The 68797-nt window shown below is 46.9% G+C and overlaps 2 protein-coding genes across 2 annotated transcripts; one reads left to right on the top strand and one right to left on the bottom strand.

Moving 5' to 3' along the window:
- Window positions 1–38499: 38499 nt before the first annotated feature.
- LOC126517836 (NADH-cytochrome b5 reductase 3-like) lies at window positions 38500–50989 on the bottom strand. The gene is made up of 4 exons (XM_050167639.3): window positions 50251–50989; window positions 47313–47528; window positions 40850–41112; window positions 38500–38883 (listed from the first exon to the last, which is right to left on the bottom strand). The coding sequence occupies exons 1-4, from the start codon at window positions 50479–50481 to the stop codon at window positions 38670–38672; spliced, it is 924 nt and encodes a 307-aa protein (XP_050023596.1). The 5' UTR covers window positions 50482–50989; the 3' UTR covers window positions 38500–38669.
- A 7728-nt stretch (window positions 50990–58717) lies between these two features.
- Window positions 58718–59754, top strand: LOC129381621 (Na(+)/H(+) exchange regulatory cofactor NHE-RF1-like). Its single transcript, XM_055064633.2, has one exon. The coding sequence runs from the start codon at window positions 59068–59070 to the stop codon at window positions 59752–59754; it is 687 nt and encodes a 228-aa protein (XP_054920608.1). The 5' UTR covers window positions 58718–59067.
- The last annotated feature ends 9043 nt before the right edge of the window (window positions 59755–68797 follow it).

The raw sequence follows: 68797 nt of genomic DNA, 5'->3' as shown, positions 1-68797 counted from the left end.
TACACCGAGTTTGTTGAATTTAATAGGAAGGGTTAAAATATCTTAGCTGTACGGATCTAGCTTACATATCTCTTGGTTGTTTTATAATGTTGCTGAAAATTGCCAAATTAAAAAATGGAAACTAGCACGTTTATGACTGCGTAACCAAGCAATGAAAACAATGTCACAATTTTATGCATGTATATATATATATATATATATATATATATATATATATATATATATATATATGCGAAGGTTGTGGGTTCGGTTCCCACCTGCGGCAAGTTGTTTTTTCATCCACTTTAATTTCCATTAATTTATCGTTTCTTTATTTCATTTATTAAGCACAAGTAATTTCCCCTATGTTGTCCTTGGTGTCAGTGTTTGTTGGCTTCTTATGATATGACAAACAAAACTAATAAAAATCGGGACCCTCGGTTAACCCCCTCTCTTCTCGTTTATATATATATATATATATATATATATATATATATATATATATATATATATATTTACTGGTCGCCTTGGTTGTGATTTCATAACGGATGCAGTTGCAGTTTACAGAATTTCGATGTTTGTTTTTTGTGCAGAGTTACGGATTTGTTAACTCCGCTCTACGTTCTTTTTTTTTTAATAACCAGTTTTAGGCAATTTTCGTCGAACATTGCGAACAGTAAATCGAAATTCCGCTTCCTAGTGTCCTTGCAATTTAGCTTTATTTGTTTCACATGCAAAACTTTCATTCAAAATCGGTGCATAAAGTGGCCCAGAAGTCGGTCCAGAAGTCGGTCCATAAATTGTGTCACAAAAGCGTTTCTGCCTTTTCGTGGATTAGAACAGCCGCCATCGGAGTTGGCCCCGAGCTAAAACTACCTGACAAGCTTGCCACGAGCAACCCGCACCCCTGCCATAGGAAAGCCAGTATTGTTAAAACACAGTAACGAAAGCACTCGTCCTTAGAACACCATTACATTCCGCTAGCAGCGCCACCAGTCATACAAGTCGCACAAACCCGTTACGCATGAGTTATGCTTACATTATTTGAAAAATTTTACTAGTTACATTTTCTTCCACGACGGAAGTGTGCCGCAAACGGGGCGGCTTTCTTCAGAGATTGACGAATCACGAGTTTGTGAACGCATTACTAAGTTTTGTTACACATTCGTGGATGAATCCGCGGTATACTTTCCATTATGAATTACTTTCTAGGTCAACTACTTACTCTACATAAGGACTAGTTACCTTGGCTATTGTACACAGACTTGCACGTAATGAATTACATCTAATTAAGTACTCGTAATCAACTTCATTTTTTTGTAATTTCATAATTTAACGATTACAATTTGTTCACTGGGCAACGCTGACTGTAATTCAATCACTTTTTTTCAGTAAGCAATTACGTTTAACCAGTTATTTTGTTTACGAGACAGGCTGTATGAGAACCTGTAAACCTGAATTTGGTGAAACCTACAGCAGAACGCCCGATGCTGTGCGATGCAGTAGCCTCGCGAATGCGCATGTTCATACAGGCTAACCTGAGTGCTAAGTACTTGTTCGCTCATCTTAACGCTCCGCCAGGTGTTGACCGACGAATTGAGCGGGCGCAGAGACGTCTCGATGCCGAAGGCCACTTTAGGACGTTATTGTGAGGAAATCGTATCGGGATGATTATGTTCTGATTTTCATTGGCCCAACCTGGAGAAACCTTTTCCCTGTCCCAGCGGCAATGAAGTGCTGTGCTTCATAGAGGACCCAGATTCGGAGTAACCACAGTATCGCGATCGAGATCAGTAAACGGTTACAACTCTGCCCTACCCGCCATCGTACACATCCAGCCAACTGACTAATCTTCCTCTCTTTCCCTTCTTTTTCCTCTTCGAGCAAGGTGTGAGTGTCACTGCTGATGTTCTCGCAACAAAAATTGGGTACAATGGCTGACGAAAGTTTTAAACGAATTTTTAGGGTAGAGAGAGAGAGAGAGAGGAAAGGGGAAAGGCAGGGAGGTTAACCAGAGGGGAGGAGCGGGTTTGCTACCCTACGCTGGGGAGAGAGGGAAGGGGGAGGTAAAGTGATAACAAAGTAGAGATAAAGAAAGAAAGGAGCGTAGACATACAATCACAGTCGGTCACTGTCGCCGTATACTGCCACCCCACAGCACAGTAGCACTTGCAGCACAATAAACACCTGTTCAGGCTACAGCCGCTTGTTCAATTGTGTCGCCCTTAGAAACCGCAGCAGTGCCCTCGCCGCCCTCTGCTGCGATAGCCCGCCCCCCCCCCCCCTCCCCCCCCCCCTTGTGATGGCGGCATTTTAAAATAAGTTCCTCTGTGAGAGGTCTTCGGTCAAAGCGCTTTATCGCGATTGGGAGTAGATAAGCAATGTATGAAGGGCTGCTGAGGAAACACTGAATAAGGTCCAGGCCAGCGCGTAATGTTTGCTGCATCTATGCAATGTTAATAAATGTTCGGAGTCTAGTAAAATAGAAGCAATCGATTACTATTGAATAATTCATCAACTTCTTTTGTAGGGCAGTAATTGGTAACTGTAATCGAATACATTTTTTGACGAAGTCATTGTAATTGTAATCGGTTACTTTTTTCTGTAAGTACGTCCGGTTGTACGCGCGTTTGTGATACGTCTATTTCGTGCACTCATTAACAACCACTGAATTTGTGAACGCTCATCGAGAAATATGTTTCTTGTTAACGCAGTACGTTCCTTGCTTGGCGTTTTTATCCTTCAACGTACTCGTCTTTTCTCTATGTAGTCACATTGCATCGTTCCGTTACAATAGGTTTACGTCAGTTGGTTCCATCTTGATGTGCCACTTATTTCATTCTCGTATATTGCCCAGTACCTGCGCGGACCCACCCTCAGGTGTCTTGCAACGAGGCGGCAGCATATGCAAATCAACTGTAAGCATAAAAGTCAAGTCTACTGCTGGCACGCTAGTTCGCTTGAACTTTCAAGAGCCGTCGAATTTTCGTCTCTTAATCCCAAATTTGTGTGATTGCCTAATTCCTTTATTTCGCCAAGTAAACTTAAGCTGCCGCCTTTAGCTCAGTTGCCATGGTGTCGCGCTGCCGAGCCCCAGGTCGAAGGTTGGATTCCCGATTTCGGCGGTCGCTCCATATCCTGCCGAACACGAAATACCAAGAACGCGCACGTAGTACGCTCTGCGGGAAAGATCGAGGAACCACAAGTGACGAATCTATCGAGAGCGTCCTCCAAGTGCTGGTAAATGCGCGCGGGAACTCACCTCCCTGGTGCGTCATGCTGGCGAAGGCGAGGAGCGTCGCCGAGGCCAGTGACGTCACCGACACGACGGCGAGGAACAGCCCGTACTGGCGACGCCTCACGGCAGGCAGCCACCGCGATACCCACGGCTGCCCATGTGGCTCCCTGCACCCGGAAGGAACGACGGCGTTGCCGAGAAGACTTCGTAGATGCTACGCGGCATGTTAATACATCTAAGCCTTCTTCGACCTTTATCCCCCTCAACGTTGCGTGTGTTGACCGCTGCTGTCCTGGCGATCATCCAATTCGATCCACTGGATATTTGCCACTGCGTGTTCGTCTGCCCGTACAGAGAACTTGAGCCGCCGAGCATGAGCAACTGGTCCTGTCACTGGGCGTGTGAACGTTCTTTGGTCAGATATCGCAGAACGTGTGCGTTACACTAGGTAGGTGCTCGAATATACAAGTAACTTTAACAAGTATTTGTACACGCAATTAACATTACCAAAACTGCTTCTCTTGCAGAAAAAAAAATATATATTCGTGCCATATGTAACACACTTCCCATATTTCGTTCATATCCTTCGCTCCTTGAGCTCAGCACACTTGAAGTAAACGCCTTGCTTAACTATCGCTTGGCAATAATTTACAAAAATAAATAGGTTAAGAATAGGCTACGATGTCTTACCTCAACTGCCAATCTAAGAAAGAACGTGGCCTTTTCTTGGCACTCTGAATCCAGAGTATTGGTGTGTGCCAAATTACGTACAAGCCATGTTACGTAGATGATGCGTCAGAAATGGCCAAGCTTGCTGAATGATATCGTCATTAACCGAATTGATTTTGTGGCATGTTCCAGATCCAATTTGTAAATTTAATTTTGTCGGCTTGTGACAGTTTAAAATGTGACAAATGTGCTCGTTTTTAATGGCATTTAGCGTAGCGTCTATTGCATCCTTGTTGCTGTCGTATGCAGTTTCTTTCTTCTATATTGTGGCATATGCGTATCTACAGCATTGTCTAAGGTATACTTACTGTTATACTGTTTACTTACTGTTATACTTACTGGTATACTGTTTCTTTACTAAAGCTGTTTAAAATTTTTACAGATATGCTTGTAAAATGTTTTCCACACTGTTGCAGCCAATGTCTGCAAGTTCAGGGCTAGTCCAGTTGCCTTGAACAACATTTCTTTTTTCTTGTTTTTTTTTTTTTCACAATTCTGTACGCTTTGTCGATATAAGCGATTATTGTTATTACCATTATTATAAGAAGCAACAACTTACGAAATCGGCCACAAGAACAGCCGAGTGCGGCGAAATAAGTAAAATGAACGAAACGAAGCAAGAGTGTACGTTGCACGACCCGCCTTAAGCTACATAGCAGCAAATAAGTAGGCAACAACCAAAATTAAGTTGGCTACAGAGAATTGGACAAGTCAGCAACGAAAGCAGCCGAGGGTGGAGTTAAATAAACGATGTTGAACCTGAGCATGGCATTCAACGAGAGGCGTTAAGCTACATAGAAGCAAAAAAAAAAAAAGAAAACGAGAAGCGAAGTGAAAACATTTCAGCAAAACTTGAACGAAAGCTTTGCTTACCACCGATTCTTACACATGTGTGGGATTAGCCCACTTCTTAAGGATAGATTCATTTCGCGTTGATATTATGCTTCCTTTTTTGTAGCTTTTTACGTTGCTTCTGTTCGCAAGAGGAACAAGAGGACCCACATCGCACCTCACGTTCGTCATTCAACTTCAGCCGAAAAAGATGCCTCATCCATGATAGAAGCCTGGGCTGGCTTGTTCGGCACTAAGAACGCTATAACGCGTGTCTCACGACCTCCCTTTACCACGTCTTTTCGCGCCGCAGCGCCATTAGTAATACCATACTTAAACCGTTGCCTCCCAGATCACCCTGGTGCAGTGTTGCGATCGCAGAAGGCGCATTTGAATCGTGGCCTCCGAAATCCCAGATCAAGGGGCGCACTCTGTCTGCGCGCGCCGCCCGAATTCCGGAGGCCGTGCCTGAACCCTAGTGTTTCGCACGAGAAATCCCTAGAGCGAGCCCTGGCTTAAATGGGCTGCAAGAGTGTTGAGGTACTTGTACGGGAAAAAAATTGATTCACAGTGGAGGAAGAAAACTAGGAAACTTACCAGCAAGTATGTGGCTTGTAGGGTGGGCACCACAGCAACAAAGAACGTCAAGCGGAAAGTCAGAGAGGCTGAAATAATCTCATGGGTGGCGGCAATGAAAAATAAACCTGCCATGAGTAACTGCCATGAGTAAAAAACGAAATCTAGAAAGAAACAACTCATGATAACTCAAAGGGAAGCTCATTACTTTACGAAGCGAGATCGGGACGGCGGCAATGAAAAAGAAACCTGCCATGTATAACTACTTAAGAGTGAAAAACGAAATCAGGAAAGAAACAATTTATGATAACTCAAAGGGAAGCTCATTATTTTTCGAAGCGAAATCGGGATGCCTTAGAACACGCACCTATAAAGCAACATATAAGAACGAAGAAGAAGCATGTGCTTGCTGCGGTAAAGCTAGGGAAACGATGCAGCATGTTTTATTAGAACGTGACGACGTCTGCCCAGCGGTCTATTTAAGCACCACTGGCCTCTTTGAAGCCCTTGGGTTTAGCGAGAGCAGGGGAAAAGTAAACATGTCCGCAATTGAGATTAGTAAGAGGCGATTGGAAGAGTGGTGGAAGTAGGGGAAACGACAAAAAACGGAGACGTACAAAAGAAAAGTTTGCAATAGGGGGTCAGAAAATTTGGCTGTGGGAGTTCATAGTGCTTTTCTTCTTTTTCCTTTTTTAACATAGGTGGGACATTAGGCAGTATAATAACAAGAGATTGGTGGCACAACCCACCGCCCCGTTCCAAAGGGGACGCTCATAACAACCATCCATCCATCCACCATTAAGAACAAAAAAGAGCGTAAACGAGAACCGGACGGAAAAGGATGCTAGCGCTAAGAAATTTCAACTGGAGAAAAGCAGAAGAGAAAATTCCTAAGCGCAAAGCCACATGGTTCCCGCTAGGCTGATTATAGATCTAGAACCAAAAAGGAAGGAAGCTGTTCTGAAATCACCAGAAAAAAGCTTACAAGATAGGTGAATACCAGACAGCTGGAGACAAAGTGAAATGAATTGAACTTATATATGTAAGGGAGAAAAAGATAGAATTCACTTGTACGACCGATGACCATTACATCGGTAATATACAGGTCTCAATGCAGGTAATCGAAACTGCAAGCATGGGCAGAACATAATGGCGTAAGGTTACGCGCTTCATCCTTTACTGTCAATGTCTGTGTCGTTTAAACGCTGTAGACCCACTAACAGTGCCTCTAGGGCACCTCTAGGGGCGCAAAAATAAATATTCTTCCACTAAAACTGTATCTAAAAGCTATATCTACACTACATGTTACGCTCATTCTCCCCGCGGGTGGTACGGTTGACTACGCTACAGCTCCCCCTTTGCAACGAATGATTAATTCGTTCAACAATCCCTCACAAGTGATCTCCTCATACGGAAAGTGTTGCTGCGGTAACTTGTAGGGAAAGGTGGTTTCCCCGCTCCCCCCCCCAACAAAAAAGAAATTTGAGTTGCTGCGAGAAGAAAACCTCGGCGATACTTACTCTTTGGTCGATGCCATTTCTTCGCTTCTTGTCCACCTGCCAACTGTGCAAACAAATGGTCTTTTCTTGTTCAGAAATATTGTGACAGAAGTCATGTGACCGATGGAACGCGTCGTAATGTTCTCACAGCAATGAGTAAATCATTGATAAAGTGCACCACGCAATAACGCGTGAAGGCTGATGAAGCCTTTGTCAGATTCATATTCACTAGATTTATTATGGTGAACTTTGCCATGACTGCTCGGATTGAGGTTTTGGGGAATAGGTCAAACTGACCATTGAAGTGAATAGCAGTATTACTTGATCTAAGGAAGGGGGAATGTAGTGCGCATTTAGCTTTACACCCAGCACACCCAGCATGCAGACACCTTGAAACACCAAATACTGACAAGCAACTGTCTGTTTCTTCATCTCAAATGACTTTTTCAGCAAATTGGCTGTCGCCAATTTCACCTGCTTCGGAACTTGTTTGTGTAAACTTTCTCGAAGCAGGTATTCCTCTTGCATCCTTTCGCCATCAAAAACTTGGAACGCGCGATACATTCTCGCGAACAGGAGTGAGTTTTCGTAAAACTTGAGGCGAACCCTCTTTAAATCGTAAGACATGCCCAAATCCGCAACCTTTGCGAAAAAAAAAAAGAGATCTGGGAGAGTACGCAGGTATGCAATAGATGTCCGTTGAAGACGCGCGCCATCAAGCGCCAACCACACGGAGCGTATTACCGGCGTGTTCTCCTCGAATCTGACGTCATGGTCTGACGTCAGAGCGTTCAGCAGCGCGATAACCACGTTGTTGCACATGGATTCTCGCGCCCTGTGGTATGAAATTTTACCAGCGTGGGCAAGGAAACGCGTTTGCAACGGTCGCCATGAAACCATATACGAATACGCTAATATCAGACAAAGCCGAGGCTGGAAAACGTCACCGATACGATCTATGTGGTAGTATGACTGGCGTACACTTTCCGTGCTTGTGATGAAAAAAAAAGCGAAACGCGATCTGGGCCCATTTTTCTTACCAGCCATCCTTACAGTCTTCTTCTGCTTCTTCTCGGCAAAGCGAGAAGCTGTTGTTTCTGTTGCTGTGGCCTCGTAACTTGGCTTGTACATACCAGGGACAATATTGCCGCACAGAAGGTGATAAAGATTATATAAACACAAGAATAAATAAAGGAAACAAGCAATCGAAACCGAAAAACTCGTTATTGTTCTTGCCTCAAGAGATAATATACCGACTAAATGTTTCGCCACTTAGGAAGAGCTACTACCTTCGCGCAGCAAGAAAGAAATCGAAAAAATGGAAAATACTTCGCCGTATTGGAATTGTACATAGCGATTTCACAGCATAAAACGAACAAAATTGCAGTTTTGCCCGTAATTCGAGGCAGTGACGCGACACCTGCCTCAATGTTGAGCGCAATAAATGAAGCACTCTTTCTTGCCGCATCAAGTGGAGTTGGCACGGGCACATAAGCGAAAGCTGATGATGATAATGATGATGACATTGAAGTCTTTGGCCCATGCCCACTAACGGGAATTGGTCAAGGGTCGGGCAGATTTTACAAACGTGTTACTAGAATAAGTTTTGAACTTCATAATTTTAATGATTAAATTAAAGCCCAAGAAATCTCCTTTCGAGGAGAGAGAAGATAGCTGTTCTGTCACGCATTAAAGGACGTTTGCCTGGATCTTTTTTTTTAAATATGTGTCACTACGCTTCAAGGTCGTCACAAAAAAGATTCCTCGTAGTTCGGTTTCTCTTTTTCTTTAACTGTAAGCAACACGCCTAGGCACACGGAGGAGTATTGTTTGCCAAAAAATTCATTTGGAAAGTCTGCTAAAATGCGATATCCCGGGTACAAATTAAGAAAATTTCTTAAGGCCGTATGACGAGCAACAAAATTAGGAGCCATCGGTAAAAGCTACGTTCTCATAACAGCAATGCCGACGTCTGTCTAGTGCACAGTGCCTCATGTTTGACAATGCCAAAAGCATCAGCACTGTGCTGCTGCTGCTGATGATGATGATGGGGAGGATGATGATGATGATTGTGATGATGATGATGATGGTGGTGGTGGTGGTGGTGGTGGTGGTGGTGGTGGTGGTGGTGGTGGTGGTGGTGGTGATGATGATGATGATGATGATGATGATGATGACCTGTGAAAAGATGGCACGCGACCACGCGAACGACAATTATTCGAAAGCTGAGAATCGCAGGTCCCGTATTCACAAAGTAGTTCTTACGCTAATATTCTTCCTAAGAACAGCTGCCAGCCACTCCTCATGTTGGACATATTATTAGCGAAGGTGGCAGCGGAATAGCTAACAGCATTAAAGAGCAAAAATATTTGTGAATTGGCCGCAGGTGCATATTTTAGAGAATTAGCGTAGCCTCTTAAATGAACATTAAGCAGCAGCCCTCCTGCCCAAAACACACTTTGGCTCAGGTTAATGGTAAGTTGTGCACGACCCCCCAATAACAGTCAGTGTACCTACTGACGTGGTTAGCTGTGCACTCGCGAATGCCTTTGCTTTCCAACTTTTTGTCGGCAGCTGTGCACCAACTGCCAACCTCGTATTTGCTTGCAGAAAAAAAAAGCATCGGTGCTGTAGGCACCGGGCGCAGGATGGATGGATGGATGGATGGATGGATGGATGGATGGATGGATGGATGGATGGATGGATGGATGGATGGATGGATGGATGGATGGATGGATGGATGGATGGATGGGTGGGTGGATGGGTGGGTGGATGGATGGATGGATGGATGGATGGATGGATGGATGGATGGATGGATGGATGGATGGATGGATGGATGGATGGATGGATGGATGGATGGATGGATGGGTGGGTGGATGGATGGATGGATGGATGGATGGATGGATGGATGGATGGATGGATGGATGGATGGATGGATGGATGGATGGATGGATGGATGGATGAGTGGACGGATGGATGGATGGATGGGTGGATGGATGGATGGGTGGATGAGTGGACGGATGGATGGATGGATGGGTGGATGGATGGATGGGTGGACGGACGGACGGACGGACGGATGCATGTTATGGGCGTCCCCTTTGGAACGGGGCGGTAGGTTGCGCCACCAAGCTCTTGCTATTATATTGTCTAATGTCCTACCTAGGTTAAATAATAAAAAAGCAAAAGAAAGGAAAAAAACACTATGAACTTCCACACCTAAACTTTCTGATCCCCTATTGCGAGCTGTGCTTTTGTACGTCTCCTTTTTTTGTCGTTTCCCTACTCTTCTTTCACCAATCCTCCAATCGCCTCTTACTAATGCCTATCGCGGACATGTTTATTTTTCCACTGCTCCCACTGAACCCAAGGGCTTCAAGGAGGCCAGTGGTGCCTAAATCGACCGCTGGGTAGTGTGGGAGATATGGGGTTCTCCTCCGTAGTCTTGGGACAAAGGAACGACAACACAGTAGTGCAAACAATCACAAGGGCATTTATTGCACCTTTCATAGATCAATGCCAGCTAGCCGAGTTGCTATCCACAAAACATGCCAATGGGCGCACGACAAATCTAGAAGTCCGACTTACCGCGACCGCATTGCGAGCGAATATGTTCGCCCCATGCTGGATCCCAACGCCTGGTCGTTCGCGTGTACAGTCACGCCAACGGTGTCCCAGGCGGCCACGCGAGACGGTCTCGCAGAAGCATGGTCGGCGCACGCACGGGCGGCACGTCCGTCCTGCTCGCTTCCCGAACCCAAAGAGACCAAGCGCCTCCCCTTTCGGCGCCCAAGTAACCCCGCAGCAGCGCGACACTCGCGCCATCTCCCGCACTGCGCCTCAACCACTCCGACCGCCGCGGGCGCCAGGCCACGCGGCGGGCGAAGGCGCCCTGCAGTAGACGAGCTATGCGGGAAAGCTAGATCTCAGGGGAGGCGTGAGAGTCACGCATCCCCACAGTAGACGTCTTCACATTCTAATAAAACCTGCTCCATAGTCTCCCTAGCTTTACCGCAGCAAGCACATGCTCCTTCTTCCTTCTTATATGTCGCTTTATAGGTGCGTGTTCTAAGGCATCCCGATCTCACATCGAAAAATAATGAGCTTCCCTTTGAGTTATCATAAATTGTTTGGTTCCTGATTTCGTTTTTCCTCTGACGTAGTTACTGAAGAAACGCCAATGTATGAAAGCCTCTAACCCTACAGCTAGAATAGACCTGGCAGGACTTTCCAAGTTAATCAACAAGCGTAAGACAGCTGACGTAAGGAAGTATAATATGGATAGAATTGAACATGCTCTCAGGAACGGAGGAAGCTTAAAGCAGTGAAGAAGAAACTAGGAATAGGCAAGAATCAGTTACGACGATAATGCAAGAGAGCATACTCCAGAGGAATTATAAATCCCACAAATAACGCCGGAAGAAGTAAAGAAAGCCTTGGGAGCTATGCAAAGGGGAAGGCAGCTGGGGAGGATCAGGTAACAGCAGATTTGCTGAAGGATGGTGGGCAGATTGTTCTAGAAAAACTGGCCACCCTGTATACGCAATGCCTCATGACTTCGAGCGTACTGGAATCTTGGAAAAACGCTAACATATTCCTAATCCGTAAGAAAGGGGACGCAAAGACTTGGAAAATTATAGACCGATCAGCGTACTATCAGTTGCCTACAAAGTATTTACTAAGGTAATTGCAAATAGAATCAGGAACACCTCAGAGTTCCGTTAACCAAAGGACCAGGCATTATTCCGTAAAGGCTATTCAACAATAGACCATATTCACACTATCAATCATGTGATAGAGAAATGTTCCTAATATAACCAACCCTTATATATAGCTTTCATTGATTACGAGAAAGCGTTTGATTCAGTCGAAACCTCAGCAGTCATGGTGGCATTGCGAAATCAGGGTGTAGACGAGCCGTATGTAAAAATACTGAAAGATATCTATAGCGGCTCCGCAGCCGCCGTAGTCCTCCATAAAGAAAGCAACAAAATCCCAATAAAGAAAGGTGTCAGGCAGGGAGATACGATCTCTCCAATGCTATTCACAGCGTGTTTACAGGAGGTATTCAGAGACCTGGATTGGGAAGAATTGGGGATAAGAGTAAATGGCGAATACCTTAGTAACTTGCGATTCGCTGATGATATTGCCTTGCTTAGTAACTCAGGGGACCAACTGCAATGCATGCTCACTGACCTGGAGAGGCAAAGCCAAAGGGTGGGTCTAAAAATTAATCTGCAGAAAACTAAAGTAATGCTTAACAGTCTCGGAAGAGAACAGCAGTTTACGATAGGTAGCGAGGCATTGGAAGGGGTAAGGGAATACATCTACTTAGGACAGGTAGTGACTGCGGATCCAGATCATGAGACTGAAATAATCAGAAGAATAAGAATGGGCTGAGGTGCGTTTGGCAGGCATTCTCAGATCATGAACAGCAGGTTGCCATTATCCCTCAAGAGAAAAGTATATAACAGCTGTGTCTTACCAGTACTCACGTACGGGGCAGAAACCTGGAGGCTTACGAAAAGGGTTCTACTCAGATTGAGGACGACGCAACGAGCTATGGAAAGAAGAATGATAGGTGTAACGCTAAGGGATAAGAAAAGAGCAGATTGGGTGAGGGAACAAACGCGAGTTAATGATATCTTAGTTGAAATCAAGAAAAAGAAATGGGCATGGGCAGGACATGTAATGAGGAGGGAAAATAACCGATGCTCATTAAGGGTTACGGACTGGATTCCAAGGGAACGGAAGCGTAGCAGGGGCAGCAGAAAGTTCGGTGGGCGGATGAGATTAAGAAGTTTGCAGGGACAACATGGCCACCATTAGTAGATGACCGGGGTAGTTGGAGAAGTATGGGAGAGGCCTTTGCCCTGCAGTGGGCGTAACCAGGATAATGATGATGATGATGATGATGATGATGATGATGATGATGATGATGATGATGATGATGATGAGGAGGAGGAGGAGGAGGAGGAGGAGGAGGAGGAGGAGGAGGAGGAGGAGGAGGAGGAGGAGGAGGAGGAGGAGGAGGAGGAGGAGGATACGGAACCAAAGCGCTGCATGAGCGGAGGTCTGTCTGAGGCGGCTGTTGTGAATCGCCCCCACGCGTCACCCACGCGCTCCCTCTCGCGATCTCTCGATTAGCGAGGCAGTCGCGCCACACTTCGCTCCGTTTGCAATTTTCCGCAAGAGACAGATTGTCCGCGCTAGCCAACATATCGCGAAATGAAAACGCGTATAGATTTCGCATTAGGAAGTACTGTAATCATCCATGAATTCTTTTACTCCAGAAGGAAACGGTATAACCTGCAGGGCCGAACCCGAAGGCGGTACAATGCATCGCAGCATCTTCGTAGCGTTCAGCTAGGAGGAAATGACTGGGGAATAAGGGCCAAACCCGAAGGTGTGGGTGCAGGTTAGCACAGTGTCCCAAAGAGTCAACTGCCACGAGACGGTAATGGGACAGACCGACACGCTTATGGTCGTGCCGCAAGGAAAAAAGTCATTAAATCTGGTGGCCGAAAGGAAGCTACAGCGCTCATAAGTGCTTTAGCTCGTGTTTTGTGGGACGCGACGTATACGTGGCAGTTGTGTCAAAAAAGTGTAATACTATCGACAGCCTTTATTACGAAATACTTGGGCCCTCCGAACGTGTCACATCATTGTAAAAGCCGCGCAGCTCAGCCAGTAACACGTAATTCCGTTCTATAGAGCGGTGCTCGACTATAGTTGGCGTCGGCGTGAGAGATACATGGATACGGCTCGAACATCGCGTTGCTATGTCTGTTACTTGTAGGTTGTTCACCGACAACGGAAGCTGTTCTCCGCACTGCCATTGGAGCCATGCAATGCGCTCACAAGCCTACATGTTATCACTGATAACCTCTGCAGTCACCCTGGCAATCTTTGCATTTTCTTAGAAATGCTTCGTCATGGTTTGATTAACGACAAAACCATAACTGTCTTCGCGCACCGCTTCGGTAGCAGCGAAAGCCTTTTAGCTCAATATCTCCCATGCAGAGCCCTTGAAAAGAACAAACGCGATGTTGAAGGTCATATTTGGCAAGAAGGCGCTTTTTGAGAATTGAAAAAAAAAATACAACATCGCCATTGACCCTAATTTGCTAGAAAAATCATATTACGTGAACGTCACAGTGTAGGTGTGATGTTGTCTTGAAGAATACGAAGGTCGTGGCATCGTTCCCACACGTTCCCCTATGTTGTTTTTGGTGTCAGTGGTGTCCACAAGCTTCGCATGCGAAGGTTGTGGGATTTTTTCCCATGTGCGGCAAGTTGTTTTTTCATCCTCTATCATTTCCATTAATTTACCGCTTCTTTATTTCATTTATTAAGCACAAGTAAGTTACCCGATGTTATCCTTGGTGTCAGTGTTTATTGGCTTCTCATGATATGACTAATAAAAATCGGGCCCCTCAGTTAACCCCATTTCTTCTCGTTTATTCCATAACGAGGGTCTCGAATCCGGCAACATTGATGCCTTCAGGTAGCATGTCTGGGTTTATTGACCGGTTGCCTTCACCCAAAAAGATCACGTTCTCGTGACGCCTGCGGCAGAAAGGATGTGCCACATCCGCCTCCAAGGTCTGTGAGCAGTGGCGCTGGCTAACACTCCCAGGGTTCTACTAGGAAACATAAATACCCAAGAAAGTGGATGGGAAAACGGCGCCACGGTAGCTTAATTGGCACAGCATCTCACGTGAAATCCGAAGATTATGGGATCGTTCCCCACGCGCGGCAAGTTGTGTTTTCATCCACTTTCATTTCGAGTAATTTATCGTGTGTTTATTTCATTTATACGCACACGTAAGTTCCCCTGTGTTGTCCTTGGTGTCAGTGTTTGTTGGGTTCTCATGATATGACTAATAAAAATCAAGCCCCACGGTTAACCCCCTTTCTTCTCGTTTAATATAGTGAGTGGTATTTAGCGAAAGAGAACAAAACACGTGAGCAAATATGCACATTCCGCATTTTCGGCGATTGTATACTGGTCACTAAGAGCACCCTTAATGGACGTTGATGGAAATTAATTGTGTACTGGTGACACCTGTGCACCCGAAAAGGCAACACATTTCGCGTTGCTTACTCTGCGAAAGCGGTCACGAAACGCTCTGCCAAGCGTATTTCAGCGAAGTATCAAAGAGACCGACAAGGAATGTACCATTGAGATTTATTGGTAAATCACGCTCCTGCAATAGCAAAACGCAACTTTTGCCGTGAGCGTAGGTTTGGTAAGACACAAAAAACGTACACTGGAAATGTTGCGACGGTGTTCCGTGTCATTGTTTTACCGCACCGACTTAACATGACATCGCTTGTTTTTAAGCATCTGCTAGGTTTTAGCATATTTTCTTGCTCGCGAAAACGGGATGAAGTTCGAGACAATACTTCCAAATGTGTGACGGAATGCTGACGTACCGCTGCTTAGGTGTCCAAGCGAAATTGGAGGAGGCGTTGCTGGTTCTGCGTTTTCATTGTTACAGTAATTAACCTTTTTTCGCCATTATAAACTAAACTGCAGGTGTGAAAGAATAATTTCCTCGGGTAAAAATCAAGCGGCCATAAAACGAACGAAACTTAATGCGAAATAAGAAATGATGGCTTTGCTTGAGATGCAGCAGGAGAAATTTCGAAGATAAACTAGGAAATCTGCCTACGTGCGAAGAGGGGCTTGGTGGCCGCTAATGACGAAGCAATGACGCGATAGCTACCCGACGCATGCGCACAAGATGTTACACTGTTTCGCCTGGCAATAGTTGTAGTAAATATTACCAGGCACGAGTGCGCAAACTCCTATCAAAACGAAGAAAATTACCTTCAACATTTATACTAGTTAACGTAGTCTACACATGTGCAGTCATCTGGATAAAACGTCCGCATGCTCCTCGGCGGCATGAGCCACTTCGCACGTGCACTTCGTTTGGCACATTTCGCTGCTCCGCGAAATGTGCGTTTAGGTTGCTCAGCCTTTGTGCCAACAAATTCGCCAGTCTATGTAAAATCTTGAGGAGGAGAATATTACCAGCTCTTAGATTGGAATAGTCTTCTCTCTCTCTCTCTCTCTCTCTCTCTCTCTCGTCCGCAGAATGGTCCCAGCAAATCCGGCTGCCCATCTGCACGGTCTGCTAGGACATGTTCTCCAGGTCTCATCGATTGGCGTACCGAACTCCTGCATCATACATCTGGAGCATCAGTAAAACGAAAACAAAAAGAAACGTTTAATCTGCAAGCACTCAATAATTATTCGACGGATGAATGTAGAAGTTGATGCATGATGTTTTCGGTTTCAAAGTATTATGCGCTGCAGAATATATCGCGCCTAATGAAGGGTGGTGTCGTGCTTTGTGCCCGCCCATTGAAGCTATATGCAAACAAACCAGCTGCACAGCAGATATTCCGTTTGTTGCGTAAGGCGCGAGTAAATTTTAAAATAGGGTACACGATCGGGCGAGTTGGTTCAAGTTTATGACGTCAGCAAGAAGAGGACGCGTGGCGATGCAGAGAAAGAAGGGCAGAGAGCAAAGGCTCCTCTTCAATGTGCTGCTTGTTCGGTCTCGCCGTTCCGGTTGGGCTACCGCTATAATGAAAAGTAATTTGCTAAATTCACGCTAAACTGCGACACTAAAAGGCGAGTCAGTTGTTGCAACGAAATTCACACGAATGCTATAAGCAGCCAAGATGGGTTTTTTTTTCTTCTTCTTCTTCTTTTTTTTACACACCTTAGAGAAAAGTGCTTCCTTACTCCTGTGCTCGTGCGCTGCTTCAGCACGATGCTTCAGAGGAGGAAAAAATAAACAGCATCTCGCCGGCCGTCAACTGGTAAACAAAGGTGTTAGTTTGACACTTTCTGCCGGAGTTCTTCCACAGCAGCACAGAGCACAAGGAAATGTTTCGGGAGCCCACGTGTCTGTTGGCCGGCATCGTCTCTGCTAAGGGACAGAGACAAATTGCACGATCGCTGCAATCCCTAAACCTCGAAAGTATAGCCTCTAAAAGGGCTCCCGAAGAAGGCATATGTGGTCAGCAGGCGCAAGAACGTTCATGTATTGATACACAAGATGAGTGAGGGCGAAAAGTAGAGGAAAGTAAAAAAAAAAGAAGATTATTAGGCTTTTCTTGATTTCCAATCTTTCTGAGTTGAGTAACAGGCATGTGAAAAAAAGTAATAATGTCATGGTTCTTGCACGTTCAGACCCAGAATTTAAGTTATTGCAACGTCTGTACGAAGAAATGATTTTATTTACACTGAATTATAGTCATGGTGGATATTCTATACACATACGGGAGCGTAATATCTGACGTAATAGTTCTGCGGAAACCCGCAAGGCGGAGAGGAGTAATTAATTAAGGAAAAATGAGAAATCCACCCAATCGTAGCAATTGATACAAAGTAAACCCATACGGCTTCCTCAAAAGAAAAGCATCGCAGTTGAATAAAAATTCGTACTTGTCCAGGACTCGAACCCGGGACCACCGCCTTTCTGGAGCAGCCGCTCTACCGTCTGAAGTAACCAGGCGACTAGAAGATGCCGCCTGGTTAGTTAGAGTCGAGTTAGAGTTAGTAGAGTTAGAGTCACCTGGACGGCGAAGTCGAATTTGTCAACAACTCGAAGCAAAGGCAAGAGTTTGATGTAATAGTTCCCGGGTTCGAGTCCCAGACCAGGATGAATTTTTCTTCAATTGCGAGGCTTTCCTTTCGAGGAAGCCGTATGGGTTTACTTTGTAGCAATTGCTACGATTGGATGGATGTCTCATTTTTCCTTAATTAGTTACATACTTACCCTACACATATCTATATTCTGTCACATTTCTTCATTTTCAGCGGTGGTCGACAGTGTCATCTTGAGTTCGGGATGTTTCTGATGCGCCGTTTTCTCCTAGTTCAACTGATGCAAACGCCTCAACACGCTGGCTCGACCGCGATAAACGGTGTTCTATGTCGCTTGTCGATGCCTGCGTTCCTGGCGTAATGACTTCAATATCGGACTTGTTTGCTAGAGTTCATGTGTTCGAATCCTACCGTCGGTAAATTTTATTAATGCTTATTTAATTATATAAGGCGCCGTATTTTGTTGAAAATGACGCGTTAGCTAAGTCACAAAGCTGTTTGACGCCTCAGAGACTAAAGCCTGTTTCACATGATGCGATTTTCGTCGCACCGGAAGTGCGATTTCCGTCGTTTGCGATGAAAATCGCAGTCGCAGTGCCGACCCCCCGATTTTCGGCTGCGACCAACCGGTTGGTCGCACAGTCGCACCGTCGCACCGTCGCACCGATCGCTGCGATTTTCCGTCGAAATTGCGCGGAGAGCTGTCAACGGAGCTATTTCGCCGGTTTGTTTTGGAAAATGGCGTCTCGTACGACAAGTGCAATACGCGGAGACGTGGATCGTCGAATTCGGTACGTACGCGAAGCGAGAATAAAAAAACTTGTACCGCAGATTGCATTCTCCGATTGCTATGCGTTTGTCGACACGCTACACAGCAAATGAAGTGCATTTTCACGTTTGCTTCGTACGCCTTTGCGAGTTGTCAGTGCTAGGAGGTGTTCGATCCCCAGCAGACGACGAGGTCGTCACAATGTTCTTTTGTAAAATCGCGCTTACGGAGCAGCTTGAATTATTTCAACCTCGGCAAGGGCAAATGACAAGACAGCAAAGTACCCGAAGTTTCAACGTTGCGCTGAACGCGGTACCGTTCAGTTGCATTTTCTTGTCGGTTTTCAAGCATGAATTTCCCGAAGCATCTTGAAAGCTTATATTGCCTCTTATTAAATTTGACAGAGCAAAAGTGTAGGCTATCGTAATGAATTTGCTACGATAGCATTAAATCCGTGGCTTGAATAAAATATTACATGCACGTTAAGTTGCACCTCTTCTCTGGAGATTTTTTTTTTCCTGCACAGAAACCAATAAACATAGACTATGTTGCGGACTTTGTATCCTTACTGCATCTGTATGAACACTTGCTCTGCAAGGTAATTAACTGTACAGCTAGTAGATTAATTGAATTGCTCGTAATTGAACTCGTACAACAATGCGAAAAGCAGGCAAACGGCCTGTTCTTGTGGGGATAAACCAGTATAAAACGACACGCTGAAGAAAAGTAAATCAAAACTGTGCAGTGAAGTCAGCCAGTACAAGCAGTTCTTGCATTTTCACAGCTGATCAAGTGTGCAGAAACATTCATGCCTTACATGTTTCTAGCAAGTTTCTAATAAGTTTGTGATCACATATATTAGTGTGTAAACCCATATAACGATATGCGCTGCGATTACTATCTTTATAAGTAATGAAATACCATGCTACTTGCAAGAACATACATCACCCGAGGATTTTAGAACAAATTTCTGCATTTCAACTATACACAATATGTTGTTTATTCAATAAAAGACCACAAACTGGGCTTTTTTTGCAATGACAAACTTATTCCAAACTTTACTTACATATAGGGAAGAAAAAAAATTATATACAGAAATATTGTTCTTCAATTTGTTCACCTGCCACTGTGGCTATAGCAATCTGCTGCTAACACAAGGCGAGGGGTTGATTTGCCAGCCATGGAAGTCGCATTTCGATGAGAGTCGTAGGTGAGAAAAAAAGCTCTTGTACTTAGGTTTAGTTCACCTTTTATTGAACCCTTACACTTCAAAATGCTATTGCATAGGGGGGCATGCTTATGCAAAATCTAACACCAATAGAAAGCAAAGGGCAGAATTGTAAAACAACCATCTTTCGTGATAATTCGAGTGTGTAAATATTCATTGCATCAATATATATTGTTCAACAGCACTGCACAAATAAGCATGATCAGGTATAGCAAGTACTCTGTCAGGAAGCTAGTTCTACAGATGTATACATGTCAAGGCATGAATGCTCATACTACGTTGCACACATATCACAAAAAAAACCTTTTTCAAGAGTTGTCCCTTCTGGCAGATATGAGTGGGCCATAAGCAGCAGAAACTTTATTGCAGGACATTGTGTAATACCGCTTATGAAAGAATGAAGAAAGTGAAGAGGCTTTTAACAGCAGTAGCTCATGCTGCTCTAATAAGAGGAACGATGAACAAAAACATTTCTGGTAGAGCACTTAAACAGTAACTTTCTGAAAGACAGAAAATTCCAGGTGAGAGTTGGAGGTACATTAGGCCCACACACACCAACAACACAGGCATACTACAAGAAACACTACAGCCTATGGTGTATTACAGTCTATGGGAAAGCTATCTTATACAGAAATCAAGAATGATGCAACAAGCCCTCGACAACACTGCAGACGTTCTTGGCCAGTCTGGCCTCGCTTTCTGATAAGTCAGCTCATATCGACGTTGGCAAAAAAAGAAAGACTAGAATCAATAACTACCCCAGATTGCACATTGTGATCCACATAGCTGGACAAATATGCCCGCAAGTCAACATCCACAAATCCTCAGCTAGTGTAAGCCCATGACGGCAGAGCCAGCATGTGGGTGAAACAATTATGCAATGCCTGGGCGCAACTTCCACACCTGGTGAAAAGAATAATCTCGAAATAATGGGGGTGGACGAGTGGATACTATAGAAAATCGCAGATGCTGTGCTTGTGTCCAAGGTGTGGTACGGTATGCATTACCAGCAGCACACAAAAAAGACAACTCATCGAATACAGGCATCGGGCAGTAATAACAGGTCTTTCCAACTGTACCATGCTTGAAGACCTCTATGAGAAAGAGCTAACGAACAAGCACCTAGACAGAGTAGAGTTGCAGCCTGCAGCACAAATTCTTTGTCTCAAGAGCTCAGAACCTCGTCCCAAGATACTATGCCAGCTAGCATATGAGATGCAAAGACGACTACCCCTCCCTTCAGAAACACAACCTCGGGAGTACCTGAACTTGAAACACTACAGGCCCATACCGTGGAATATGGGGGCAAACAATTAGGCCAGGAGACTGTTTGCAACTGCCAAACACACAGAGGAGGTTGCTAATCATGAAGATGCAAGCAAACATAAGGCACATATAGTACACTGATCTGGCAATAGCAGTGTAACAGTACTATGACACTACATAAACTTAAACCCCATATAAGTGAATACCATTCCAGGTCATCCTACACCTACAAAAGCTGAACTGAAAACAATCAAAGCAGCACTTGTAGTGCAGATTACACCCGGCACAACACCCTGTATGGATTCACCATAAACTGTCTGGGCCTGCACATCACACAAGATTCTAAGGAAAATCAGGAGATTGACACGCGACTTGCAAGCACATGGCCAGAAATTAAATTACAGGATACATAGCCATGCAGATATTCCAGGACACAAGCGGGCTTATAAGCCCGACATATTAACTGAAAACTGGACGAGTTCGTGTGTATTCATTAATAACTAAAGTGCAACAGATACACAACAGACAAGAACGAAGCGCTCTGTGTGTTCACTTTGTTCCTGTCCATTGCATTTCTGTTGCACTATAGTTAATGAATTCATAAGGCTGCACAGGAGAAGAATGATACCTCTGCCCAAGGGCCCGATCTCACATCCAAATCCGCGCGTGTGCACACACACACACACACACAAATGTTGCAAGAGTGCATAGCATGAAGCAGTATCAACAGGATGACACTAGATATGGATGAGGACTAACTTTCAACTGAGGTTCATTTGTAAAAATGTGGCGAGTTATATAAATTACCAGAAAAAAAAAAGGACGATGAGCAAAACGAGAACAAGGTGAAAGCAGGAGCCAACGTTTCGACAAGTGGACTTGTCTTCTTCAAGGTCCACGTGTAGAAACGTTGGCTCCTACTTTCACCTTGTTCTCATGTTGCTCATCGTTTTGAATTTCCATCTCCTGCCTTCCCCGAGTTTTCCCCAGAAAAAGAAAGACATCTTTGAAGGATAGATAAAAATTGGTGCTTGATGCAGCTAAACATAAATAAATATGCTACAGAAAGAAAATAGAGAAAAATTCCAAGTGCAGGAAAAAATCACTACAATTGCCAATCCTGCATGCTGGCACCTTTCAAGAAACACTGTTGTTATTCCAATAGACAGACTGACAGCTTGCTTATGCAAGCACATTCTTCCAGTTCCATGCCATTGGGAAAAAGATGAGTTTCCTGGAAGGTAGCCTCATGCACACTTGGTGATCACAATGTTTTTTCCCTGGACTTGTATATCTATATGTATTTTCTCCTTTTCCTGCTTTTATGTTTGGTTTCATCAAGCACTAGTCTTTATCAGGTTTTATTGCTGTACTGCTTTGTGGTAACCTTTATAGATCACTGCATTTTCACACTAAACCTTTTAATTAGAAGTTAGCATACCCCGTTCTTACTGCTTCACACTGTACATTCTTGCTACATTGGCCAAATAAAAGATTTTATAAGGTATCATGAGGGCCATTAAAGTGACTTGTTGCAGTCTAAAGAAAAAATGAATAGCCTGGCTGCAAATGGCACCAGAGAACACATAGGACAAACAAGAAAACCGAGATGATCTAACAACCAAAAGTTTAATGTACACACCGAGTAAATGCTCGCTGACAAGCAATAGACTGAACATACACAAAAAGGAGAAGCAAAAATTAATGTGCGTTTCCTGACAGGAAATGCATCCATTTCTAACGGAGGCCGTGCTGACAAGATTAACCCAGCATTTTTAGAGTTACAGCTTCCGTAATTTCTCTAGGCAGCCGATCTGCACAGAATGCTAGCTTCTTCCTCTACAATGCACGCTCAGATGTGGAGAGTGCATTGTAGAGGAAGAAGCTAGCATTCCGTGGAGATCGGCTGCCTAGAGAAATTATGGATGCTGTAGATGCAAATACACAGGGAGAATCTTGTGTCAGCATGGCCGCTGTTACACTTTCAGAGATGGATGCGTTTCCTGTTGGGATCTGTATGGACACACATCAGATCTTGCTTCTGCTTTTTGTGTAAATTCGATTTATTGCTTGTCGAACAGCATTTACTCGGCATGTTCAATAAACTTTCATTTGTTAATACACCTAATGATTGTCTTGGTCTCTAGCAGAAAGGCGTTCATTCTTTTTACAGTGAAGCTGTATATGCCTAGGCGAAACACTCATGGTCCGATCCCAAAAACCCTAGTGTAGGGGTATGAGCCATTGCATTCGTCTTGCATGATGGACGGGGACATTTCTTGTTGGGTAGACATAGAAATGCTTATGCATTTCAAACATACATTATATCTGCGTATTATTGCAGGGAAGGGACACAGAGGGGGATGGGGTTAAGACAAGATCATGATGTCATTATTATCACAGCAAAGGTGTGGTGGGCCATTGGCTAGACAGATAGTGACGTCGTTTCTCTCTAGCAGCAGAGTGCGCGTGCAGCAGTCTCTCCGACTTCCCAATAGTTTCGAAAATGTGTCCCTGTATTTAATTAAATGAAATGTGCAGCCCCAGTGTGTCACTTCGTAACTACAGTGTATAACTGAGTCATAAACATTATGATTAACGCATTACAAAACACAAGTGCGTAACATAATTCAGAAAGACTTTGATGGACCCGCTGGATTAACACAATGAACCACTCCATTGCACTTTCTATGATGGTGATCTTGCAAAGTGCAATGTGTGGCATTCCAAATAAAGAATGTGTAAACCCAAGCCAAACATGTGCATAACCTCATTAAGAAACGCAGACATAACCAATAATATAGAAAGACTTGAATAAACCATTGGAATTAACCCAGTGATAAACACCGGGGCTGCACATTTCAGCTTTGCTGGTTCACCGTCTCTACAGGGTGCATGGGCAGTAACTTTTTCTGTTATTGTTTGTTAAGTATTGTATAATGTTGTGCCAGTAAAACATGTTGGGCTAGTTGGTGCAATGTATTGGTACTGCTTTTTTTGCTGGTTTTTTTCTTAATGTTGTGCCCTTCTTCCTTTTGTAACAACTTTTTTATTCCCCCTTGCATAATACTCCAACCTTGCAGCCTGCGAGGTATATAAATAAATAAGTACATAAGCACGTCATGCATTCATTTTGTGCGTGGAACAAAAACACATTGATAAGCTTAGACATATAGTCATTGCTTCACACTTTCGAAATGAATAATTATAGCTTGCTATCGACATTGAAGCAGCCTTTCGACAGCTAGAAAAGGAATCAGTTTTTCCAGCTCTGAACATTGAATTGCAGGAAATGCAAGCAGGCATAAAATTCTGCCAATATAATCTGTTTAGGAATACCAAATTGGAATAAACATTGAGGCTTGCATTTGTACTTTCTCTGGCTGAGCAATCTAGTTTGAAATGACTCCCATAAGCATGTCGTAACAATGTTGATCTAATACAGGTTAAATGCATGACTAGCTTAAGAAATCTGGATGATTGCTATATATAACAGTGAAGAAACTATAATATCTAATAACAGTAATAATATAATAATAATATTTATTTCCACAAAGGCTAACCGTGAGAGGCGTGCGAGGCTGAGCAGAAAGCTGAAAAATTCTACGGCAAGTGCGCCTGCCGTGGGCCAACGATCCTGCATTACGAATAGCGCGTATTGATATGGTCTTCTTGTTAGAAGTTCCAAGTATACTACCAGCGCGAGACACGGGACAACAAAGTGGACGAGAAGCGTGTCTTTTAGAATGCTATGTTACAACGTACAGGTTTCTACAAAAGCGACGGTAACTGCTCGAAACATTTGATGCGTCGGCTTTTGCGCCTTTAGAAATATTTAGAGAGGGCTCCCATATATATATTCGCAGCGCAAGCACGGCGATGGAAGAACCAGGCTAGCGCTAAGGTTGAATTTCACAACACGATTTTCATTCCACGTCGTAATCACACAGATCGTTTGAGGCTTCGTTCAGGGGCACACGCGGGCGTTCGGGTTGGTGCTTCTTGTTGCGTTTGGCGTAAGAATATGGCTAGGAGCAGGCACCACATATGCGCAATGATGGGCAATATACACGCATCATTTCTCCAGAAGCTGACGCCGAGCACGGGTAGCGCGAGGATCTTGTTGGGCTGACACGACAACTTCGTGGCAGCCGAATTCCGAATACTGCATATACGGTGAGGGTAGCTATATGAACTTGTCGATAGGTCATCTTGTAGATTGTTGTAGCGCAGGCAGAACGAAACGGTCATAGAATGTAGATAAGACAACACACAGCGCTGAACCACCTGCGAACAGCTGTTTACGTGCGCGATGTCGCACTGAACTACAGAAACCGCCGTCGCGCACCCCAAGACAAATCTTAACTAACGTTTTTAAATTAGTAAACGTACACATTATTTGCTTCTAATCAAGAGAAGTCAATAATATTATAGTGTAAACGTTTTATTCACTACAATAAAAGAATTATGCAGCGTGTGCCACGAAGCCTGGCAGTAAGCAACCCTGGGCGTCGCACCAGTCGCATTGTTGAAATCGCAATCATGTGAAATGAGCCCTCAAAAAATCGCATTGCGACGCGTGCGACAGCACCGATTTTCGTCGTTGCAGTCGCAGCATGTGAAACAGCCTTAAGTATCTCGGCAAATCCACGTAATAACCGTCATCCTCATGCTGGCTGGATAGCCAGCATGAGGATGACGGTTATTACGTGGATTTCGCGCGCTTGTAGCTCCCATAAACAGTAACGCCACAGTTTCCTCTGCGTAGTAATTATTGTACGAAGTCTGTGCTTGAAACGGTAAAATCGTAAACTACTTCGCTGCACTCTTCCTACGTGGTGCCGCCATCGCTTTACACACGTTCGCCGTTGGAGGCTAGATGTATACGTACGAAAAAAGTGGCTGGTGTCGTGGCTTCACGCGCCAGGCTGAGTCTGAGCACCCTGCCGATATACCTCGTCGGGAGGAATAACTGAAAAACCGTGTCTAACCATGCTTAACAGAGCTTTCGCTCGCATAACTAGGTTCAAGCCACGACACCAGCCACTTTTTTCGTACGTATACATTCGTCCGGCGCATGGTTCATCCATGGCGAGACTGAGCGACCAAGCGCAGCCGAAGGGCGCGTTTATAGTCCGACTTAACGGGCGCGCAGGAGAGCGTCACTCGACGCAGGGCGCGTCGGATCGAGTTGGCAGCGTCCGTTTACGTTGGCTGCGCCAGTGCGCCGAACCGTCGATCCAACTATCGACGCTATTGGTCCCGCTAACATGACGTAACGTTTGAAGTAATAGTTCTGCGGAAACCCGCAAGGTGCAGAGAAGTGAATAATGAAGGGAAAATCAGGCACCCCCCCGTTCGTAGCAAATGCTACAAAGAGTCATTGACAAACAAATTCGACTTCGCACTGCCATCTGCTAGCCGCCTGGTTAGCTCAGATGGTAGAGCGGCTGCCCCGGAAAGGCGGTGGTCCCGGGTTCGAGCCCCGGACCAGGACGGAATTTTTCTTCAACGGCAAGGCTTTTCTTTCGAGGAACCGGCGTGGGTTTCCTCTGTAGCATTTGCTACGAACGGGTGGATGTTTCATTTTTCCCGTCATTATGACGTAATGTGTGCGCGCGCTCACACTACGCCGGGCTATAGCCCTTTTTCACCTAGTACCGTGGTACACAGCGGCGAGGCTCGAGCGAGCGCAGCTGCGACGCCTCTCCGCAGCGGTTCACGTGACCTGACGTCACACATTCACACGTGCGCGCCTGCGGCTGAAGGTGAAACGCGCGCCGAGATTGACCTCGGGTGGTAGTGGTAGAAACATTTGTTGCCAATCATATGAATGGCGGGGGCGAAGCCACCTACATGGCACTTGGGTGCTCCCTTACTACGAGGGGGCACCCTTACAAGCGAAGGAGAGTCCTTGAAGCGCAATCCTTCTTATTGCACTGGAGATGATCCGGCACTGGTCTTGAGCGGAAGTGCAGGTCAGAAGAGTCTCCCAGTAAGACATCGCCACGGCATGTGGTGGGGGATGAGGGAAGGTGGGGCATGTGAGGAGGAGGGTGTGCAGGAAGTCTCCTGGTTTGCCGCAAAGTTTGCATGTTGAGGGGAATTGGTCTGGGTATCTGGCATGTAGTAGTATGGGGTATGGAGTAGTCCGAGTTTGTAGTCGATGCCAGTGTGCGACCTGCTCTATGGTGAGGGATGGTGCTGGAGGTGTGTATTCCCTTCGCTTGTCACAGTAGTACGAGAGAATATCACGGAAGGAGAGCAGGCACTCCCCGGCCCGTAGAAGGGGCTCGGCTCCCACTGCCCGGAATGTGAGACCTCGGGCGAAGGAGTGAGCCTCCTCGTTGCCGGGGAGGCCGGCATGTGCTGGCGTCCAGATTAGGGTTATGCTGCGCCGGGGCTGCCAGAAGCGTAGTAAGCGCGCAGCGGTGCGGGATATATAGCCATTGGCATAGTTGAGAATGGCGGATTTTGGAGTCAGTGATAATTTTGGTGGCAGATGTAGAGATGAGAGCAAGCGCGATGGCTGCCTCTTCTGCCTCTGTGGTGGAATCGGTGACGATTGAGCTGGAGGTTAGAAGCTTTGCTTGATTGTCGTCTACCGCCAGGGCCATACGGGAGCCTGACGTATATTCCGCTGCGTCCACGTAGACCACCTCATGGTCCTCGCCATACTGTTTGTGGAGGGCCCGAGCCCTTGCTATTCGGCGGTTCCCGTCTCGCTCAGGGCTCATGTTCTTGGGGACAGGGGGTATGTTGAGGTTAGAGCGGAGGACAGGAGAAAGGGGGGACCCTCTCAGTAGGGTGTGTAATTGGGGTTAGGCTTAATTGGCATAACAGAGTGCGGCCAGCCTCTGAGTTAGACAGACGGGATATTTGTGCCGTTAAGGTGGCTTCTCTGAGTTCCTCAAAGGTGTTGTGGACACCGAGTTTGAGGAGTCGGTCATTAGATGTGCTGGGAGGGACGCGTAGAGCTGCTATCGTGCAACTTCGCAGGAGCGCGTTTACCCGATCTCTCTCCTTCTGTCGAAGGGGTAGGTAAGGAAAAGCATATGCGGTGCGGCTTATTATGTAAGCCTGGGTGAGGCGAAGCGTGTTTCCCTCGCGTAAGCCAGCCCGGCGGTTCGCTATGCGGTGAATCAGTCGCGTGGTCTGTTGAGCGTGTGTTTGGAGAGTCTTTATGACTTCTCCATGCGCGCCATGAGATACTAGCGGGATGGTGTGGGTGCCAAGCGTAAGGGTGATGGGAGGAACGACTGAATCGTGTTGCTTGTGGCGGTATAGAAAGAGCTCCGATGTTGAGGGGGAGCAGGTCAGGCCACGCTCTCGTGCATATGTGTCGATGGTGGTTAGTGCCAACTGTAGGTGTTCTTCTATTTCGGCGTTACTGCCTCGGTTTGTCCAGACAGTGATGTCGTCGGCGTAGAGGCTAAAATGTATGTCAGGGATTTGAGCCAGTTGTTGGGGTAGGTGAAGGAGTGCTATATTGAATAATATAGGGGAAGGGACGGCTCCTTGGGGCGTACCTCGTGCCCCGAGTGTGATACCTGGGAGGCTGTGGTCGCCGAAAGTAAGTGTGGCTGTGCGGTCTCCAATGGTGAGGGAGGTCAGCGTCTTCAGAGTCTCGGCTGTTGGGAAATGTGTTGTTGCCATGGTGAAAGTACTGTTGGTCGGGTGGATGCGTAGGCAGAAGTCGTCCGGTAGAGTGATTTGGAGCTGGGTCTGCACTGCCTTTCTGAGTCGAGGTGTTGGGATGTCTAGGAGTCGCACTTCACCTCGCGGGCGAACGACCACTCTAATAGCGTTGGGTGGGAGTGGCGGCAGTTGCTTGCTGCGTTGCACTGTGAGGCGAGCCTCCTTGGTCGCAGGTGGTAGGCGGGCCGGCATCTTGCCGCTGCTGGTTGCGGCTGCTGCGTCGGGCGCCGCGTTTCTGGCGTTCGCGGTTGCTGCCTTTGAGGTAGCTTTGTCCGAGCGTTGACGTTGTTTCGGCGAACTGGCCGGCCGGGAGGCATAGGCTTTATATAGAACTGGTGTCCAATCGTCTGACTGGAGCTCTTGTGCGGTTACGGTGTGGCCTTCAACCGTTACTTCCATGTTAACGGCTGGCGTCGCCGGCGGTGCCGGCGGAGTGGCGGAGTCCGAGGGAGGCTTAGCTCGGCGGCTGAGCGTCTCTCCGGAGCTGAGGAGCTGGAGCCGCAGGGTCTCGAGGCCAGCCGTGCCGCTCGTGGTGCCTCGGGGGTCCCTGGCTGGGGGCGGCGGTTCGGGCCGAAGTACGTGCCGTGGAGCAGTGTTTAGGCACGTCCGACCTCGACGAGCGCGCGTGGTGTTCTCTGACCTCGGGAGTTGTACCTCGAGGTGTAGAGCTTTCGCTCTAAGAGTGCCTCGCGCTCAGCAAGAAAGCGAAAAAAGCGGCAGTAGTAATATTCAAGACGGTCTCGGGGAAAACCTATTTCGATGTTTGCTAGCCGACAGGTGCCATAGCGATCAAAACGAAACTATAGCGAAGAGATGCCGCCCTGTGCTGCAACACCTCCAAGATATAACTATGTTGTATCTCACAAATTATTTGCGGCACTGCTGAAGGTACGAGGCGTACACATGCAATATCATTGCGCAGGAGAATATAGTTCCCAGCTTGGCTGGGATGGCGAGAGTATAAATGGCGACATTGGAGAGCTTTACTTTTACTTGACAGATAATACGTTACACAGATACGCAAGATATTAGGCCATTTTCGCAAGCACATCATGTACCGCGAATTACCGTGGCGGTTACTAGTGGTAACAATAATAGCCGCCCTAACAATGATTACGCAGCAACATGGCGGTACCCCATGCAGCCCAGACCACCCGCTTCGATCGCAATTCGAGCTTGTTACTGGCTCTCCCCCCTGACCACAGCGAACAAATGGCAAAATCCATCATCGGTTAGTCTCATCTCTAGCTGAGGACAAAGCATTAGGTATGTTTCGCCGTTATTATTGAGATCAGCCGTTTCTTTTGACGCTACTAGGACTACAACGGGAGCGCCGAGCAGTGCTGAACATGAGTCATCATGGCTAGCAAATTAATTCAAACGGCCAAACTTGCAGATAAAAATTCGTGCACATTATGACGGGCTACTATCTTAATTCCTTGCACCTCACATCTTCTAGCATTTTTTTTATTGATACGAAAGCGTTACATGACCTGTTACGCGAAAGTCCGTCGGCGTGGTCGGCGTGACCGAAAGATGGTAACAAAAATCACCAACGGCTAAAAGAGCAAAAACACGTCACAAAATGCACGTATCGGTGTCAATACGTGCATTTGTGAATTCGTCTCAGGGAGGTTCCCGTAGACGAAGTAAATTATAATTGCTTTAAAAAATATAATTTGGTAAATTCCAGTCTGGGTGGGAATCGAAGATCGAATCCGGGCCTCCGGTGTTGCGAGACGCTTCCCAAGGCCATGGCGTCTCCACGGTTTCCGTTGACTCAAACATAGAGTTTCCTACAAGAATTACTAGAGGGAACTCTGGCGCTAGTGTCTAGGGAAGCTGCAATGGGAGCGGTTGTCCCAGCATGGGAATTATGGGAAGTACATGGATTTGCCTAAACTTCGTCCTTTTGGCTTCAAACGGCATTGTGACTTTGTTAACTCGTCATTTTCAACAGTATATTGCGGAAAAAATAATTAAATAAACATGATTAAAATTGCCCGACGGCAGGATTCGAACACAGGGACTCTAGCACAGAAGCCTGATATTGAAACCATTAAGCCACGGACTTTTTTTTTTCTTTGTTACCGTTTTCATAGTACATACAAAATATACACACGTTACAAATGGTAAAAGTGCCACCAGTCTTTGGTGTGCACGTGGCTTTAAAAACGCCCAAGTTTAGCAAGCTCGTTCAATAATCTAATCCATTCTGGTTTTTCATTTTGAGCATCGTAGACTTCTTTTATGTAACAGACACTTTCAATAAAATATTCACGAGTACTTCGAGCATGTATATCCGCATGTCTAACGGCCATGCGCGTGCGCCACAGGCTGTGCAACCCTAATAACATAAACATGTCGTAAGGCACTCTTCCTTCGTTTTCCGTTGGGAGAAAACGGATGCCATAGGGTGTTATCGGCAAGTCTTTCTCTAAAGTTCGCTGCAGGACGTCCCAGTGAAATAAGGGGTCCCAGCAGTCTATGAATATGTGTTCAATTGTTTCTTGCTTATGGCATAGTAAACAGTCTAAAGACCAGGGAATAAAAATACCTCTTTCCTGAAGCCACGGTTTTACTGGTAGTGTATTGGAATGTAGTTGAAGAAAGAAAGACTTTGCCGATGGCCTGACAGGCATACGTTTTACCCTTTTCAGCACATTTCTTTCAGTACCTAAACTGAACATCGATCTGTACAGCGGTACTGGCAGTACTACATCAATTAAATCTTTATACAGACGTTTTTTAGGAACGTGACTGAGGTATTCCATTGAGAAGCGTACCTTGAGAAACCGAAATGCCCATATCACTTCTTTGAGAAATCCGCTCATCGGGCCACTGTTTACTACACAACTAGATATAATGAATTCAGGAAGAGCCGTACCTAGCCTCAGTTGCATCACATTAATGAGGAAAGGGTCTTTTTGGTCTCTAAGAAACGCAAAACGAAATACTATGTGTTTCAAGAACAGATGTGCCAGTCCAAGCCCTCCTGCTTTGACGGATCGAAATAAATTTGTTCGACTGGTTCGCTCCTACTTTGATCCCCATACGAACACTGCCAGTACCCTATGCAAACGCTGCACGTGCAATCTAGTCATAGACAATGCTTGCAATACATAGCACACTTTTGCAACGGCGAATAAATTACAGACCGTCGCGCGGGCAAACATTGAAAGACTACGGCCACCCCATTTAACTGTTTTTTCTTGCACTTTCTTTGTTTCGTCTTCCCAGAGTCCCGCAGTCTCCTTGTAGTGCTCAAGCGGCACCCCAAGATACTTTGTCGGCGCAACGGTCCACTTCACATTCACAAACATAGGTGGGGTGTTTTCCCATGTTCCATGCCATATTCCCAGGCACTTATCAAAGTTTATGACGCTACCCGTCATTTTACAGAACGATAAGACGTCCGTTATCGCGGTCGCGACACTTTCCTTATCGCTACAGAACAAAGCAATATCATCCGCATATGTTAGCAGTTTTACTTCCGCTGACTGCAAACGAAAACCTATAATACTGTTGTTATGAATAATTTTTCTGCAGAATGGCTCAAGGTATAACGCAAATAATAAAGGACTTAAGGGGCACCCCTGGCGCACACTTGAGCGTACGTGAAAGCTCTCACCTACCTCCTTATTTATTATAAGATTAGCGGTACAGTTAGCATAACACATCCTAACTCCATCTAAAAACAGCAAACCAACATTTACATAATCAAGAACTGCGAAAAGGATATTGTGGGATACACGATCAAACGCTTTTTGTAGGTCAAGCTGCAGCATTGCTACATGCTCGCCCCATGCATCGCAACATTCTAGAATGGTTCGTGCAACATGAATATTTGTGTAGATTGATCTACCTTTGATTAAAAATTAAATTGTGGGGTTTCACGTGCCAAAACCACTTTCTGATTATGAGGCACGCCGTAGTGGAGGACTCCGGAAATTTCGACCACCTGGGGTTCTTTAACGTGCACCTAAATCTAAGTACACGGGTGTTTTCGCATTTCGCCCCCATCGAAATGCGGCCGCCGTGGCCGGGATTCGATCCCGCGACCTCGTGCTCAGCAGCCTAACACCATAGCCACTGAGCAACCACGGCGGGTTACCTTTGATTCCGCATGTCTGATGTGGTCCTACAATTCGTGTTATAACTCGCTGCAACCTCTTTGCCAAGATTTTAGTAAATATTTTATAATCAACGTTAGTCAATGCTATCGGGCGGTAAGACCCTACTGACAGCAATTTCACTGGGTCTTCCGTTTTGGGAATGAGCACTATATGCGACCGGCCAAAGGACGGGGGTGCATATTTTCGTTTATATGCTTCAGCAATTACCTGATGCAAAATAAGACTCACATCTTTTTTGAAGGCCTTATAGAAGGCCGCTCCCAACCCGTCAGGTCCAGGAGACTTCCCTCGAGCTAAATCGTCAATGGCCTCTTCAACTTCTTTCTGGCTGATCGGTTCTTCCAGACATTCGCGGTCAACATCATCTAGTTTTGTCATGCTAGCAAGGAACTCTCGTTCGAACTCTTCCGGGACATCGCAACTTCTTCGAAATAATTCGCTATAGTGCTCTAAAAACGCTCTCTCTATTTTTGCTTGTTCGTCAGTGACTTCATTCTTATAACTTATTTTCCGTATTACGTTTTGCCTAGCGTAAGCCTTTTCATCTGCAAAGGCTCGCTTTGTGGGCGTTTCACCGAGCCATAGCTTTTCGGCTCTTGCTCGGATAACCGCTCCTCTGTACTTATCTTCGTCGATAAGCTCCAGTTGGCTTTTAAGTTCATTGATCTGCTTCGTGAATGTACCAGGCATATCGGCTTCCACTCTGTACATAAAATCGAATTCTCGTTGTATTTCTTTCTGCTTTTTCATTTCTTCGTATTTCATTACACTCGCTTTTTCTATTGCACAAATCTTTATTTCTTCTTTAAAAAGCTCCCACCGTCCTATCACGTCATCATGTCTTGCTAATAGCTGTTCGAACTTTTCCTTTACGCACTCTACAAATGATTCATTATGCAGCAGCTTGTCATTAAATAGCCACATTTTCCAATTAAAGCGCGAGGCCTCTTTATGCGTCCCAATTGTGACTGACACCAAACAATAGTCTCTGAATGACACATGTTTAACGGCATAACTATGGCACGCCGGTACTAAATGCAATGAAACGTATACCCTATCCAGTCTCGCGTGGCTCGCACGCTGGTAGTGTGTAAAGACTGGCTGCGTCCCATTAGTTAATATATTTCCTATATCTTCTAGATTATGATCTTGCACCATTGCAATCAAGCGTGAGGCACTCTTATCCCTTAGTGGGACATTTTTCACTCGATCAGCTACTAAGCAAACACAATTAACCCTTTGACGGTTTTTGCCGTACATGTACGGCGGCGGTTTTCTGTCCCGCAAGGTCTTTGCCGTACGGGTACGGTTTCGACCCTCCGTTTGAAATTTCGCGCCATAATGACGATGCACGCTTACTGGGAGGTGCTGCCACCTCTTAGGTCTTACAAGACGCGTTTGAAATTTGTGCTACCTTCTTGGGGAGATAAACAGAACTGACTTCAAGCTTCAGCGCGTCGCGCAGACTGCGGCCACACCCCTTTTGCGGTTTCGGTTTCGCCGCGTGATCGCAACGGAGGCGCGCGAAACGTAATTTTTCTCTTTGTCGGCACTCTCTTGCAAATGCTGTGGAAGTTGATTTCTATCTTGATTGGCGCTGCTCTTAGCTTGTTTATAACCGCCGCTCGCGAGGTATTCTCGCTCTCAGCGGCAACGCGCTTTCGCGGTTTCGGTTCCGCCGCAACGGAGGCGCGTGAAACGTGATTTTTATCTTTGTCGGCACGCTATCGCGGGGGCGGCGGAAGTTGATTTCTATCTTGATTGGCACGGCTCTTAGCTCGTTTATCACCGCCGCTCATGAGGTATTCTCGCTCTCTGCGGCTGCGCGGAGACTCGTGTTTCAAGGAGTACCACACTCTAAAATACTATTGAACATATTGCAGTTCTGAGTGATGCCGACACCAAAATACTGTTCCCTAATTTTTTTTACTATTTATTCCCGACTTTATACATCTTGTACATTCAATATCCGCAATAAAATAATTTGACCACCCGGGAAAGTTTTCTTCAGAATAATTCGACCCTCAAAGGGTTAAAATCTCCAAGCATAATTATTTGTCTTTCACATATCAGGTACTGCTCGAGCCGTTCAAAGAACACGTCACGTTCATTTTCGGCGTTCGGCGCATATAGGCAGATTATTCGCCAGCAAGACTCGGACATAACAAAATCCACTAAAACAAATCTACCTTGTTTTGCACACAAGCACGGTCTCAACAACTATTCCTAAATTGTTTCTAAGGAAAATGGCACATCCGCCTGACGTGCCGAAAGCATGAGAAACACAAACATCGTACCTTGCTCGGAAAGGCAGCACCATGCGGTCAGTTTGTTCCTCGCTATCTATTTTCGTCTCTTGTACAGCTACTACGTCCAAGTCGTTCTCCAAGAAAAGGCGATTTAGCTGATATTGTTTCTTTCTAACATTTAAGCCTCGAACATTGATAGTCGCAATTTTTAGTGCTGTGCTGAGATTTCTCGCCATATATTAAAATTGCATATACGCCATGGTGCATACCTTGTGAGCGCAGGCACACCAGAAAGCCTGCAGCTTATTTCTAAGAAGCAAACCGATTCCCGATGCCTGCAATCCTCGACCTTCGGCTTGGGTTGCGCGGCAATAGACTCCAATCATTGTCCTTATTCAATAGTTGATGTGCGTCGACGTAGTCCCTAAGGAACCGCAGAGCGTCAAAGCTCGCGGCTACGTTGACGGTTTCAACACCGCTTTTCTGTCTGGTGGAACGTTGGGCTTGGGTTTCAATGACGCGCGTCGAGTCACCACCGTTTTCGTTGGTGGTTCCACAGATCCAACGACGTCTTGTCTGTCCGCCTCGTCCGTTGTGGCTTCGCGTCCTCGTTTGCCGACTGCGCCTCCGGTGGATTGTACCGTGACGTCCATGCTTTCCATGTGTTGGCTCGCTGGGTCCTTTGAAGGTTCACCGTGTTCTGCGCCCACACTTGTCTTTTCAGGCACTTCCCTCACGTCGGGCTTTTCTACAAGGCTATGGTCTCCTTGCTGTTCATTTTCTTGCGGATACGAGGGCGTGTCTGCTGGTCGTATCTCTTTTTGAGTCACTTGACTGGACGTTCCTGCAGCTTCTTCCGCGTCGGCTTCGTCCATAACGAGCTCTGCTGCGTCAGTTTTTCCAACTGGTCCTGTTACACTTGCGTACGTCTTCACACACGAACTCTCGTCATGCCCAAAACGACGGCACCGAGCACATCGAGGGACACGGCAGTCACGTCGTATATGTCCCGCGGTGTGACAGCGCAAACACACTGGTGCTCTTCCTGGCGCAATTAGCAGCGCCAGTTCCCCACCAACACGAAGCTGGTGTGGGAGGTCGTCAACCTTGACGCCTGGATGGAGCTTAATGCTCACCATCCGCGTCGTCGTACTTTTCTCGTGGATGCCATTCACACGCCACTTTTCTTTCCCGACATCTGTTACCGTCCCGAACATGGCTAGTGCAGCACGTACATCTTCATCGGGAACATTGAAAAGCAGCCAGTGCAACTTCAGGCGCAGGGCTTGGTTCGCCGGGTCAACTACAACACAGCGGCGACCTCCTCCCCATTGGCTTCAGCGCCACGTGTGCAAAGACGTACGCACTAGGCACGCCTTTGAGTCCATAGAGTTTCCTACAAAATTACTAGAGGGAACTCTGGCGCTGCAGTCGTTATCCTACCATGGGAATGATGGGAAGTACATGGATTTACATGTACAAGTACAGAAGAGAGCGGACGTGGTCATCATGAGCTCCGATGGGGCGGTGTTTGCGGCAATGAATAGCCGCGGTAGCAGGAATGTGACGCCTGCTGAACGTGAAGGTTATGAGGTCATCTTGCCTACATTGCCTACAGGTCGTACAGTTTTGAATACCATATTTTTACAAGCCGATATTCGGGCCAGGCCTTATCGAGTTGAAGACTTCAGGGATACGTTGGACCGTCTGGCATTGCTCCCTGAGGTGCTAGCCTTGGGGGCGTACCAGATGAGTCACGTATGGGCCGTCACCTTCAAGAATGCGGAAGGCGTGAAGAAGGCTCTGACCATCGGTGAAATGAAGGATTAAGCCACGGACGCACGTATCGAGAAGCGAATGAAACGCCCTTATGAATTTATCGCGGGCATGCCAGTGCCTTGAGACGCTTGGCTCGTTTCGATTTGGCCACCTGGACAAGCTCAATCGTTGCAATTAATAGAAACTGTACGCGTTCCCGGCGTCTTCTGCACTTCGAAGAATATAGATTGCGCCGAAATATACGACAATAATATTTATACAGCGTAATATACAAAGCCACAAGAACGTCTGAATCCACAAGCACGAAGATCAGACAAATCCATGTACTTCCCATCATTCCCATGGTAGGATAACAACTGCAGCGCCAGAGTTCCCTCTAGTAATTTTCTAGGAAACTCTATGGACTCAAAGGCGTGCCTAGTGCGTACGTCATTGCACACGTGGCGCTGAAGCCAGTGGGGAGGAGGTGGCGCCACGTCATGAGTGTGTGAAATTAGTGTACGAAATAAAAAAGCAGTACCGTTGAGTTGAACGTCGCTGAGCGGTCCTGCAAGTTGCAAACTCCTCGCGGGTGAGCGAACGCGCTGAGACGCTTGGTGCGTTTTGATTTGGACTTGCATGAGGCGCGGTGAGAATTAACGCAGGCCAAAGGTGAGCTTGCGCGGCCAAGGAACGCGCGGAAAAAGAAATATTTCACCGAAAGGGCTATAATGCTTTCGCATTCCCGCGCGAAACCAATCTTAACCCCTGCATTCAGAAATGCATCTTAACTTGAAGCCCACACTTGACTTCATCTAACTGACGCCTGGCGTGACAGCGCCCAAGGTGCTCATTGCGTTTCCTTCGGCGGCTTCACGACAGGCGTCATTTAAATCAAGTCAAGCGTGGTGTTCAACTTAAGATGCACTTCTGAATACGGGAGTTAACCCCGTATATTCAGAAATGCATGTTAAATTGAAGCCCATGCTTCACTTGATATCAATGAGGCCTGGGGCCAACGCGCCCAAGACGCTCATTGCGTTCCCTTTGGTGCGTTCACGACAGGCGTCATTTAAATCAAGTCAAGCCTGGTCTTCAAATTAAGATATATTTCTGAATACAGGGGCTAGTGTCTCTTTCGAATATTCTTTTTCTTTCTTTGTTGCGGCGTTTGATTGCTTCTTTGCCTAAATATTCGAGATTGTAAACGTTTTAGGACAGGCCAGTTCCTTTTAGCGCGCTAGGAATAACGGTGAACATGGGCCAAATGTCAGAGAGAAAGAAAGAAGCAAAGTATGCAAACGAAGTGTGTTTCACAGTCCAGTCTAAGGGTATGTGTTAGCTTGGAGAAAACTTGGATTTCCTTATCCAAGTACACGCGAAACGCGGAAGCAATCTCATTAGACGACCGCTTAGTCGATTTCAAAGAAATGTGTTGAATGTAAGGTAGATGGGTATATTCTAGCAACTGTGAGAATCAGAACCAGACTTATAGGCCTTCATGTAGCGCTCTTCAACCATGCTTCGAGAGAAAGAACCGTGCGCGCGGACAGTTAGCTTGTCAAAAACGGCGACCCGTCCTTTCCTCGTTCCATTGTGTAATCTAATGAAGCCAAATTACGAAGCAAGCAGATTTTGATACATTTACAGAGGCCCCCAAGCCACCCAAACCGGAGAAATATGCTTTGTAATCCGTGGTGTCACAATGATGCAGCAGCTTTGGGATTTGGGCGCGAAATTCTGGGAAAATGTGAGTTTGAACTTCAACTTCTCTTCTAGTAATCAACCTGCTATTGCGTGGTTAACCAAGTTAGCTCCCTATAGTTTCTACAGATATAGATATTTATCTTGGCACGCGCGCGTAATCGCGGCACAGGTCGACAATTCTGCATTCGAGGAAACATTTTATTTCGTCACCGAAGGAGAGAAAAATACGCCAACCACACAGTTCGCACGGGACAGAAATAATATAGCCGTCTACAGACAAAGTGTTTATTCAGTGGTGTATTCTTTCGCCATCGATCCCGAAAGCAACAGCGCAGTTTGTAAGGGACAAAAAAATGTTTCGGCGACCGAGCTGCGGCGTTCAAAAGTAGAGCACCCTGTGCGGCTTGTGCCCGATGTCCCTGAGGGCCGGAGCGCAGACGTCCGCGATGAGCCGAGGGGGTCCACAGCAGAGCACCATCGTGCCAGAGTCCGGCGGAGGAAGGTGCTCGGTCATGATGTCCATGTTCAGGGGCCCCGGCACGTAGCCTGTCATGCCTTCGTACGCAGGCGCCTTGCTCAGCACATGGCGTATGCTGCGTGCACAGGAGGTGAGCTTAACACCAACTGTGATCTGAGCGGTACACAGTTGATTCGTTTGGGTACATCCTCCACGAGACCCGAATACAGCTGCGGGACACAATCGCTCTTCAAGGTTTCTTTTTATTGTCTGCTGCTATGTTACAAACGTGGAAAAATAAACAAATTTTTAAAATTTATATATCGCGGCTAGGTACTGAACGCTGCATCTCCGTGTATAAGTGTTTTAAAAAAAACGCTACCTCCACGTGGTTGCTCTGGTAAAAACTTCATTTCGTCGCCTAAACGCAGATATTAAAATGGCACTTAAATTGCCATGTTGCTGCCGCGTCCGGTGTTTTCACGCAATGTCAGTGATTTCGAAACACACCTCAAGCTTGTTTTCCGCCGTCTGTGACGACACAGAGGTCTAGATCGATTTAGTGTAAAATTTCTCGAAAGCGGATGACAAGACTATGACACTATGAGTAAACCACTTCCTTACAGTTGCACATGCACGGTACCTTGTACCAAGAATGAATATTTTGCCTAGTGATTCCCGAGTGAACTCCGAAAAAAAAAAGGTGAAGGCAATGTTCAATGTATCGCACAATGGGTCTTAGGCGGTTATAGTCTCCATAGCGACGTGAATAAGGCTATAAAATGCCTTAGTACGAAGGTTCTACCTGGGGCTGCTTAAAGTGGACTTAACGCAAGTCTAAATACACGAGTGTTTTCGCATTTCAAACCCGTTGAAATGCGGCACAGGGTCCGGGATATGAACGCACGACCTAATGTGAGCTCCACACGCAGAGCGCCCATATAACCGCTGAGTCACTGCGGCGAGTTGAGCTGCACTTGACGAGTGGCTGGCGGCAGTTCTCGAGCTATAGGAAGAAGGATCGAAATGCCAGCCTCCCATTGAACTTCCTCGTGGAAACCACTTCGATTTTTTTCTCTATTTGTGCGTCATTTAGTTCCTCATGTTTCCGACAGAAAATTTCTAGAAGGAAATGTGGCGCTAGTGTCTACGGCAGCTGCAGTCATACATATAGCGGTTCAGTCAGCACGAGAAAGGTGGGTAATAGCACATGGATTTTTCTCTAAAATTGTGTCCTTCTTGCTCGAAACGGTTTGGCGACTTTGCACACCGATCACTTTCAAACCCATTTGTACTGCGTTATAAATTTGGACGTTCGTAACGATTATGCTTGTGCGTCGAAACGTATTGCCTTCGTGCGTTTACAAAAATATGATTTCTTCGGATATTCATACAGATAGAAAGTTACAAGCGTCGCCACAGGATCGTCTGAAGCCTCGAGTATGAGTTTATTCGCGCGGATCACTCCTACGCTACCTCAACGATCGGAGCTTCGAGGTTCTCTCTTGTAAATTTTGTGAGAAACCCTATGCTTTGTCCAAGTCCATTTCCCCCTAAACTTTCTTCGAAGCAGTAGACGAAGAGTGGTGTTTTAAACCAAAAGCATTCAAAACACTGCAATTATAATTACGTGACGGGAAGACGGGTTCATTGCACGGTGGGTATGTTTGTGCGGCTGTTGTTTGTTTCGCTAGCGTCTGTCCTTGTTTTGTGTGTTCTTGTGTTTTGCATTGTTGTAGTTGGCAATAACACCGTTCGTGCCTGTTCATGTTTCCGCCTCTCTCTTCTTTTAATTTGTGCAAAGGTTTCCAACAACTTCAGCAGATATTTCGAACACTTTTTCATCTTTATCTGACCAATATAGGTTCTTTTTTTTTCTCAGTATTTGCCGATTAAGGATCGCTTGCGCCTTTCGCTGTACTTTCAATGTTTCGTGGATATTTATTCCTGAGTCCTTTTTTTTTTCTTTCGCCTTGTCACAGTAAACAAAAACTACCTAGTGCCTCCCGACACCTTGTAACGGTGCCCAGTCCTACATCAACGCAGCCAAAGCCTGCCAATTCAACGGCTACCTTTCGCCCGGCGAGTTCGCGCACACAGACCTGAAGGCCTCGTTGCTCTTGGCGTAGTCGTCGAGTTCCTGGCGAGCAATGATGTCTTCCTCGCTGTGGTTGACGTCGATCATCATCACACTCGTCTGGTCGATGGCGTCGGCGAGCAGGTGTCGCAGCAGCTGCAGCATCGGAGTGACGCCGCTTCCGGCCGCCACCAATCCAAGCCGAGTCACGAGCGGCATCCGGCGGCCGTCGGCGGTGGCGAAGTGGCCGCGCCCTTCGTAAACGAAGCGACCCTTCGGGCCCTGGATCTGCGACGGGGCAGGAGTCGGTTGAAGGGACGCCAAATGGGGAAATCTATTTCAGCTAAATTAGTGAATGTACCCTTTTACAACAAACAAAAAAAGAACACTCTTATTCCGATAGGAGGCTTCATAAGCCATGAGAGACGCAAGAACCAAGGACGGGGGGTGGAGACGCCAATTTGAAGTTCCCGCACTGGCCCGCTGTGACGTCACGGCCTTGAACGTCGTCTGCTTCGGCCTAGTTAACTCTTTTTGTCTGTAAAGATGGGTTACATTCTATGAAAATAGAGCGAAAGACCGAGCGTAGCAAATTTGAACAACCGATGTCGCGCCCCAACGGCCAAAGAGTACGAGAAGGCGCATCGACATCCGTGACGTCACAGTGACGTTCAAGCACTGGAATTTCGGTGCAAATTTTTTTTTTTTTTTTTGTTTAAGAAATAGTATTTCGACCTTAACTTTCTCTCCGAATAATCACCCTATCCTGGAGAAATAACAAAGATAGAATTTTGAAAGAATACTTTATCAGGCTAAATTGATTTCGCGTTTCTTTTTTGCAAACCTTCAAGCTTAAGACAGCTTGTATTAACACATAGATTTAGAGTAATCAATATTTTCGTGAGATCCCATGTACGTCCCCATATTGGTAGTTGTCTTCAATAATTCTCAAAATGAACTCGAGAGCTCCTAAATGAAAGATTAATATCGGGTACGAGATAAGATGCATGCCGAACTAAATAGAAATAATTTAATAGGCAGTGTCCTAAACATGGTGGCCATGACGCGTTTTCGGCTTCAGCAATCACTTCCGGCTCCCATAGTCTCCGTGAAGCATAGTCTCTGTGATCAGTTTTTGTTATTCGGAGGGGGCCGTCACTGAGGCGTGAATTTGGCCGCCACTTTAATCTTCAATTATTACCGTAGTTTTCGAGAGAATTGGCATTATGTGATATGGACCATTGTTTCTTCTGCAGCCGAAAAGACACCTATCATATGCGTCCTGAATAGCACAAGATATTATGAAAGTGCAGCACCAACTGACTAGACTACCACACGATATTACATATTCATCTTTATGTTTACGCAAGGGGACTATTAGCGTTACAAGTATCAGAAATTGGACTCTGTTCACGCGTATGGAGATACTTCTTTCACCAATTGAGAGGATAGTTTAACAAAAGTAGATATTTTCCTGTTCCTTGTGGGCACATCGGTAAAAAGAACCTAACTTAACATCGAATATATCCCCGACACTTATTCTGGTCACAGGAGTATACACTTGAACCTACCTGGTTTCACAGTTTCGAAGCCTACCTGGCTTTCGCAGTTGCCTATTTAGGTGAAGCTGTCAGGATTTTTTTTTGATCCACCCATATGGCTGTGCATTGAGTGTCTAGCTTCTTGCATGCAAACACGATTTTTCGCTTTCATGAACATTTTTTGCCTATAGGAAATTTATTTCTGGAATTGAGGGGCTTATTTGAATTATCTAGTTTAATATCAACGTGCCACCTTCTGTATGTGTCCTTTTTGCATTCAGATTTTTTTAGACAATGAATAGAGTTGTAGTTGTTAAATTTTATAGAATAAATTGGGTTATATTATGTCAAATTTATTAATTTATTTGGAGTATAATGTTTACAGGTTTGTTCTCATGTTCGCGCTTTGATTACTCATTCGCAATAACGTTGCATGCACCAAGTTATTTTTGTTGGGTATAATATTAGTGATCCTGTTTTGGGCCAAATTCACGAATCTCATTGTTCGCAAGTTTTCTTTTCCATTGGCCGGCCGTCTTCACTAACGTGTCCGGCACCAGGATAGGCTTGAATTTTGTCTTACAAACAATTACAGCGTCACAGATTTCATTTTTGGTGAATACGGGCCCAGATTTACGTGCTAACACAATTGCCATCCACTTTTATATTCCTTATACGGTTTATATTTACCCTACTAATGTTAATAATGTAGAATAATAATAAGAAGAACGAACCAACTAGCCAAGCAACAAGTAATGATACGAAACTAGTATCGTATTCGCAAAAAAAAGCCCTTAGGCTAGAATTAATCCTGAGAGCAAGTTATAGCCAGTGGCGTAGCAACAGGGGGGGCCGGGGGGCCGTGGGCCCCGGGTGCAAGGGGCCAGCGGGGGGGAGGGGGGTGTCATATACGTCTGAGGACACCCCTCTTTCCGCCGGCTACACCCGGGGTGGGGGGGGGGGGACGGGGATGACAGAAGACCTATGGGCCCCGGGTGCCAGACGACCTAGCTACGCCAATGGTTATAGCCAATCCTGATGCAGGACATATTATTAGCGAATGCAGCCAGTCGGTGACAAAGGGCAATTCTGAACGAAAAGCTTCGTGAATTCGAACCCTGGTTCGTTGAAGAAAGTATTATATTAAGTCATTTAGGGCGCTCAGGTACCTGCTAGTGTTTCTGCTAGAAATTAAAGGGTGTGGACCTTCATTCGATGCAAAAAAACAAAAAATGGCAAGTCGGAAACATCCTGTTAGATTCCCGTACTGCCCACGACTGCCCACGCCGCTGCCTTCAGCCAGTAGGCATTGGTATGCGTAGTCTCGGGAATTTCTGGGCACTACGCGACGGCGAATCGAAGTGACCTTAGGACCAGCCGCGAGAACTCATTTCGTACGTTCCTCTAGTCTGGTCATTTCGGTCGCTGCTCGAAGACATAACACATAATTTTTTTGCGCATTATGTATTGACAACAGAATGGCTGCGCTTCATGAAAAATATAGCTACACGGGCTAGAGCCTTACATATACGGCTTGCAGTATGTATTAAACAAAATAAAATAAAATAGATGGCCAGAGTGGTAAAGCTATGCTGCAGCGACTATGAATAGGCGATTTCTCAATAAGTTTGCAAGAAAGCATTAGATTTTCTAGCTGGTAGCCGATGATAGTTGAATGCTTCACTGCATTTTAAACGTGCTGCTTTAAGCTGTATTCCATCTCACAAGTCGTGCGCAGCACTGTGGAAGCTGCAGGACTTCTTAGCCAATAGGAAGGCCGAGTGCCCCTCGATATGTGTTATTCCGCGGCGCGTACCGTCTGCTCAGCGGCTGATAAATTTGCAGTATACGACGGGCATGCGCAACGGTCCAGACATGCCACACATGGCTGTAATTTATCCTGTACCAAGCAAACACAAAACTATCTAACCCTGCCATTAATCAGACAGTTACGCCCGGAACTATATTCCCCTGAGCAAGGATATTGCTTGTGTGTGCCTCGTACCTTCGGCAACGCTGCAGGCCACTTGTGAGATGGAGTCTAGTAACAGGCATAGAATAGCACTCAAATGCCCAATAATACAAAAACTCCAATTAAAAAAAAGATAAGTATGGCACACTAAATAACAGCTGACTTACGTACAGTGTGTTATCATGTAACGTCAAAGCTCCTCGGCAAGCAGCAGTACTCACCGTGTTTTGCACGATTTGTGATCACGATAGATGAAGATTTTGTATAGCTGCTGAGGGAGATATTGTATGGAAAGGCCGAAAATGTAACGGAATGGCGGAAATTTACCAAGGTCTGAAGCAAGGATGTCCTCTGTGGCCCTTATTGTTCACGTTTTATTTTAAGGGCATAGAAAGACGACCGTAAAACAGCGAGTTAGGATTTGATTTATCCTACATGCGTAATGGAGAAATGGTGCAACAGAAGGTCCCCAGACCGATGTATGCAGACGACATTGTTCTGCTAGCTGACAAAGCAAAATATTTAAGGACACTTGCGAGTATGTGTGGCAACGCCGCACCAAATCTAGGCCTTATGTTTAACACGGATAAATCGAGAATTATGATCTTTAGAGAACAGGCGAGTAATTACATGGTATCAGTTCAAGATCAAGTTATATCCATAGTCAAGCAATATACCTATCTCGGCGCATACATAAACGAAGGAAAGACTTACTCAAGTCCTCATCAATTTCATCGGAAAATAAAGGAGAAGTAGAAAGCAGGAATAATGAAACATACAGCACTTTGGGTTCACAATGAATATGACGTGGTGCGTGGAATTGGGAAACAGGTAATGGTGTCAGTGCTAACGTTCGCAAATGCCATTCTGTGCATAAAATAGGATATCTTGTCAGCGTTGGAAGTTAACCAAAGATAGGTAGGCCGGTTGGCTTTGGGAGCCCACGGTAAAACCTTAAATGAGGCAGTGCAGGATGGCATGGGTTGGGCCTCTTTTGGAGTCAGAAAAGCGCAGAGAAAAAAAATGGCTGTGGCTTAGCTAAGGTTAAGCCCAGGATGCGAAGCATACTAGCCTTTATTTTAGTTGTTGAACCACTGTTTAGCCTGGTGAACTGCTGTTGCTTGGCTATATTTGGTTCGGCTAGACGAAGAAACAACTCATGCGTTACTCTGCTTCGCCTTCAAGAGTGGAATGCGACAGCGTTCCCGTCGACCCGCCAAGGGGTGTAAGACAATGGGCTACGGCGCAGCGACTACGCGCCCCGCATTGGGCGCGGTGAGCGTCGAGCAACGCAGCGTTCGGCGCGGCAACGAAATGTGCGCCTGAGCAAGCGACGCACGCCTGAGCCTTAGAAACAGCTCGTTTCTAAGGCAACACCGCATTCACTAGAGGCGCTTTTGTACCGCTTTGAAGCATCGTACTCGTGGCTCAGTGGTAGCGTCTCCGTCTCACACTCCGGAGACCCTGGTTTGATTCCCACCCAGCCCATCTTGCAAGAGTAGAGCCAAAGCCACCTAGAAACAAGCGCAGCTGCTTATATACCGCCGCGACGCCGCGAGCGACGGCGCGAGTTGGAGCCCCGTTTCTCCTCTGTCGTGAGGTCACGGTGTCACGTGGTCAGCCTTGAAGGCGACGCCGCGAGCGACGGCGCGAGTTGGAGCTTCGTTTCTCCTCTGTCGTGACGTCACGGTGTCACGTGGTATTGAAGGCGACACCGCCGCGCCTGAGGAGCTGGGTTGAGCTCTAGTAATATGCTTCGCATAAAATTTGTTCTGGAAAAAGCAGCAGGGTTGGGCCCTGAACTAGGGACCCAACCCTGCTAAGAAGGTGAAGCGTCTGCAGCGATGAAGACGAAGACCGTAATGGACCAAATAAAGTTCTCTCTCTCTTTCTGGAGAAAGGCTCAGGGACATGGATGAGAATACATGGGCAGCTGAAGTGCACAAGTCTCTGTACTTGAAAAGCGTGGACACAGAATGGAGGAAGAGGCCAAGAAAATTGGCAACCAAGTACAGGGTAATTAAAAGTGTAAATAGATAACCAGGAGTCATCAGAGAGAGGGTGAGAGAAACAGACAGTAAATTGAACGCAAGGAATGGAAACAAAAAAAAGACCATGGAGATTTAAATACAAGAATTGCAAGAAGGAAATCAGTAGGTAAAATCTGTAGGATAACACAAAGGGAAGTGCCTTAGGTGCGAGCTGGTTGCCTAAGGACAAAAACATGCCGGAATAAACATTCGCAACAAGATGAGGCCCGTGCTTGCCGCAGCAAAATTCCGGAGACTACCCAGCACGTACTAATGGAATGCGAAGGCATTCACCCAGCGAGACCCATAGCTAACGTACACCCTCCAGAAGTGCTTGGAGATAAAGTGGACTGAAGCATCAACCGGATCAGCAGTCGAGATAAGCAAGAGACGTTTAGAAATATTTGTGGTAAAAGAAAGCAGGTAGGAGATTGATACGCCCGGATCTGTCACAGGCATTGGTACTAGGTAGATAGAGAAATTTTGAGGAAAAAAGAAAGGTAGAAGAGATTGTTTAAACAACGCTAGAATAAAATGCATGTATAGCATACCTCATTACTCAAGTAGGCTAAGTGACTATAGCTGTCATCACCTCGCTCAAAGGGTACGCCAATAAATTGTCATCATCATCATGATCATCATCATCATCGTCATGTAATTTTCTAAGCCCATTTTAAAGTAATAATTTCTACAGCATGATCGCATCTATCGCTATAAATCATGGTCTTTTCACTTTCGCTAAGATCTGACGACACGTTCTGGGCCCCGCCACTCCCCTAGTCGTCGATCCCTTATGAATATAACTGTACAGTAATTGCTCGTGGCCCAGACATGCCTTTCCGCATGTCGCCCGTCCTATGCCACGTTAAACGTGCAAGTGTTATCGAATAGCCAGAACCAACTTTCCACTGGAAGAGAGCCACGCGAGGCCACCGGACCTCGTACCTCTATCTTATCTCCCGGCTGGAGGCTGTCCAGGTACTGGCTCATGAGCCCTCCGATGGGGTGCTTCCTGGACACGCCCGCCGGGTAGATCTTCACCATGATGTCGAAGCTGCCCCGCTGATCCGTGCGGCTGACCGGCGTGTACGGCCTCATCACCGTGCGGTCGCCGATGCGCGCGTACAGCAACACGTGCTCGCCCACACGAAAGCCCAGCATCTGCAAGAGGAGGAACGAAAGTTGTTACGCACCGCACAGGTCCAAGGTTGAAGGGCTCAAGAAGTGCCCCGTTGTGATTTTTACAGGCGCGTCTGTTACTCAAAAGCTTCGTTTCCCGTGTCCAACGATTCTGCTGCTCTCTATATAGAGCCCAAGTTTATCGAAACTTGTTATCGAAAATATATTACGGAAAGCGTATTGATGCTTACTCCAGGGTTCGACGGAACACTGTCTGGCGAGGAGTGTACATTCTCTTCTTGACAACAAACACACATTTGGCAAAGTTTGAAGAAAAAAAATGTTTATGACGTTTGGAGTGCCCTGCGGGTCTCTTGTTCACATAAAAGCGATATCTCTCTTGCCTGCCTGCCAGAAGGAAGACCACAGGCGTCATTCTTTACACCCTCGGCACGTTCAACCTCAGCTTTGTGGTGTTTAAAACAACCTCGAGTGCGTCTTACAGTTCCAGGGATAAGAAAGAAGACCCACCTGCCTACCTTGGCCTTGAAGCAAGCAGCTCTGGATTGTTTGCCCAATTTCTACTTTGACCGAGTCCACAAGCTGCGCTGACGTACTGCACCCGTTATGCCAGCTTACTCTTTCGTAGTGTCTCAGCCAGTCATCCACATTTTCATCTGTTTTACCGGAGAATATACGTGGTTCCGGCGTCCAGTACTAGGATGCCTTGGTCTCTGGCTGGCTTGAATGATGCCTTCGATGGTGCTTCGTTGACCAGCCTGCTTGGGCGTCGGCCACGCTTGTTGGCTCTGGTGATAGTCCAGCCAGGCGAGGGTAGCCATTACCAGCGAGATCACTTTTTTTTAACTTTTTTGAATGAAGAAGAAAGCAACTGACTAATTGCCTTTCTCAACGTCCTTGTACGACGATCTTCCGGAGGCTGCTCTACAACTGTATATAGGAAGCCCGAACATTCGGGCAAGTACCTAAGTTCTGCCTCGATGCATCCCAAGGGTCACAAACGCTCCGTGGCGACTTCTTTGTTCAAGCGTGCGTTCCCGTCTTTGCTCAGACAAATCCGCACGATGGCGGGACTTCAAAAAAAAGTAAAAAATGATCTCACTGGTAATGGCCACCCTCGCCAACTTCCACGTCAGGAGGAACGCCGCTCCACAGGGCCTCCCAGAACCAAAACGACTCATGGCATGAAAGTTGCACCTATTTTCTATGCTCCCGGCTTAAGCGAAACGCTGGCAAGAATGTTCAAGAATTATGACATACAAGTCGCACACGTGCCATCATACAAATCAAGAAGCCAACTGGTCCCCGTGAAAGACCCATTGGAAAGTGAACGTCACCCCGGAGTGATATATAAGATACCTTGTCAAGACTGCCGCGCATCGTATATTGGAGAAACGAGCAACTCGAGACGACGTATCAACCAGCGCCAAAATGACGCAGCCAGGGGACACACCGCCGCCAACGCGTGCGCTGAACATCACTTTAACACGGGTCACAACATTGATTGGAATTCTGCAACTGTCATCGACACGGAAAAATCACTATCATCCCGCCTTCTTTTGGAATAATTATTGATCCAGTCGGCGCCTCTCACACTGAATCGGACACGTGGAAATCTACCATAAATATACACCAGATCGTTGCGCCATCTTCACGTATATAAGGCAAGGGCCAACTTGTCTCGCTTTTAACTGAAGAAGAGACCCGTAGGGGACTCGAAAGGCCATAAACTTTGTTATTTTTTCAAACTTTGGCGATTGTTTGCTTGCTGTCAAGAAGAAAATGTTCACGCTTAACATGAATTTAACGATGAGCAAGTTTTCGAAATTTCGAAGACGGGCCGAAGAGCCCTTGCCATTCAAGCCGTATTAAGCTCCACAGTTGAAAGTTTGAAATTGTCGAATAGTCGTTTTTCTTAGAATGATAGGATTTCGTTGTTCTTAGAATGCGATTTTTCTGTGAACAAGGCTTCCTTCCGTACGGCTCCGAAACGACTCGAACGTTCTTCGCTTATCATTTTTTGGGGGGCGGCCGTTTTCGCTATTTCTTCCGTTCAACAAGGAATACTAACAAGAAAACTAACAGTTCACTTGTGACACTGAACCGCGGAACGCAGTGATCCTAAGAAAGTACTTGCGCGCAGTTCCATCTGCCATGCACCTTAACACTTATGACGAGCGGAGACGTCGTGGGGCAGTGGCACGTACACATACGGGAAAGAAAAAACAAAAACATTTGGTTCCTTTTACGTGCTAGAGACTTCACAACCTATTGTTTGCTGCATTTTCCGTCAATCTTCTCGCATTTCCCGTACCCCTTCCACCGCAAATCTTATAGTACTGGACTCGGGAGGTTGCCATCAGAATCAATAAAAGCATTATAACAAGATTCGTTCCAATTATTTAGTTATTTAGACAAGCGCTCCTATTACAGACTTAGAAAAAAGCAAAGGCCTCTGGTCACTGACGAAGCAAAAATTCAATCGATGTTTCACAACTCGTCTGGATGCTTTGTTCGCAGTGATGGTTAATTGACGTTTCGGAACTCGCGTGAGTTGCGAATCGTCAATCCTCTCTGTGACTATAAACCCTTTGCTACTGCTCTTTCTTTTTTTTTCGGACATGCTGCCTAACCAGACGTATGCTCACCGCGAACTCGTGTTTAAACCTCCTCCTCAAGAGAGAGAGAAGGGGGTGAGAGGGTAGGACAGGACGTGGGAGTGGCGTGGCATGCCCGCGTTTACCTGCTTGGGGCTCTTCAGGGCAAACCGGAACAGGCGCACGTCGTGGGTGACGGGGACGCGCTGTTCGAGCCGCACCGTGTACGAGGAACGATCCTGGGTCAGCAGGACTTCGCCCGCGAGGAAGACGCGTATCCTGCGCACCAGCAGCACGGCCAGGGCCACGGCGCCGAACGCTGCAGCCGCGGACGCCAGCAACACCAGGATGGGACGCCGGTTCACGGTCAGCCTCATGTCCACTCCGGTCGCGCTGAAAGTCCTTCTTGTTTTTTTTTCTCTCTCTTGTTTCGCTGATAGATGATGATGATGGTGATGTCCTTGATGAGATTGGCGCTTACCCACTCGCGGGGATTGGCCAAGAGTCGGGCAGACTTTCTTATGCTGATAGCCTGCGGGAACACGCCAAGGTGGGCTTTCTCTTCTTCTTCCGCGCTGTTCGATATGATGATGACGACGACGAGGAGTCCTTTAAGAATGGCACAAGACCATCGTGGCGGATAGGCCACGAACTGGGTGGTATTATGATGCAAAAGAAGAGCACACCTAAAGGACGATATCAAAGAAACCTATCGTAAGCCCACACGCCACGAAGAGTAGTAAAAAGACGAAAAGCGCGGCGCGGACCATCCATGGTAGTGGGCTTTCGTCTCGACAAGTTCGTTGCAGACACACAGAGCGGGATCTTGCACGCGAGTAGAGTAAAAACACGCAGCTCCTATATTGCCGCAGAGCTCGGGTAGCGGAGAGCATAGAGTTTGTGGCGGAGAGAACCACCGGCGCCGCATTAGCGATCGTGTTTGCCAAAGTGACGAGAGGAGGGTATGCAACGTTCTTCTTTGTGGCGTCGGCGCGTCTTCGATTGTGATGAATCACATCGATATAATGGTTAAAGAGTTCATTCGTCTAATTTGCAAAATTACTTGTTACTACATCGAGTAAATTTCAAACGTACACTTTTCTGCTAAAGGCAACCCAGGGAAAATAATTTAATTACCTCATCTTCCTTACTTTTGTGAAATTTCGTGAAAACCCGGTGTATTAGAGGTATAATTAACTGCCTTCTGCAGCGGCAACTTCACTGTTTATTCTCCACTGGCACCAAGGACAACACAAACGTGCAACGACGTTTCAGTGTATAGTCACGTTAGTTTATATTATAGTGTTCCAAAATGCTTACGTTGTTTCCGCATCTATGACTTCCGAGACCACATAGCACGCCTTATAATCATGGAATCCGCAGGCAGCATGACTTTGCATCATCGATGACGTGAAGTAAAGCGAAAAACAGCGCGTTCTTTCAAACCTGCAGGCGAGATTTAGCGATGGGCTAATCGAGATTGTATATTCCCTACAGCACGCAGAGCAATAACGTTTGGCTCGCATTTTCCTAGCGACGTTGTCTACTTATCTGTGGATTTTCCGTACCATGTCCAAGAAGTGTAGCGTGGTCCCTTCAACAGTAATGAGCTTCAATTTCGATTATTTGTTGCAGCCTGGGCATTTATCGATGTAGTTATTTGTTTCGTATCGTTAGTCTGTCAATCCGTAGAGAACAGAGCAGGTCACCTCCATTATATACCTGTGCCTTTATTACAACGCCGAGTGCGCTCATTTGCAGGTATTCTCCTTCTTCCCTCGCGCCGCCACTTAGCTTATATACGCATGCGTACGCGGCCGCTCCGTCTGTCAACTCGGCGACAACCACACATACCCACCACCGCAACCAGAGCCCCGGAGTTGTAGGCAAAGAGGCTTTGCTTAAAAAGTCTCTCCTATCTGCTACAGACGATACCAAATTACTGGACCGAGATTTAGAAGAAATTGGCGAAGCTACCTCCGATTTCACAGTTTCGCAACGCCAGTCACTCGAAGTGTGATTACAGGAAGCACGCTGTGGAAAAAAAAACAGAAAGAATTATGCGACCGTAACGTGTTTCATTTAACTAGTAGAAGTTCCTACAACGGGTCCTGCTCGCCAGACAGCAGAAGCTACCAGCTCTGATGAAGCCCCAAGCTATGTGCATTCGCTCACCTTCGCCCGTTCAAGGAACCCACCCAACGAGGACGAGTCAGCGCTTTACGACTGTCGGTCAGTTCCTGCCGAAAACTACATTTTCCCCCAGAAACCGTGCCGGTAGACCTTTCCCACGAGGCTGGTCTGTGAAATTTCCCTGGCTTTCGTACGAAAGCAAAAGCGACGTAGTCATGTGTCACGAGTGCCGTCTACATGAGGAACAAAAAAAGAAAAAAAGAAACGTTCGAAGTGCGGAGCCAGCTCTTGTGAAGGCCGGGTCTAACAATTGGGGAAAAAAAGCTACGGAAAATTTTGGATCACATGAAAAGCGTCAGGTTAACTTGGATTCTGCGAGTCGAAATTTGTCACATAAAAGAGGGCCATTCCTGTTTCGCGTCCCCTGTCGCAGCAATGCAGGAAACAGCAGGAAGATGCCAAGGTGACTCTGCGTGCCATTGTAATTTCGCTGCCTTAATTACCTCTGCCGCCGAGGTCAAGCTCTTCGAGGGCGATGTACAGGTGACGGAAATTTGCTCGACCTGCTCGAGGAGAGATCGGATGATATGTTGCAGCCCTTAAGACAGGGTTGATTGACTAAGAGGGACAAATAGGTTAGCGGAGACGTGCAAAACGAATTTATAGAAATTACGGCTCATATCGTACAACGCGAAATTGTGAAGGACGTTAAGTCCTGCATTCTACGGTGTTATCGTTGATGGCAGAACGGATATAAATGGTGAGGAACAGTTCACTATTTTGTGTGCGGTAGGTGCAGAGCAAAACGCTTGGAAATCCGAGAGGAGTATCTCGGCCTGTATAACGCACCGGACTGCAGATCCGAGACGTTGTACTCGGCCATCAAAGACATGATCTTGCACCTAAGCCTTGACTTTTACTGTTTGCAAAGTCATGCACTGCTTTGATGGGCCGGCGAATATGTCGGGGCGTTTTTCAAGCGTACAAAAAGGACTTAGCGAGTGGGAGCCAAGGTCTGTGTACCTATACACTCTAGCAATCACTGTTTAGACCTGGTACTGCAGGAGGCTAGCAGGAGCTGCGACATAATTGGAGACGCTCTCAGCAGCGTAAAAGACGTTTCCAACGCAATACTTGACTCAAAGAAGGGTAAAAGTGTTTATGCCTACATAGTAATTCCTAGGGGACGCGAAGCTGCTGTAGGGGCCGGGCCGAGGTCAAACAACTTGCTGTCGCTTTTCCCAACGCGATGGACCGTTAGAGTAAAGTCAATGCAAAGGTTCGTTGATAATTACGCTAGAGTTCAACAGACACTCAGATTGCTCTTGCAGACAGCAGATTCAGTGACCGGCAACAGCGACACAATTTTGAAGGGTTATGAAAGACTTGCAGAAATCTGAAACGCTGTTGGGCATGAACATTTCCGCGGCCTTCTTCCGGGCCTTGTGAAGAACTTGCAAAGGCTCTCCAGCGCGTGATATACCGCGCCGCAGGTGCGAAAGAAGCATCAGAGGCTCTCTGTGAGGCGATCTTCCGACTGCGCTCTGAAACCGCGAAGCTAGGCCTGAAATCGAGCCTCGTACCTCCAGTCCGTCAAAACCGCCTATTAGGTACGAGGCGACAGACAGGCCTGATCAGCCAGTTGCACTAAGAAAAGGATGCACCGCGAGTGCTTCGCTGTTGCCGGCCGGATCGTAAGCGAAACCAAACGGCGTTTTGAGCAGCCTGGCATGGACCAGCTCGTAAAACTAGAAGGCATCTTGATCAGCGCCGCTGTGGGTTTCAGTTTACAGCAGATAAACTAGAAACTCTTTTGGGAGTCCGTGCAGCTTTACTTTGACCTGTACTGACTCTCGGCGCAGTTTCTGCTTTTACCAACTCTTCTATGCGACGCTGGTTTTCTCACAACCCTGCAGCGTTTTGCAGATCATCCAGAAGAAATCAGAAACTATTGGCGAGTTGCGAGATTAGGTCGTAAGATATATCCAGCTTCTGTTTTCCATACTTGCATCTGTCGCTGGGGAGAGCTCTTTTAGTGCTATGCGTTCTAGTAAAAACGAACTTCCGCAATCGAATGACTCAGAGGAGGTTATCGCGCCTCTTGATTCTTCATATACACAAGCGAAGGACGTCATTCCTCAATTTAGAAGATATCATCAAGGAATTCATCAAGGAATTCGCAGAGCGAGCAGCAACCTTCGGTCTTACCTATAGCGTGTCTATTTAACTTGCTTGAACTTTAACTTGGTCAGATGTCATACTGCATTTACTGCGAGAGACTAACGGAATTGAAATGAACTAAAATATAGAACATAATACCACTGGAGATAAAAACTGCACATAATTTCGGACTAGCATGCAAGTCGCTCTTTAATTCTGTATAAGGCCTCTGGACTTATATGTGGAGATATATGGTGTGCGCTTATGTTCGCTTAACGTTGAATATATATATATATATATATATATATATATATATATATATATATATATATATATATATATATATATATATATACACACACAAATTTGTAAAGCGTCAATAAACAATTGTTCAATGGCAACTGGCTCCGTATTGTTCCTTGCTACTGATGTACAGTAGTAAGCGATTAGAAGCGCTGCGTGATAACGTTATTTTGGCACGGAGAAAATAGAAGTCGCCGTAAATGACGTAGTGCAAGGTAAAAATTAACCGGCAATGATATTCGTTTCTCTCAGGCGAAACTCGGAGAGTAACTATATCCGTAAAAATTATTGCAAAAAGCTATTTAAAAAACCAAACAGATAACACGACAGCATAAAACTTTCCTTCAGCTCCCCACTCCCCCTCCCCCACTAGAGATGTAAGAGGGTTTTATATTATACGCCAACGGCAAGCACTGGGGCCCGTTAGCGCTCGGGGCCACGCTACTGCGCATGCTCAGTATGCCCCAAGCGCTAATGGTCCCCAACGCTTGCGTCCCCCTATGGGCGTCTTGCGCTGGAGTTTGAGGTATAGTAGCGGCGCCTGGTGGCGGCGCGGGAAACGACATCTGGGCCGTACCAGCTTGGGTCGTATTGAACCCTGGCTGTGGCGAAGCACGTGTCTAGGCCGAGTTCTGCGTCGATTCGCACTTTTTTCTGCCTTGTTGTGAGTGCGAAAAGGCTCGTCACTTCTCACAGACCACGCTGCGAGCTCGCCGCAGCCTATAGTTTAACGAAAACGGACTTTCCGTGTTCCATGGGACGTAATGCTAGGAGCAGAAGGAATCGGTGACGCCGATCCGGAGAGACCTAGCCCAGCCTCGAAAAGGCGTTACCGTCATTACTTCTGCGTCGTGGGCTGCCATGAACAAGAAGGCCTGAATCCCAACATCAGATTCTGCCGTTTTCCTACGAGGCCTCACGAAGTGGAGCGTCGGGCGCGCTGCATAGCTGCAGTTCGTCGCGCTGAGTAAGCGAAACTTCGCGCCATGTTGACTGCGTCGCCTGTCCTGAAGCTTGCTTGATTATCTGCATTCTAAAGTTCGGTTTTTGCACCTACAGTCCCGACAGCAGACCGACATAGCAGCACGCATGGCTGGTAAATCACGATTCGAGACCCGGCCACAGCGACAATTAACAATTCGACCGATGCGAAGTGGTGAAGTGACCAGGTGTGTGCAAATTAGCACAAATGGTCGGGCTCATTCGATGACAATTCACTACTCCACTACGAGCAGCACAGGTTAAGAGAGTTAAATGCGCTCATCCTTGATCTCAAGTCAGCACGTTGAGGCAGCGCAGCAAGGCAGTATTGATTGCAGCACATCGATGTTCGAGCGCTGTCATTAAAAGCTACATCAAGCGAGCAGCGCACGAGCTCGCGCTGCAGCGCGATTCGCACGTACGTGCGAGCTCATATGCATTGCATCAGTTATTACCAGTTACTAAAAGGGACAGATGGCCGCTACTACAACGCAGGCATAACTACTTGTTTAGCGGCCTGCAGTCAACAAAGATTGCAGGAGGCCCGTCGTTTCGCGGCATGTCGAAAGACCGCTGCTGTCGCGGCGCGTACGATCGTGCGCTCGAGCAGTTCGTACATCGCGGCGCGTACCGTCGTGTGCTCGAGCAGTTCCGTACACATGATGCCTGCTTATCGCTGCTGTGGATTCATTTATAGCAAGCATTTCCTCGCGTTTGTGCGCCTGAATCTAGCAGCTAGCGTGCAAACCTTGCCTGAAATTCCACTTCGTACGCGACTCGCTTCACTTGCGATTGACACGGTGCTAAAACTTCGCCGCCTAATTCTTGAACGGCGTACACGTATTCGGCACTGTATAATTTCTTGCCTTTACGCAGCGTGCCACCCCTGAAAAAATCTTCGGCGCCCGATATTCGCTGCAGGCCGTGAAACAACACAACCGAAAGTGGCGGGTCCATATTGTAAACGTGCTTTCCGAAGCAGACGACCGAGCTTGGTACGACCCATTTTAGCAAAGAGGGCGCTTTTTAGCACCTTTTTCGCAGCGCCCCCTGGGCAATGCAAGAGCCCCATAATCTAAAGCTCTCTATAGTTCCGGCGTCACTGCCTTGTGGTAGGCCTGCGAGAAAATTGTCGGCACATATATGACGAAGACGCAGCGTTCGTCCACGTCTCATCGCCAACGAAGTGTGCTCTACAAAATTTCGGGCACGTCGTTGGCTTCCATTTGGTTCGGTTAATGCAGTAATGCAAATTAATCAAGTTGTGAGCATGTTTTATAGGCGCGCCAATGCGTGCCCTGCGATGTCAATCAAGCACTCCACGTGGCGCACACAGCTGATCCAGCACCGTTCTCGCTGTTCACAGAAGCACGGTCGCGAGGAGAAACGAAATAATGCGTCTTCCCGGCGGAGAAATAAAACAATTGTTCGAGCATCTAACAACGTGCGATACTTTTCGAAGCTGCGACTGAAGCCAACGAGTACAGCAGCGTGTGTTCTTGTAACTGTAACATTGCAGCCCTGAACGAAGGCCTCTCAGAGCGCGCCCGGCAATTATAAGTAAATGTTCCTGATCTCTTTTGAAACAGGACAGGCGCTTGAAACGCCACTCTTACAAGAAGCGAGACGTGGTGCCCCGATCCTGTGCAATGTTACATTTCTCTCTTTCATTTTAGTGCTCGCGCGGTAATTGTTACAAGGCAGATTGAGAGATGGCGCCACCATCCCCTGCGATGTGTTGCACGCTGGTCGAGCGCTGTTTCCGAATCCTCCACTTCCACTGTTTCCGTAACCCACCTCTACCTCTTGAAACTTCGTGCACACTAACGAAATAATCAAGTTGCGTCAGGCGCTCCGTCACCTTGGCACTGCTGTCTGAACACTGTACATTCATACCGCCATGTAGTTACACATATTGTTGTACCTCAGTGCTTAATAAACCAAGTTAACCACGTTTAATAAAAGTCCAACGTTCTATCGCCCACTAAACAAAACATAACGAAACATGTTGTCAGGAGCATAGGTCGCCATTGCAAAGTTTTATAACCGCTGAACGCGCCACACAGTAGCATGAAAAAAAAGGAGTGAAAGGCAGTGAAAGAGAGACGTAGGACAGAAACAAGGCGCTGCTTCTGTTCCTGTGGTGTTTTCTTTTTTCCCCGTATTTTAATACTGAATTCAAGTGTCAACTCGCGCGGTTTATTCTCCCGTAAGAATTTCCACTTAATTATGCCCTGCGGATTATATAGTGATCAGCAAATACCGGAAAACTTAACCTCACAGCTGCTCGATTCGCTTTGACCTGCTCCGCAAACTTCATCTGTTTAGCCAACTGAGCTTTTAGAGCTGTCATCTGCTCTGCGTAGGTTAAAGTGCGCGCTTACGAATGTGAATTCGCCGATAACACAGGCGTTATCACTTAGGCGACGGCTATACAGGAATCGCGAGACACGCTAAGCTTTTCATTAATGGTAGAAATCGAAGGACGTATACCTTTAGGTAAAATGCATTCCTTGCCCCGTGCTAAAAAACCTCCGTCCAGTCATTTCCTGCATTTCTCGTGCATTCTTACGAGATAATGTAAACAGTAATATATTAATTGCAATGACTTTCAGCTTCACAAAGGCTATGCAGGTCCATAAGCACAGTCGAAAAACTGAGAAAAGTGAAGTTTTCTACAGACCAGGTAATACAAACATCGTGTCGATGCGCACTACATCAAATTTCCCGGTTTGTAGTAAGTGCGAAATAGTGGCTCGGCTTCCATTTGAAGATTAAAATCCAAAATAGATTTTAATTATTACATAAGATTTACAAAATTAATTTTTCGAACAAAAAATATATTTAACAAGGCATATACAAATGAAAATTTTTGATAACTTATGCATGTCTTTTATTTTCCCACTAATACAGCGCCAATTATATTTGGCGGCGCAGAAATGCAAAACGCCGCCAGATCTGGCCAGGCCTCACGAGGTGAGCCTTTCTGTTGATAAACTTTAATTCTCTCAAAGCAACACAGAGGGCGACAGCAGACAGCGCGTCGTTCGTCGTTCGCGCCACCAGCGGCAGCTTTTGTCGGTGGGACGCTGGATTTCGTCGTCAGCAGCTGGTCGCCTCGCGAGCCTAGCCGATCCGGGGTGCCTGTGAATTCGCGTCGCCTGCGCTGACCGGCCGTGCTGTGCGTGTGTGTGTGGTGAGGTGTGCGTGCAGTGCGCGACCGCGAGCTCGAGCCTCGCGCATCGTCCGTCCGTTATTCCTGTGCGACACCTCGCGCATTCCCGACGCCGGATTGTGCGTGCGCGCGCGTGCGACATTTCCGCGCGTTCGTCCCCGAAATCAAGCAGCGGCAGCAGCATTCGTGAACGCGCAGTATTTCCGAAGCCATGTCGGCCGTTGCACTGTCGCCCGACGCTCCGGCAATCCGGCTCTGCCATGTCGTCAAGTGGCCCGACTACGAGGGCTTCGGCTTCAACCTGCACAGCGAGAAGTCCAAGCCCGGCCAGTACTTGGGCAAGATCGACGAAGGAAGCCCCGCGCAGCTGGCCGGCTTGCGCGAAGGGGACCGCATCGTCGAGGTGAACGGCATCAACATCTCCAACGAGAACCACAAACAGGTGGTCGAGCGGATCAAGGCAGTGCCCAACGAAACCAAGCTGCTCGTGGTCGACCCTCTGGCGGACGCCTGGTACAAGGAGCACAAGATCATCGTCAAGAACAGTCTGCCGACGGTCAAGCAATGCCGCAACCCCGTGCCCAGGCCCGGAAAGGTGAGCGCCGTTTGTCGCCCGTCTCTGCTTGAGTGCATTTCCACATCGTTTTCGGCGACCGCGCTAAGCGCTGTGTTTTCGGAACCTTTCTTGCTTCTTCTTCGCGGCTGTCATGACACGATTCGGTACGGCGGTCGCCGTTGCTCGGGGCTGACGTCGCAATCCGGTCCGCGTAGCGAACCAGTCGGTGCAGCTCGTAGCGAACGAGATCTCTGTCCGGCGGCCGCCGGAGGTGTTGTGTTTGTTTACGTGGCCCAAGCGTGCGCCCAGCACTGGCCTTCTCCGCGTGAACTCCTCCTCTAGGTGAAGGACGGGTCACGCCCTTTTTGTTCTCTGTCATATTTCTTGTTTCCCCAAAGACGCACCTGTCTCAGAGAGCGAGCGCTAGTTTCGGTTTAACGCGCCGTTCGCTACGTGTGTGGGTGCGGGTCGGACCTTATTTATCGCGTGCTTTTAGGTCTGGCAAGTCCGAGCCTGGAATGTGTGAGCGAAACCATGCGGACCTGGTGCGTTTGGTGACCAGATCGATGTTTGCTGAACGCTGACGCTGAAAAGGCGAGAAAAACTGTCCCCTGCGTCGGTGAATTCATAGAAAGCAATCGCATGATTGGTGAGATACGCAAATCCCTAGGACATTATCAATTGAGGATTGAAAAGTTTGAGAGAGAATTCACTCGCACGGGGAGTGAAAATTTGCCTGTGCTGTGCAACCGGACTTCATTAACGTAGAACGCACGGAGACGTTTTTCCGAACGTTCGCGCTTCAGGTCTGCTGAGGGTACCGTTCTGCGTTCGGCGCTCCGCGCTAACCTCTGTGTAACTCTGCCTGTCGCGTTTGTTCGCACTGCAGTCCAACCTTCGTTCGCGGCATTGAACTATAGCGGCTGTGGGCCTCATGCGATGCGCGGGGTCTCCCGATAGACAGCAGGAAGTCTGGCGGGAGAAATAAAAGCTCGCCAAAGCGAAGGCCAGCAGGAATCATTCGCCTGTGATTCATTCTGGCTGCTGAATTCTTGCCTGCATGGGAAGCAGGAAGATGCCGAGACCCGTCACAGGCGTTGGCTCATTCGAGGGGAGAGAGAAAGCGGCACGAAAACGTTCTACGAATTTCCGATTTATTGATTTACTGCAGCGACAAATCGGAGATGTCTCAATCTGAAAAATATGGCGCGCATATTTGCCCACCCTCTATCTTGTTACCTGTAAGCTGCTGCAGAATATGGGAATACCTGTCGGGACGTATTGATGGCGATATGCGCTCAAATTAGAGCAAAAGTTTTCCGCGTATCTTGAGCTTCATCATTTGCCACTGCCTGTAGGAGCGAAGGAACGGCCTTGACCGTTCGCGCAGCGTCGTGAGCTCGGCCTAACACAATTCTTTTTTTTTTTCTGCATTTATTTCTTTTCGCCACACTGTAGACACAAAGGGCGTCGACTAGCATAGTTGAAGCTGTCTCCTTTTTCAAGCTGGAATCCCACGAGCGACTTGACTGCACTGAATGTATGCGCAGCAGTCATAACGACGATGACGTGTCTGCTGACGTATGAGCGAAAACTGTTATCCGCTGTTCCCATTTTTTTTTTTTTTTTCAGCCTTATGTGGTCTTCTGTTCTTTGTCTTCTGCTGTAGGTCGAACTCAGACTGCCCCAAAAATTGTTTTCATGGACGTGTCTCAATAAGTCTACGCGTTGTGTTCGCACTCACTGCACCGTTATTTCGTTACGTCCTCCTCGGCCGCGTCTTTGGCGCGCCTCTCTTTTTCGACGTGCACGACCTCGTTCTGAATGAACTATGGCTACGCCGGGGGGCGTTCCCGATAACTCAGCCGGTAGGGACGGCCGCCGGTGGTTCGGCTGAAGGTTGCGAACGCAATGCAGCTTCTGATACGCCGTCGTTATAGCTACTCTATCTCGCCTTGTTCTAAATGCGAGAGAATGCAAAGGAACCACGAGACACGTGTCCACCGCGTGTCCTGCGGTTTCTCTTTTTTTTCTTTTTGTCGTGTCCTTTTTACCCTGTAATGATAAACGTATCATGTGTGCTGCGACGATCTTTGACACTTCAACGTTCTCATTTTCGTGCGGGCAACTTGGCGCAGTGCGTATCGTATAATGCGTTTTTTGTGGCTCCACGGCGAGTTTTCAGTGGTGGATAGTTCAGTGAACAAATTTGCCCATTCGTCATTATATTCTTGAACTTTTATCAAATAACATTTTTTTTTTATTTTTTCGTAAGTGTATCCTTCGTGTCCAGAAATAAAGGTGAGATAGTTGTTCTAATTTTCCTTAATGTGGAAGTGTTACATCGTTATAGGCAGACAGGAACAACATCATCCTTATAGGCGGACAGAAACAACAGTACGTCAGTTTATACCCGTAATGCGCTCTTTCAAAACCTCGTTTTCTATAATTTGGAGGGAAACAATGGTTGGACGTTACAAAAAGAGTAGAGTTTGGCCGGTCATGTAATGTGTATACAGAGGAGTGGTCTGCTCCAGTGACGGTTTAGTGGATGTTGTTGTTGTTGTTGTAGCCTGTGATGCGTGTGGCTCCTACCCACGATGGGGGAATGGCCAAGAAATCGGTGGATTATTCGAAATTATTATGGAGCACAAATTTCCTAATAGCTATTGAAATAGCATTGAATAGCGCAGAATTACCTGTTAAATAAAATCAGGAAGGTCATATTGAATGAGTAATAACTAATTTAAGAGTAAAAACAAAAAAAAGGAATTTAGCAGGGCATTCGTTTAGATTCCGTAAAGAATGTTCGGACAGCGAAGCATGCATCCCTGTGGCTGAATCCCAAAGTGGACGCTCCGAACGAAAGAATTGCAGGTTCTGTGTTAGTGGATGCCGAGGGAAAAGAAACGTACTCGAGGGCGGCAGGGTGATGGCGATGGGGTTAGTCAGGCAAGTTGCCGGCACAGATCGAACTCAGCTGACGCAAGAGAGGGGTAATTGGAGATTGGAGGGGTAATTGGAGATAACTTTCGCCCCGCAGCGGGCATGGTCAATTAGGCTGGCGATGACACTGTACTTCAAGGTACTCCGAACGTACCTTTCTGGGATTTCGCCCCAAAACCACAGCGTCCGTGCGTTAGTGTGACGTCATGGATTTCGTAAGTATTTCCTCGCGTTTGGCCCTTCTTGTAGCGCGTGAAGTTCCCGAAACTTGCAACGCCGAGTCTTTGGCTCCTTCAGAAAACGGTGCACTCCTGTATTTACCGAAAAGAACAATTACCTGGATCAGCGTAGACGCTGGTAAAAAAAATCCACGATATCGCGGTGAGGTATGGTGCGGGAACTTCACGCTGGTGTCGCCACCTGTCTGTTCTTTTATTGTGTCTTTTCTTACTTACCAAGCTTACTCCCCCGGTAATTGCCTTTCTTGAGGCCGCAGAAGCAAAATTCGCTAATGCAGTTCAACTTCAAGGGACACTAAGGAGAGAAAAATATTTGATCTGTTTTTTTTTTTTTTTTGTAGACTACACTTTGTAGTACCAAAAAAGAAAGAAAAGGGAAATACAAGATACTTCGATACCCGTGACGTCACACTGAAGTGCCAATGCTCGAGTTATGGCGCGAACTGAAAGAAAATGAAATTTTGACCTTCACTTTCTCTCCTAATAACCAATATATTACCGCGAAATTAACGAAGATAAAATTTTCAAAAAAATATCTTGTTAGCCTGAACTGATTTAGTTCACTCCCTTTAATATTCCGATGTAGTCCGTCTGGACCTCAATCAATGAATCGATCAATCAATCAATCAACCAAAGCTTTATTGTACAATGTCAAAAAGAAGATGCGTACAAGAATTGTTGAGCCAATATCTTTTCTGACTAGTATCTGGTCACTACAATACAAGGTCGCTGTAGGTGAGCCACATTCCTATTAAAGGATACACATTTCTAAGAAATCAATAACTTCCCTGTATTTCCTTTCTCTCTCTCTCTCTCTCTCTCTCTCTCTCTAAGAAATCAAGGGATATTAGCTTAACAATAGACAGTACATTCAAACGCAAGCATATGGGCAGTGACCGCGCAGAAATTACTTACGATGCATGCTTGCGGAAGCGAAAGCATTTAAAGCTCCTCGTAATGGATGCGCCGTTTACACATCCCGTGTTTGCGCAGTTTCGGGTCTCACCAGACTCTAACTGCCCTACAGCTTGGTCGGCCACTCGCCGTAAATAGTGAAGCGTTTGACTCGCACTCGGTAGACGCGCAGCTGCCAGCAGATGATGGCGGACAACGGCACCTAGCAGACGGCGCAACAGAAACGGGAAGTGCCTGCAGTATATTTGTCATTTGCCCACGGCAGCTGCGAAACTGCATCAGGGTTGCTCAATTCGTCGTTCTCCTGCTATAAACCTGGTATGGCCCATAGTCGTACCCGCCGCGGACATCAACAAAGCGTCGCACTGCGTGTGCATGGCGGGTGTCGTTTGTGGCACGGCTCTTCGTTGTCGATCAGCCGAAACCTCGGACGTCTTTCGTACATGCCGGCCACGTGACTTGTAGACACCAGGTGCGAGATAGGTGCGCTCAAACTGCAGACGAAAGTGCACGTGTCGTTGTCATCTTTCTAGCAGGGCATTCTTTCAGTCGCTGCTGGGAGGCAGAAAAAAAAAAGCCTTGTAACACCAGTGCATTCTGTCGGGGAACTGCGGGTAAGGGGGGGAGGGTGAATGACTGAAATTAAATTATGGGAATTCATGCAACGGTCCCGCAGCAGCAGGCATCATAAGGGAAGTATCATAAGAGATGCCGTCGCCCGGATTCATTTCAACCACCCAAGGATTTCAAGCTATAAAGCGGCGTGAACGTTTTCGGCATTCGGCCTCCGTTTGAAATCGGCCACCGCAACCTCGTGCTCACCAGCAGCATAACCCCATAGCGACCGAGCACAATCGCGGTGGAACGACAGCGGCTTTGGCCACTGGCTTCAATCCAGTATGATGCTCCCCCGACTGATCTCGGAGGATATGGTTCAACCGTATAGTTTCTTACAAAATATTACTAGGCGGAACGTTTAGCTATCATTAAAGTCGGGGGGCGGGGGCGGAACAGGGGGGGGGGGGGGATAATGCATGGATTTCTCTGATCTCTGTGCAAGTTGCGGCTTCGGGTGCTAATCTTTCGGCTTTATTTGTCGCGCCTTATACCTTTCTAAAGTTCCAAGAGCTCATAGTTATCTAAACACGGCGAGGCAGGAAGTATCTGCTCATCACGTGATAAATTATGGCAAATGTTTACAATGGGAAGTTTTAAGCCAATGCAATCCAATGCACGGACCGAAGTGAGGTGCCGTAGCTGAAGGGCGCGTCGTAGGCTATAGGTACACGCATAAGCGATCGATCAGGTTACAGCAAACCGTAAGCCACGCGGCTTATACAGGAGAGAGCACGGCACGAAGCGTCCACGAGCATATCGCAGAAGCGCTTCAAAGTGCAGCTGAAGGACGTCGAAGACGAGGGCACCGCTATATAATAGAAAGATAAAGTTGCTAAGTGGACAAATCCGTTTGGAGCAGGAACGACGGAGTTTAGGCAAATCCACGCACTACCCATCATTCCCGTACGGAAGTGCCAGTCGCAACATTACGTTCCGCCATAACTTGTATAGCTTAGCAATGGCGGAATGTTGAGCCAATCAGGGAAGCCACTGCAGCCGTCTGGGCCAATCAGGGCTGACACTATGGCGGAACTTATCGACGTCCAGAATAGCAACTCCAAGTGAACTGCCATATACCTGCAGCTCACGCGTATACACGTAGGTAGACACGGGCGCCAGAGTTCCCTCTAGCGATTATTCTAGGAAACTCTATGGCTTCAACGGGGTATATATCTCGCGTTTTCTTTACGGGGCCGCGACCAAGAAGAGCGTATATGCATGCGACCTTATCACCGCAGACCACCGCGAGTTTATACACACAGATCGTTTCCTTTTTATCGCATGCTTTCGGTTTTCCTCGTTGGCCAAAGGTGCTGCAGCTCGTGCAACCTTTTCTTATTTTTTTTTTTTCGGGGTCACAGTTTCGGCGTGCGGGCCGTGTGCAACTGTTCCCCGTAATCTACGGCAGTACCGCACCCGGTATCTCCCATGCGTGCCCTGGAGTCCTGCCTCGAACGTGCATCGCTCGTAACGCCGATAACTGCTGGTCGTCACGGCGTGAAACGGAACGTTGTATACCCGGCTGAAGTCGACTGCGTAGCCGTTGTAGTGTACCGTTGCAACCGCACTCCCGTTGCAAGCGCTTGCGCTGTATTCAGCTCCCACAAAGGCCCCTGCGGTCCAAGGTTCTTTATGGCTCGTGGATAGCGTGACTATAGCATATACAAGGTGCCCTAACTATCGTGCACCGAGATTTAAAAAAAAAAGTATGCAAATGCCACGTAGCTGGACAGAAACAAGGTATAGTGCTGCTGAAAAGATTTTGCGCCAAAAAACAACACACACAAGAAAGACGACGACACCATGGTGGGCCAATCATTTGGGATAGTTGGTGTGTAGTTCGCTATACTTGATTAGTTTGGTTCGTTTGATTTTTGAAACGGACAGACACCGCCGGCGGTATAGGAGACGAGAGAGTTTCATACTAAAAAAAAAAATTGAGAGAGAATTCTGGTGCTATATACAGCGTCTAGGGGAGCTGCAATCATGGTGGTTGCAACCATCGTGGGAACGACGAGTGCATATATGCATACCTGATTTGCCCAAACTTTGTCCTTCAGGTTTCGAAGGGCTTCGCGACTTTGCAAGCTGATCATATTCAACGAGACATTGACGTTACATAGTGCAACAACTCTTAACGATTATTGCACGCACGTGTAGATTCCTACGTTGCCTACACTGCGTTTAGGCGAAACAGCGCTGCTTCGAAATTTGAACCAGCAAAGGCCCGTAAAGCGTAGTCCGCGTACTACCACGCACTACTTTAAAATTTGGTGAAGTTAGAATCCACGGGCTACCAATCATTTCTTTTTTTCGTACGAAATATTGTAAAGTGTTTCACTCCGTATAATGTGATTTGTGGCTTCATATTATAGGAATGGATACTTTGTCTGGCGTACCTATACGCACGTAACGCCGTTTTAATCTCACTAGTCTGTATGCGTGCAAAGTTTTGTCACTGTGTATTTGCAACATACTTCCCCACTGTAATGCCGTGTCTCGCTGCGAGTACGCAATTAATTAATTACAATTGTAGCTGATTGATCGTGGCGTTAGAAGTTACCTCTAGCGGCCACGGCGGCCGCGTTTCGATGGGGGCGAAATGTGAAAACAGCCGTGTACTTAGATTTAGGTGTACGTTAAAGAACCCCAAGTGGTCGAAATTTCCGGAGTCCTCCACTACGGCGTGCCTCATAATCAGAAAGTGGTTTTGGCACGTAAAACCCCATAATTTATGTTACCTCTAGCTGCATACCTCTAGTAATTTTAGTGGGACACTCTGGCTCGTCCTTGTTGGTCCAAGCGGCTGGTCTACGTGTCGTGGGTGCCAAGGCGTATCAGTTTTGCGCACGGCACGGGGGTTCTGAATTAATCGCGCCCTGGAACTGCAAGCACGCGCGAGAAGTGCGTTTATTTTTTTTATGTTTTTTTCTTCATAAAGATAAAACAGTCCGCAGTGCATGCAAAACCGCCACAGCTTTCTCTTTACGCCATTCCATTCGAGATAAGAATAAAAAGGAAAAGGAAACAACGTGCTCAATTTGTTCGTGTTCGTCCCAGCAGAAAGGAATGCAGCTCGCCATCAGAACGGAGGAAAGCCGCTTTAATATCTCTTCAGGCCACGAAGGAAAGGATATCAGTAAAGAAATAAGGGAGGCAAATTTATAACTGGGCAAAACTCAGACACATGCACTGTCGATGAAAAAAAAAAAGAAAAAGGCAGTAAGGGCAAGTTTAAGGTTAGAGAAAGAGAGGCTGATTTACAGAAAGGCAAGTAGTTTGGCCTGACCTTGCTCTAGCCTGACACTTTGCATTTGAGAAGCGCGGAGCGGGTATGTTAATGATGATGATGATGATGGTGATAGGCGAAGGAGGTGCATATGTACTATAGTCCATCTACGTTACGGGGCCCCTAAAACCGTGTGCCTAGTCCAGTGGCCTGTAGAAAGGCTACATCTGCTCGTATAATCACGGCTGTGCTGTTTTAGTCAGGCCACGGGACCAAAACGAACTCTTGGGATAGCGCGGACTGCTATCTAGGGTAACGACTTGTGATTCTTGGAATGTTGTTTCAAAGCAGGGAGAGGCTCGAATGAACGCGTAGACGTTGAGGTTAATAGCAGCGGCCGAGACAGGAATGCCGCTATGGAGCCAACGTCTCGGCAAGGCGTAGACTAAGACGAGGCAATAGTGCAGGCTAGGCAGCGCGAAAAAAAAAAAAAGAATAAAGACACGGACATAGAAGGGACACGTGTACAGCCGCTGAGAAGATATTGGTGGGCTAGTTGGTCTACCATTAAAGCTGATACCATTATAGATTATTTGCACTGACGTCATCGTGGCCGCCATCTTGGGGCACTGTTATATAGCACGTCGAGAAACTGCGTAAACAAGAAACGCGACAGCACGACAGGCGCTTCTCGCGCCATTTGAGGAATGCATGTTATTGCGGTAATTCGGTGAAAAGTGGTCACCGCGTAAGAAAGCAAAGCAGCGTGCGAGTGATAATGCGGTGCGCTGACGTCACGTTTTAGGTGTTGTAGCGCGGTCGTGTGACATCACTCGAAAAGCTATCTATTGTTCTAAAGGCAACGCACGTGGTGGGCACGCTGACAAATACAAAAGTGCACAATCACGAGTGTGAACACGCACACGCACGCACACACAGTGCGCTACCTCTGCAACAAAGCCGTACGGCAGGACGAGCGACGAACAAATTAGCCGAAACCAAAGTTTTGTTGAACACATTTCCTCTTGGTCGAAACGTTGGTTCAGCAGTCTGAGACATCACCTGTTTCGTACTGTGTGTAGCATGTACGAGATGCGAAAGCCGCAGTGTCGTTAGCACAAGCACTTTCGAAACATTGGCTCCAACCTCTGTCGGCAATCACGTTAGCAGTTGCGTTAGCACGTCGCTAGCGCTTACCGTCGCCGCGCTACAGTCTGAAGCCCCTTGATCTCGAGCTCCGAGCTTGTCGGCGCGTAACGTCGTGGACGGGCTTCAGTATACCTCCAGGGCACGTGCCATTTCTCTTACATGCGAGCTTAACCGATCGCTGCAATGCACCTGGCACGGATTCATCTCTACAGCACGCGCGTGAGCGGCAGCAGGTGGCGGAGACGCTGTAGAACCGTCGGTCGAGAACCTTCAGACGCGCTCGGTACAC

The sequence above is a fragment of the Dermacentor andersoni genome, chromosome 11, assembly GCF_023375885.2.
Source record: "Dermacentor andersoni chromosome 11, qqDerAnde1_hic_scaffold, whole genome shotgun sequence".
NCBI lineage: Eukaryota > Metazoa > Arthropoda > Arachnida > Ixodida > Ixodidae > Dermacentor > Dermacentor andersoni.
This window is presented reverse-complemented; position numbering and strand designations above follow the sequence as displayed.

What these genes read in the sequence shown, in the direction of transcription:
- LOC126517836 (XM_050167639.3), bottom strand. Translation starts at nt 50,481, where the DNA reads ATGAGGCTGACCGTGAACCGGCGTCCCATCCTGGTGTTGCTGGCGTCC. An exon ending in CCCTGAAGAGCCCCAAGCAG is followed by an intron (nt 47,529 to 50,250) that starts GTAAACGCGGGC and finishes CTCCTCTTGCAG; the next exon opens with ATGCTGGGCTTTCGTGTGGG. An exon ending in AGCCGGGAGATAAGATAGAG is followed by an intron (nt 41,113 to 47,312) that starts GTACGAGGTCCG and finishes GCCCCGTCGCAG; the next exon opens with ATCCAGGGCCCGAAGGGTCG.
- LOC129381621 (XM_055064633.2), top strand. Translation starts at nt 59,068, where the DNA reads ATGTCGGCCGTTGCACTGTCGCCCGACGCTCCGGCAATCCGGCTCTGC.